At 47.8% G+C, this 72,089-nt stretch overlaps 1 protein-coding gene across 5 annotated transcripts; it reads right to left on the bottom strand.

The window, feature by feature from the left end:
- Positions 1-36,058: 36,058 nt before the first annotated feature.
- On the bottom strand, positions 36,059-66,771 carry LOC133358866 (rho GTPase-activating protein 5-like). Of its 5 annotated transcripts, none has more exons than XM_061577321.1 (7): positions 66,690-66,771; positions 48,789-52,640; positions 47,551-47,677; positions 44,359-44,436; positions 43,295-43,426; positions 41,771-41,876; positions 36,059-39,257 (listed from the first exon to the last, which is right to left on the bottom strand). In XM_061577321.1, the coding sequence occupies exons 2-7, from the start codon at positions 52,470-52,472 to the stop codon at positions 38,996-38,998; spliced, it is 4,389 nt and encodes a 1,462-aa protein (XP_061433305.1). In that variant the 5' UTR covers positions 52,473-52,640; positions 66,690-66,771; the 3' UTR covers positions 36,059-38,995. The 5 variants fall into 5 exon arrangements, with proteins under 5 accessions (XP_061433305.1, XP_061433307.1, XP_061433306.1 ...); XM_061577323.1 differs by lacking the exon at positions 66,690-66,771 and adding an exon at positions 66,548-66,685; XM_061577322.1 differs by lacking the exon at positions 66,690-66,771 and adding an exon at positions 66,103-66,481.
- Between the last annotated feature and the right edge of the window lie 5,318 nt (positions 66,772-72,089).

The raw sequence follows: 72,089 nt of genomic DNA, 5'->3' as shown, positions 1-72,089 counted from the left end.
GATACGGTATTGTTATTGAATAAGAATACCTTACAGCTGCTATTTGTGTTGTGATTGTGTGGGTAAGGCGACGTTTAAAGAAAAATATAAATGGTGTTAAGCACCTCCTCGCTTAAACCTACATTAGCCTTCAAGCAGTGCAGAACATTCCGTATTGCTGGAATGGATAACCACTTATTGTGAAGTGACACTGGAATTCTAACAAAGTGGATTACTGACCGATGACCCTTGAACTGTCAATCTTTTCTTCCATATACGGTTGCATATCCAGAAAAAACACCCACTGAAGACTCTTTCAAGAGGTTCCTGCACCAAGATATATATCGTTTTACATAAATATGTGAAAAACAAATAGGGGTGTCATCATCATCATCACCACGATCCATGGACAGATAGCCCGTAGGTGTCCACCGCACATGTCGTCCTTTGTTTACACTTTCCTCTGTCCTGTGCCCATATTCTCAAATAGTGACCACAGGGTACAAAAGGGTCGTACACATTTGTAATATGAGATGCAATATCACATGCTGTAGCAGCAGTAGTTTGTTGTCTAGCCCCCATCCTGCCGGATCCAGTTCCGTGGATTGAAAAGGGAAGTGATAGCTCGTCACTCAGATTGGCACTAAACAGCAGACCTCTCCTCCAAGACGGAGCTCTTTGTGTGCACCTGGGTACACTGTCTGTTGTTATCCTTTCGATCCCAGTTTGCCCCTCAATAGCTGTCTCGGTCCAGTAAATTCTACCTTTGAATATGTAGCTGGTGTGCAATTGCGTGCGACGAATTGCACGTGCAATTGACTCCCGAGCCAATGTGTCCCACCTGAGGAGTCGGAGGTTCGGTTTTGGTACCCAGACAGACGTTATGTTCCCCGAGGGTGATTCAATCCACCTGTGATCCTCTGCTGCGAGGCCAATTTAACTGCACAGTAGTGAGTGAGCGAGCAGAGAGGATCGAAGTCGGTGGTGCCAGGACGTGTTGTGTCTGCTTCCTTGCCCACGTCTGCATTTGATCCTGACAAATTTTCAGGCATATTTGTAACAGTGCACTGTTTGTACTTGCTTGACTTTTCTCCATCTACTCTTGTATCATTCGTTGTATTTTTGTTGTTGTAGTTATGTAACCTGGACATCTGTGAGAAAGAGCGTTATAGCTCATCGGATTCCTCCAGGATACATCAATAATCTGATTCTGATATTTGACTGCATCAGTCGAAATGAATGCAGTCATTCAGGCTCTCGTAAACCAGGGCATGAAAACCCTTGTACCCGTGACATTCTTTACAAACAATTAGCAAAAGTGTAATAATTACATTAAGATTACAATTCAGAATATGCTAAGATTTTAAAAGGGAGTCAGACATGGAGATATTTTTTTACCAATGTTATTTAGAGTGATACAATATTTATGTTCACAACATTTGATTGGAGAAACAATATGCATGAATATTATTGGAGAGAAAACATCAGCCATCTCAGATTTACAGATGACATCGTCAATATAATGATCAAGGGGAATAATAATAAAGAAATAAGAACAGGTTTTCCCCTTTCTGGCAATAAAACAGGAGGTGGTAAGATGTTAAAATACTAAATAGATACATTTGCAAGGCATAAAGTCTGCATTACACATGCATACTTGTGGTAAAACATACAAATAAACATACTCTGATGATGATATATGCATTGTCCTTGAAACTGATTGACCTACACCAATCAGTTTTATTGCCAGAAAGAGTAAAACATATTCTTATTTTTTCATACTGGCAAAAAGGTCCCATAGATAAATAATGAAGGCGTCTACAACATGGGACTGCAATATAAATATGCGAACAAAACGACTACAGATATCTTGTGTGAACACACCAGGAACAACATTATCATCATAGACGTTCCATGTTTTTGTTCCAGTGATGCACATCTCCTTTGTTTCGTTCAAGCATACTGAGACGTTGCATTGCGATGCAACGTGAATTCAAATCGCGTGCATTAATTGTATTCTTTTGAATAGTGTTAAAATAAGATAGTTGATTGATGCTAGATGTTCTGCCTCATGGCAGGTGTTTTGCTCCACGGCAGGAGTGGGGGTGTGTGTAAACAGGAATTTCCTGTTTTGAGCTTGGTCACGTGACCAGGAAGTTACGATTTGACAGCCTCTCAGCCACGCGGCAGAGTTTCAGCCATTACACAGTACAAAATGGAGGCACAGATAACATCTCAGTGAAGGCAGCTGCATCTGTTCATTGTGGGACTTTAAGAAGCATTGTCTGTAAATTCGTTTATGTTCTTATAATATTGGGAATGCTGTTATAATGTTAGAATGACCGTTATAATGCTGTAAATGCCTTTATAATGCTGTTAAATTGTTATTATAAATATGAGGCCTAGTTAACAGCGAAGCCTGCAACTTGCCTTATTGTGAATGTTACTTGTAATTGAATAAGTCGAGTCAGACTCGTAACCATGTAACCTTATTGCGATCTTGAGAGCAAGGATGACGAAATATCTCATCCACAGTTCAGTGTTATGTGTAGTGCTGTCCACTTAGGCTGCAGCATGGTGATTACACGATGTGCCCTTATATTATTAGGTCTTTCGGTAAAGTCACGTAGAAGGCAAATAATAAAATAATAAAAATATAAAACAATAAAAATTTTATTGTAATAATAAAAAATACAAGACAATGAAACATTTTATTGTTTTATATTTGTATTATTTCCCTTCTATGTTAATTTACCAAAAGAACCAAGAATATGAATCCCTGTAATCACGAAAGCTTTAAATCAAGATGTGCCCTTACTTACCACAGTAGCTTATTCTCTTGTATAGCTATTCAGTACTAATGTAGATGCAGGGGCGGTTTCTTCATTAGGGCGATTGGGCGACGCACCACCAATGTCATTCAACCACAGAGTCACGCTAGCCGTCACTGCAGCCTCTGGATATAGTCCAATCAGCGTCATGTCACGTTCTGTGGAGTACCGCCTCTTTTGGGGCGATTTCACTCCGGCTGAGAATCGCCCCGAGTGGCCCCATAGACTTACATTCAAAGATGTTTTTTTTCGAACGGGGGCGCTGCAATGCATTCTCTATGGCTCCGGGAGGGCAAGCCCTAACGTGCTTACGTCATCATACGTGCTTACGTCATCATACGTGCTAACGTCATCATACGTAAGCACGTTTCATCCAACAATATAATTTATCGCTACCTAGTGGAATCTTTAATAAAATAAACTTGAGTGGTTTGTTTTAATAGTGAGTATATAAACAAACAATATGTATTGTAAGAGTCACTTTATTTTTCATTAATATTAAAGAAGTGAAGTTGCCTTTACATTCTTAAGCTGTTAATTTATTCATTGCATGGGTGGACATTATCCTTATCAATCATCTAGACATTTGCCCCCCCTGAGAGATTTTGCAGGAGCCGCCACTGTGTAGATGCCTGGTCCATCCAGGATGTATTGTTGAGTTTCATGTTATCTAAGACAATGTTATGATGCTGTAGTGTTCATTCATTGTATTGATATTTCCAAGTATTAACAGATGCTGTATTTGTACTGTGTTTTTCCATCAGTTTTACCTCGTTCAATTATTTAAATACGTTTGGAGTTGGATGTTCACCCTGGCTCTGAAGGTTGATTGCATGCAAGGTTATCTACTCTGATAGTGGTGCAACGCAGTACACAGCGAGGCCGAGATACTAGGGGAACTCTATTCTATAACACTATGTAACACAATTTTTTTTCCTGGGTAGTGTGATTTCGTAATTACTTATGCCTTAAAAGTATAGAAAATGGCTATTAATCCCCCAAAACCTCGCTTTTGTTACCAGTGTAATGCGGTTGTAAACGGCCCTTCTGAGGTGCCGTCAGGGGGGGAGAACTTAGGTCACGTGGGGGGAGAGGGGTTGAGTATAGAAGGAGGGGAACCGGAAGAGCAGGGGGGGTGACTGGGAGCCAGGAACAGAGGAAGGCCACGTAGGGCGAAGCGGGGTGTGGCGAGATCGCCACGAACACGGGGGAAGCGAGGATCGGCACCGTTGGCCAGCGGTGACCGACCCGAAGCAGCAAGGAGGCTGCAGTCAGCAGCGGGGCTGCACAGAGAGGGTGGGCAGCGGGTCTGCATACAGTGACAGCCAGAGGGTCTGCACATAGGGGTAGCAGCGGGAGTCTGCACATAGGGGTAGCAGCGAGTCTGCAGGGAGGAGGTTACAGTAGATGAAGCAGAGAGTCAGAGGGGTGAGGAAGCTATAATAGCAGTGAATAGCCGGGGGCTACAAATACAGGAGTTATAACAGAGTGCCGTGTGGGTAAAGACGTGAACCTGAATAAAGACACGAAGACAGAAAGAAGTGTTCGAGTCCTTTTATTACACTGGAGTCAGAAGTGAAACGGCATGGCGAAACAACTGAGGAAGAAGAATATCCCATCTCCGGCGTCGGCTTCATCATCGGACGACGACGATCTTCCTCCTGAGGTCGGCTTCACTTCGGCGGAGGGAGAGATCCGTGAGGGCCCGGGTGTGGAGGAGGTTGCCGCTGCGCCCGACCCATCTGCGTTGAAGGACGAAGATTTAAGATGGACCCGGATGGCGGAGCAACTGGCGACCCTAAAAACCGTCATCACGGAGTTGTGTGACCTTGTCACGCCAAGGGCGGCGTTGGAAGGTGATGGTGGTGATCGGCAGGAGCCCGGGTCGTCTTCGATGGCGCCGCCATCGACCACGCGGCGTGAAGACGCCATCTTGGGCGTGGCGCACCACGGAAGGCGGGAAGCCGCCATCTTGGGGCCGCCACGAAGATCGTCCGCCATCTTGGCGACACCGCGTTGCGACGCCTTGCTGAACTTGCCGCCGGAAGAGTCGGTGACGGACGGAAGCAGGCCAAGGAGCCGCAGTCGTCACCTTACAACTGTTAAGGAGTTCTCCATCGGGGGCGATTGGAGTGCGTTCGCTTGTCGATTTTTGGCGGCGGTACGAACGGCAAGGTGGACGGACGCCGAGGCGCTGGAGGTGCTTCCGACTCTCCTTGACGATGAGTCTGTTCGTTTTTTTCGCTCTATAAAAGCTGCGAAGAAGAAAACATTGCGTGGAGTGTTCGACGAAATGGCGGACGCGTACGAGCCACCGGATGACGCCCATCGCCGCTTCGTGCAGCGGCAACGCGCACCGGAGGAGTCGCCTGTAGCGTACAGGGGCGCCGTGCTGGAACTCGCGATGGCCGCTTACCCGGAGACGGAGCCTGACCTGCTGGAACCTCTCATCTTGGGGAAGATGTTGGAGTTATCCCGGGATCTGGGCATTCCTATGCCGGCTTGCGGTCACGAGAAACTCACGTCCCGGACCGCGGCTAAGTGGTTGGACGCCCAGTTCAATCTCCGCCGCTGGAAACAAGTCACGGCGTGGACGGGCGGTCCTGTCGTCGATGGGGGGGCCGTAGGGTGGGACCCTACAAAGGCCGTGTACGTGCCGGATGCGACCGGCCCAAAGGAGCTGTCGGCCGCCTCCACTCCGTGGCCGGCTCGAAGCGAGCCGGGGCCGCGGGCTCCGCCGCCGGCGCGGCCACGTCGGGACGGGGTGCCTGCTGCGCGCCGACCCGACGTCGACTGTTTCCGCTGCGGCCGTCGGGGCCACTATGCCAGGGACTGCTGGGCCCGGGTTCCGGGGCCGCCCCAGCAGGAGGCCTCGATCGCGGACGTCCCAAAGAAAGACCCTCCGGCACAGGCAAGTCGGTGCGCACCAGACACCCGGCAAGGCCTGACACCTCACTCATCGCCGTTGTTGTGCGACGCGGATGTTCTAAAATATGGGAGGCCAGTATCTGCGCCTTGTCGCTCGATAACGCAGTGGCGTAAGTTGGCTCGGCGGGTTGTCGCGGCCGCTACAGGTTCGTCCACTGTACCGGGGTCGATCCAAGGGGTGGACGTGCGTATTTTGGTGGATTCCGGGGCGTCCGCGACCATTATTTCGGATGTCATATTCCATCTTTTGAACATCCCACCGGGGGCCGTGAGGCCGGCTTACGCTTCCTGCATCGCTGCGAACGGGGGTAGTATGGGCATCGTGGGACAGGTGGACGCTAATATTTCTATCGGGGGGGTCTCGGCCTCGGGCGTTGTGTTAATTTCGAGGTCCCTGGCGGTTCCTTGCTTGTTGGGCACGGATTTTTTGGCTAAGATGCCCATTTTAATTAGAATCAATGAAAATTGCATTGAACTGCCAGGGGGCCGCAAATTGGCGTTTTTACAGTCCACCTGGGGGCGACCGGCTCCGGTTGCCCAGGTGCAGGCGTTATCGGAAGTTTCAGTTGATATTCCACCTGGCTCGCAGATGCTCATTCCCCTACGATACCGGAAGCCGGTTCCGGGTCGGCAGAGTGCTTGTGGAATTTTGCTGTCGCCGTCCGCCGCTGTTACGGGCGGATTGGCACTGGTGGGGGCGCAAACCATTGTCCGTCCGGATCAGCGCCCGTTTTTGCAGGTGTTAAATGCGACTTCTGAAAGCGTGTGTGTGCCGGCTGGTACCGTTGTGGCACACGCCACTACGGCGTTTACGGCTCAGAGTGACATTCCGGACGGGGGGCTGGTGGGTGGTGTTTCACACGACGGAGGGGTGGACGATCGTTGGATCGCCGAATTATGTGCGGAAAATTCGGCCCTTTCCGCTGAGCAGCGTTGTGCGATTCATAAATTATTAGCGAGCTATTCCGATGTGTTTAGCTCGGACGATTTGGACTTGGGACGCACCTCGCTGCTCTCTCATCACATCGAAACGGGGGACGCGGCCCCTATCCGCTTGAACTCGCGTCGGATGAGTCCGGCTGAGCGTGAGCACGTTCGAGGGGCAGTGGAAGACATGTTGAAAGCGGATATTATATCTCCGTCTAATAGCCCGTGGGGTGCGCCTGTCGTGTTGGTTAAAAAGAAAGATGGTAAATTACGATTTTGTGTGGATTTTCGGAAGTTAAATAAAGTGTCGGTGGCAGATGCGTATCCCCTGCCGCGTATGGACGATTCTCTCGACGCCTTGTCAGGGGCTAAGTTTTTTTCAACGCTAGATCTCTCTTCGGGCTTCTGGCAGCTTCCCCTTGACGAGCCCTCGCGGGAAAAGACAGCGTTCCGTACGCCGCAGGGGTTGTTCCAATTTAACTGTCTGCCGATGGGGTTGAATGCAGCCCCTGCCACCTTTCAGAGATTGATGGAGTTGGTATTGACGGGGTTGCAGTGGGAGACATGTCTCATTTATTTAGATGATATTATTGTCTTCAGCCGCACATTTGATGAGCATTTATTGCGGTTGGAGGCCGTTTTTGCCAGAATGCGTTCTGCTAATTTGAAATTCAAGCCTAAGAAATGTCATCTACTGCAACGTTCCGTTCGATACTTGGGACATATTGTTAGTGCGGACGGGGTGGCCACGGATCCAGAGAAAACTGCGTGTGTCCGGGATTGGGCAACCCCCGCCACGGTGGGTGATGTGCGTCGGTTTTTGGGGTTCGCCTCATATTACCGGAGGTTTGTTCCGAATTTCGCTACTATCGCCAGGCCTTTGCATCTCCTTACTGGGAAGGGGCACAAATTTGTGTGGGGACCGCCGGAGGAGGCGGCGTTTCGGAGCCTGCGCGACCTACTGGCTACTGCGCCGACGTTGGATTATCCGGATTTTGAACATCCCTTCATTCTGGATACTGATGCGAGTGACACCGGGATTGGGGCGGTGTTGTCCCAGTCAAAAGGTGGTGTTGAGCGTGTGGTGGCGTACGGGAGTCGGGTTTTGTCTCCCGCGGAAACTCGTTACTGCGTCACTCGCAGGGAACTTTTGGCTATTGTGTATTTTCTCCGCCAATTTCGACCGTATCTGTACGGTCGGTCGTTTATTGTCCGAACGGACCATGCGGCCTTGCAGTACGCTCTTAAGATGGACCAGCCATCCGGACAATTGGCGAGATGGCTGGACACGTTGCAAGAATTCTCCTTCCAAATTCACCATCGGAAGGGTGTGCGTCACGCTAACGCGGACGCACTGTCCAGGTTGCCGCAACAATCCCCTTGTGCGTGTGCGTCGGGGACGCATAGGTGTGGACCGGCTCAGCCCCCCCCTCAACCTGTCTCGCGGGCAGTGGATGTTCTCGAACCTCCGCTTACACCGGGACCGGTTGAAGGGGGACCGGCTGACGGGATTTTGCGTCTTCCAAGGTCTGTGTGGATTCGGGAGCAAATGTTGGACGATTCTTTGGTGTCGTTACGGAAACGAACGGAGAAGGCGGGTAAGGAAGTCGGTGCGGGTGGTAATTCGGAAACTGCTCTCCGAGATGGGTTACTGATGTGGAGGGAAGGGATACAGGAACACTGGCGTCTCGTTGTGCCTGCGTCATTGCGCTATGAGCTGATTAGATCCTTGCACTGTGACACACTTTTACACCTGGGGGTGCAGAAAACCCTATTGACGCTGCAACGAGACTATTATTGGCACGGCATGACGACGGATGTCGTCGGTCACGTTCGCGCGTGTCCCGATTGTGCCCGCCGTAAGCCGCCTAAACATCCATATGTTCCGCCGATACAATCGATTAAAGTATCTCGGGTTAATGAGTTGGTGGCGTTAGATATTTTGGGACCCTTTCCGCCATCAGCTAAAGGGAATAAGTATTTACTGGTGGGGGTGGAGTACCTCTCTCGCTGGCCGATGGCCTGGCCCTTGCCTGACCAGTCAGCGGCGTCTATCACGGACGCCTTTCTATTTGGGTATGTAATGGACAAAGGGGCTCCGGAGAGGCTCCTTACGGATCAGGGACGTAACTTTTCGTCTAAATTGTTGGGGGAGGTGTGTGCGGCTCTTGGAACTAAAAAGATACGGACGTCCCCCTACCACCCGCAAACGGATGGTATGGTGGAACGGTTGAATCGGACTCTGTCCGCCATGCTGTGCCATACAGTCGGGGAAAACCAATCTGATTGGGATTTGCATATCCCTGGGGTGCTTTCGGCGTATCGCATGACGCCGCACGCGGCTACTGGATACTCGCCGTTTTTCCTTATGTACGGCCGTGAGAACGTGCCGCCGATTCATGACCAGTTGGGAACCGGTGCGAGGGGGCCTGTTAAGCCTCTTCCTGAGTATATTAAGGACAACGTTCGGCGTGTCGCTGAGGCGAGGGAAAATGCCCGCATGGCTACTGCCAAGGCTCAGGCCAGGAATGAGCGGTGTGCCCGACGTTCAAAGGGGGAGTGTCCCTGGAAAAAGGGGGACCTGGCCTGGCTTCATTGCCCACAGGTGCGGCCAGGTACATCTCCTAAATTACATCGACCTTGGCAGGGTCCGGTCCGCCTCATTGAGGTTCCCAACCCACAGTCGGCGCGTGTTCAGGTTGGTGCACGGCGTTGGTTCGTGCACACGTCCCGGTTGAAGCCATACATTGCCCCACGGCCGGATGCGTCATCTCCCCAAGTTGCCTTGCCGGGGTCTGTTGCTGCCGACTCGCCCTTGCCTGTGTCTGCTGACCTTGCGAGAGCGCCTGTCGTACCCTTCACAGACAAGCCGGCCGTGACAGCGCAGGGAGGAGGACCTTCCGCTTGTGGGACGCCGACCGGAGCCGCAGAACCCACGGGACCTGCAGCTCTTCCTATCCCTCCGCGGACGCGAGTACGGGATGTTTCTGGACGCGAGCGGGACAGTGGCGGGCCTCCAATGGCGACGGAAGAACTTGCGCCCGTCGCCCCTAAAACCCTTCCACGTTCCCGCTCGGCGGGTGGGCCGCCGACCGTCCGGGACGGCCCGGCTACCCGTACTCGCTCGAAATCCCTCACGTTTCGTTAGATTGTGTTGTGTTGTGTTATTGTTATAATGTTCTTCAATGCTTCGTGTCTTTTTGCGTGTTGGCCCTTTACACCCGCATTGCTTTTCAGGTTGCAATTCAGCCGAGGTCGGCTGGATTTTCTTTAGGGGGGAGGGTGATGTAATGCGGTTGTAAACGGCCCTTCTGAGGTGCCGTCAGGGGGGGAGGAGTTAGGTCACGTGGGGGGAGAGGGGTTGAGTATAGAAGGAGGGGAACCGGAAGAGCAGGGGGGGTGACTGGGAGCCAGGAACAGAGGAAGGCCACGTAGGGCGAAGCGGGGTGTGGCGAGATCGCCACGAACACGGGGGAAGCGAGGATCGGCACCGTTGGCCAGCGGTGACCGACCCGAAGCAGCAAGGAGGCTGCAGTCAGCAGCGGGGCTGCACAGAGAGGGTGGGCAGCGGGTCTGCATACAGTGACAGCCAGAGGGTCTGCACATAGGGGTAGCAGCGGGAGTCTGCACATAGGGGTAGCAGCGAGTCTGCAGGGAGGAGGTTACAGTAGATGAAGCAGAGAGTCAGCGGGGTGAGGAAGCTATAATAGCAGTGAATAGCCGGGGGCTACAAATACAGGAGTTATAACAGAGTGCCGTGTGGGTAAAGACGTGAACCTGAATAAAGACACGAAGACAGAAAGAAGTGTTCGAGTCCTTTTATTACACCAGGACAGTGATATTTTGAAATTTACCTATTTTCAATGAGAAAACGGGCGAATATGTTTCTTTTCGTTCACATTAAGTCAGAAAAAACAACATTTGAATCAAAATAAACATGTATTTATAATTAAGTAATACAAAAATTACTACAAAAGATTTAGAAGTGGGGGGAATTCATTGCAATCCAGGATCTTCTTTATCTGTGGTCTGATGAAAACTGGCTTTGACCTTTGCCTCAGACAGCTTAGGGAAGAAGTTTTGAAAGTACTTGAAGGCTGCCGACTCCTTATCTACAGCTCTGGCAATTTTTTTCATAAGGCCCAATATGATGTGCAGTGGTGGCATCAGCACCTTCCGGGGGTACACCAGTGGCTCCCGCTTGACGTTGTTATTCCCCACAGATAACTCGGTCCATTGTGTCCAGTCCCGCCTGTGGGAGTGCGCCTTGGTGTCCCTGCTGTCCCAAAGGCAAAGATAGCATGGAAACTTGGTAAAACCGCCTTGGAAACCCATCAGGAATGCCACCATTTTGAAGTCTCCAATGACCTCCTAGCCGTACTTATACTTCAAGGCATCCAGCAAGGTGTTGATGCTGTTGTGATCCTCTGAGGTGCACCGAGTGAGCCAAGGGAAGAGACTGGTACTTGTTACCATTATGGAGCAGCATGGCTTTGAGGCTCCTGGATGAGTTGTCTATGAAGAGGCACCACTCATTCTGGTTATAGGCGATTGCGATTGTCTCGTACAGACTGGTCACATTATGGCAGAAGCAGAGCCCATCTTGACGGGTAAAGAAGCTGCAAAAAGGTTGGTGACGCTTCCTCTGATTTACGACTTGCACACTTTTATCCAACAAGTTCCACTGCTTAAGCCTAGACGTCAAAAACTCGGCATTGGAATTGGTGAGACCAAGATCTCTGATCAAGTCAATGAAGCATGTTTGGTTGGGGTAGTATGGGTATCTCTGCTCAGCTCCACCTCTGAAATTGTCATCTGGATCTACTTCTTCCTCGCTCCCTGACTTGCTGCTCTCTTCTAAAGACGGCTGCTCTCTCTCCGGAGGAGTGGGTACTGGGAGCTCATGGCAGTGTGGCACCGGGGCGATGGATGAAGTAAGGTCCGGATACGTGATAGCAGGTGTATTCTTGCCAGTACGACGTTTGGAACGGTCCTTGAGTGGTCAGTGGGTTCTTCCCAAATTCTTGGAATAGCGAACTTCATGGCTCTCTTTTCCCCTCTGTACCATCCTACAAAAATACATTTATTTCACCCATGACTAATGTGTAAGACAGGGGTCCCCAATCCCCGGGCCGTGGACCGGTACCGGTCAAACGTCGCTGGAGAGCTTCTTTGAAAAGGGGGAAATACTCAATGATGACCCCCCCAGTCCGTGAAAAAATTGTCTTCCACGAAACCGGTCCCTGGTGCCAAAAAGGTTGGTGTAAGAGATTCTCGCAACATTTTTAATATATAATATTTTTTTTCAAAAACATTGAAAAGTGTAAAACATTTTAAAATTTAAAACTTTTACAATTTTAAACATTTTAACAAATTTTATAACAAAATTCCGAGCAACAATTGTCCATCTTACCTTCCAGAGTTTTTTTTTTGCATTGCTAGCAGGTGAAATGAGGTTGCCAGAGTTTTCTTGATCCCCGAAAGGCATGCTGAAATATGCCTTGTATGCATCACATATCTTAGCAGGTGCTTCCACAGAGTACTTTTTCGCTCTTGTCTTGATAAATTGGCCACAGACATAGCAAAATGCGTCTGCCGGATGCTTGCAGCCTCTTGATGCCATCTTAGAAAAATGCAGAGATGTATCCACTGAGGCAGCTGGAACTAAACTGAACTGGTGGGCTTAAGGCCCCTGTATTTACACTACTATTTATATTATTGGAAATTTCTAGAATGTTCTAAAAGTTACTCCAAGTTTACTCAGCACCGAATCTATCTGGAATGTTCTGGAAAATAGGTAAATTTCTAAATATCACTGTCCTGGTCACAAATGTTTGTGGGGAATAATAGCCATTTTCTGTACATTTGAGGCATAAGCAATAATGAAATAACACTTACTACCCAGGAACAAAAAATAAATTTTTTTGTTACACAGTGTAATCAAAGTTTGGTAATGAGACCAGGAGTACTAAGCATATCATGTATGTAGGAATGTATATTCAACTTCTTTTGCACCATACATATTCAACCAATCATAGGTGCGGGGGAAGGACAAGAAACAAAAAATTGAGTTGTATTTACATTACGTACACTGGTAGAGGTCCGCAATACAATGCAGGAACGTAGACTCGGACCAGCCCATACGACTTGAGCCATGAGCGATCAGCGCGCTCTGCCTTCAAACCACTCGCTGTTTCCTCATCTGTCCCCTTTCATCTCAACCCGTTGCTCCCTTTGAGTTTGCAAACCCTTCTCTACACATTTCGATGCTCAGTGGATAGTCTGAAGTCCCTACGGTTGTCCACCTCCTCAAAACCAGGCTTGCACCTTCCCTTCATTACCTGCCTGAAGGTGCAGCCGGGTTCAAATTAAAACCAGCCACTCACGGGGTCCTGCCCAGAGCCAGTCAATTGCGCGAGCCCCAACAGGATGCGGCTACTAGCTTTGTGCAGTCTCGAGGGTCAAGGCATTCGTGTGGCGACCTTAGACCAGGGGTCGGCAACCTGCGGCTCCGGAGCCACGTGCGGCTCTTTGGCTGCCCCCCTTGCAGGCAACCATTTTTTGAAAAATAAAATAATAATTTACTTTACTCGGTTTTTTACACTCTAAAGCAGTGGTGGGAAACCTGCGACTCCCGGAGCCGCATGCACCACCAATTCGAACGGTTGGCTACGTACGGTGCGAAAAAGGTTCAACATTCGTACATACAACTGTTTCGTGACGTAATTTATTTAGAACCACCGTCTTGTATTCAGATTGAATTCATTTTATTTTCCCAGCTAGTTAGGATACCTCACAAAATGGGCAATTGGTTAAAATATTGATGTTCATTATTCATAAATTAACTTCTCAGAACCATGTAGGGTCACAGTAGCCAAACAAAGAAAAACCCAGATAGTCTCATACCAATCACGCTGATCAGAGTTAGATAAACAAGCAGTAGAAACTCAACGTGAATTTTAGGGCAGGAAGGGCCTGCGTCGTTAATACGTTTAACAACGTATATAGCCAGGCAATCGTAAAATACGCCCTCGATGTATAATGTAATACTGTAGTGGCATACGAGATAAACTATACCAATTGTGATATGCGCCGCCGTCTCCTGGCACAGATTATTAGAAGTGCAAGAAAAAATCTTAATTATTCGTGGTCTATATTGCAAGCACTTTAGAAGGGGGGGGGACTTAATTTGACCATTTTCCATGGCCCTCCCGTGAGGGTGAAAAAGGTATCTCGATGATGAAACTCTTTGACAGGTTCAATTGACCCCCTGAGGTTGCTCGATCAATTGGTGCTAATTGGGCACAGAAGATGGTCTCACGTCTCTGTGGTGAATGCTATATACCGCGTTTCTGATTTTTAAAAAATTACAGAGCGACATCGGACAGGCGGCCGGCTTTGTTATTATATAAGCAGTGCGTAGATTGCAACGATACGCCTTAGGTTCATGAGCAGTGTCCGAGTGGACACGCTGCGTCGACACAGAGCTGTGTGCACTTCTCATTCTGTAATAACGAGTCACATTGTGGATGAAGTACAGAATCAGAATATGTATTTATACTGGAGGAATCCGATGAGCTATAAAGCTCTTTTTCACAGATGTCCAACACATTTACAGCGGTTTATACATTTTAAAACTGGGACAATAACACACATGCATGATTAACGGTGAGGGTCTCAAATTATGGGTTCGCAGTGTTACACAGGCATTTATAATTTCTACTCGTCATTCCAAAGACAAGACTGTGGTGTTGTTGTTGCTCTATGGGAGACGGAGCCTTCTGCAGCCAGGGCTCCGCGATTGTAGAATCTCCTTCCTCGGTCCATTTGGGATTTCCGAGTCTGTGTCCCCTTTTTAAATCACTCTCTTAAAACTCACCTATTTGTACTGTACAGGCTTTCCTTGTAACTTAAGTACAAAAAAACCTGCTACTGTCTGATTGTATTACTCTGCAATTATTATTCGTTTTTATCATAGTTATTCATATTTTTGGAGTTTCGAAAGTAGTCATTGATATTGTTATTATCAGCTTTCTATTTCGCTTACATTTTATCTGTATTTGTGAGTGTAGTTTTATTTTTATTTACAGCGGTTTGAGATACTTCAATATGAAAGTCGCTTCACAAAATAAAGGTTATTATTAATATTACCTAAGGTGACTCACCCAGTTATGAAATGTATTCATTCACACAATCCACACATTATTATTGACGTGAAGTGTATTTAGGATTTAGTAGTAGGTTTTTACCTTTTGTAATAAAAGGACTTGAACACTTCTCTCTGTCTTCGTGTCTTTATTCAGGTTCACGTCTTTACCCACACGGCACTCTGTTATAACTCCTGTATTTGTAGCCCCCGGCTATTCACTGCTATTATAGCTTCCTCTCCCCTCTGACTCTCTGCTTCATCTACTGTAACCTCCTCCCTGCAGACTCGCTGCTACCCCTATGCAGACTCCCGCTGCTACCCCTATGTGCAGACCCTCTGGCTGTCACTGTATGCAGACCCGCTGCCCACCCTCTCTGTGCAGCCCCGCTGCTGACTGCAGCCTCCTCGCTGCTTCGGGTCGGTCACCGCTGGCCAACGGTGCCGATCCTCGCTCCCCCCGTGTTCGTGGCGATCTCGCCACACCCCGCTTCGCCCTTCGTGGCCTTCCTCTGTTCCTGGTTCCCCGTCACTCCCCTTGCTCTTCCGGTTCCCCTCCTTCTATACTCAACCCCTCTGCCCCCCACGTGACCTAACTCCTCCCCCCCTGACGGCGCCTCAGAAGGGCCGTTTACAACCGCATTACATCACCCTCCCCCCTAAAGAAAATCCAGCCGACCTCGGCTGAATTGCAACCTGAAAAGCAATGCGGGTGTAAAGGGCCAACACGCAAAAAGACACGAAGCATTGAAGAACATTATAACAATAACACAACACAACACAATCTAACGAAACGTGAGGGATTTCGAGCGAGTACGGGTAGCCGGGCCGTCCCGGACGGTCGGCGGCCCACCCGCCGAGCGGGAACGTGGAAGGGTTTTAGGGGCGACGGGCGCAAGTTCTTCCGTCGCCATTGGAGGCCCGCCACTGTCCCGCTCGCGTCCAGAAACATCCCGTACTCGCGTCCGCGGAGGGATAGGAAGAGCTGCAGGTCCCGTGGGTTCTGCGGCTCCGGTCGGCGTCCCACAAGCGGAAGGTCCTCCTCCCTGCGCTGTCACGGCCGGATTGTCTGTGAAGGGTACGACCGGCGCTCTCGCAAGGTCAGCAGACACAGGCAAGGGCGAGTCGGCAGCAACAGACCCCGGCAAGGCAACTTCGGGAGATGACGCATCCGGCCGTGGGGCAATGTATGGCTTCAACCGGGACGTGTGCACGAACCAACGCCGTGCACCAACCTGAACACGCGCCGACTGTGGGTTGGGAACCTCAATGAGGCGGACCGGACCCTGCCAAGGTCGATGTAATTTAGGAGATGTACCTGGCCGCACCTGTGGGCAATGAAGCCAGGCCAGGTCCCCCTTTTTCCAGGGACACTCCCCCTTTGAACGTCGGGCACACCGCTCATTCCTGACCTGAGCCTTGGCAGTAGCCATGCGGGCATTTTCCCTCGCCTCAGCGACACGCCGAACGTTGTCCTTAATATACTCAGGAAGAGGCTTAACAGGCCCCCTCGCACCGGTTCCCAACTGGTCATGAATCGGCGGCACGTTCTCACGGCCGTACATAAGGAAAAACGGCGAGTATCCAGTAGCCGCGTGCGGCGTCATGCGATACGCCGAAAGCACCCCAGGGATATGCAAATCCCAATCAGATTGGTTTTCCCCGACTGTATGGCACAGCATGGCGGACAGAGTCTGATTCAACCGTTCCACCATACCATCCGTTTGCGGGTGGTAGGGGGACGTCCGTATCTTTTTAGTTCCAAGAGCCGCACACACCTCCCCCAACAATTTAGACGAAAAGTTACGTCCCTGATCCGTAAGGAGCCTCTCCGGAGCCCCTTTGTCCATTACATACCCAAATAGAAAGGCGTCAGTGATAGACGCCGCTGACTGGTCAGGCAAGGGCCAGGCCATCGGCCAGCGAGAGAGGTACTCCACCCCCACCAGTAAATACTTATTCCCTTTAGCTGATGGCGGAAAGGGTCCCAAAATATCTAACGCCACCAGCTCATTAACCCGAGATACTTTAATCGATTGTATCGGCGGAACATATGGATGTTTAGGCGGCTTACGGCGGGCACAATCGGGACACGCGCGAACGTGACCGACGACATCCGTCGTCATGCCGTGCCAATAATAGTCTCGTTGCAGCGTCAATAGGGTTTTCTGCACCCCCAGGTGTAAAAGTGTGTCACAGTGCAAAGATCTAATCAGCTCATAGCGCAATGACGCGGGCACAACGAGACGCCAGTGTTCCTGTATCCCTTCCCTCCACATCAGTAACCCATCTCGGAGAGCAGTTTCCGAATTACCACCCGCACCGACTTCCTTACCCGCCCTCTCCGTTCGTTTCCGTAACGACACCAAAGAATCGTCCAACATTTGCTCCCGAATCCACACAGACCTTGGAAGACGCAAAATCCCGTCAGCCGGTCCCCCTTCAACCGGTCCCGGTGTAAGCGGAGGTTCGAGAACATCCACTGCCCGCGCGACAGGCTGAGGGGGGGGCTGAGCCGGTCCACACCTATGCGTCCCCGACGCACACGCACAAGGGGATTGTTGCGGCAACCTGGACAGTGCGTCCGCGTTAGCGTGACGCACACCCTTCCGATGGTGAATTTGGAAGGAGAATTCTTGCAACGTGTCCAGCCATCTCGCCAATTGTCCGGATGGCTGGTCCATCTTAAGAGCGTACTGCAAGGCCGCATGGTCCGTTCGGACAATAAACGACCGACCGTACAGATACGGTCGAAATTGGCGGAGAAAATACACAATAGCCAAAAGTTCCCTGCGAGTGACGCAGTAACGAGTTTCCGCGGGAGACAAAACCCGACTCCCGTACGCCACCACACGCTCAACACCACCTTTTGACTGGGACAACACCGCCCCAATCCCGGTGTCACTCGCATCAGTATCCAGAATGAAGGGATGTTCAAAGTCCGGATAATCCAACGTCGGCGCAGTAGCCAGTAGATCGCGCAGGCTCCGAAACGCCGCCTCCTCCGGCGGTCCCCACACAAATTTGTGCCCCTTCCCAGTAAGGAGATGCAAAGGCCTGGCGATAGTAGCGAAATTCGGAACAAACCTCCGGTAATATGAGGCGAACCCCAAAAACCGACGCACATCACCCACCGTGGCGGGGGTTGCCCAATCCCGGACACACGCAGTTTTCTCTGGATCCGTGGCCACCCCGTCCGCACTAACAATATGTCCCAAGTATCGAACGGAACGTTGCAGTAGATGACATTTCTTAGGCTTGAATTTCAAATTAGCAGAACGCATTCTGGCAAAAACGGCCTCCAACCGCAATAAATGCTCATCAAATGTGCGGCTGAAGACAATAATATCATCTAAATAAATGAGACATGTCTCCCACTGCAACCCCGTCAATACCAACTCCATCAATCTCTGAAAGGTGGCAGGGGCTGCATTCAACCCCATCGGCAGACAGTTAAATTGGAACAACCCCTGCGGCGTACGGAACGCTGTCTTTTCCCGCGAGGGCTCGTCAAGGGGAAGCTGCCAGAAGCCCGAAGAGAGATCTAGCGTTGAAAAAAACTTAGCCCCTGACAAGGCGTCGAGAGAATCGTCCATACGCGGCAGGGGATACGCATCTGCCACCGACACTTTATTCAACTTCCGAAAATCCACACAAAATCGTAATTTACCATCTTTCTTTTTAACCAACACGACAGGCGCGCCCCACGGGCTATTAGACGGAGATATAATATCCGCTTTCAACATGTCTTCCATTGCCCCTCGCACGTGCTCACGCTCAGCCGGACTCATCCGACGCGAGTTCAAGCGGATAGGGGCCGCGTCCCCCGTTTCGATGTGATGAGAGAGCAGCGAGGTGCGTCCCAAGTCCAAATCATCCGAGCTAAACACATCGGAATAGCTCGCTAATAATTTATGAATCGCACAACGCTGCTCAGCGGAAAGGGCCGAATTTTCCGCACATAGTTCGGCGATCCAACGATCGTCCACCCCTCCGTCGTGTGAAACACCACCCACCAGCCCCCCGTCCGGAATGTCACTCTGAGCCGTAAACGCCGTAGTGGCGTGTGCCACAACGGTACCAGCCGGCACACACACGCTTTCAGAACTCGCATTTAACACCTGCAAAAACGGGCGTTGATCCGGACGGACAATGGTTTGCGCCCCCACCAGTGCCAATCCGCCCGTAACAGCGGCGGACGGCGACAGCAAAATTCCACAAGCACCCTGCCGACCCGGAACCGGCTTCCGGTATCGTAGGGGAATGAGCATCTGCGAGCCAGGTGGAATATCAACTGAAACTTCCGATAACGCCTGCACCTGGGCAACCGGAGCCGGTCGCCCCCAGGTGGACTGTAAAAACGCCAATTTGCGGCCCCCTGGTAGTTCAATGCAATTTTCATTGATTCTAATTAGAATGGGCATCTTAGCCAAAAAATCCGTGCCCAACAAGCAAGGGACCGCCAGGGACCTCGAAATTAACACAACGCCCGAGGCCGAGACCCCCCCGATAGAAATATTAGCGTCCACCTGTCCCACGATGCCCATACTACCCCCGTTCGCAGCGATGCAGGAAGCGTAAGCCGGCCTCACGGCCCCCGGTGGGATGTTCAAAAGATGGAATATGACATCCGAAATAATGGTCGCGGACGCCCCGGAATCCACCAAAATACGCACGTCCACCCCTTGGATCGACCCCGGTACAGTGGACGAACCTGTAGCGGCCGCGACAACCCGCCGAGCCAACTTACGCCACTGCGTTATCGAGCGACAAGGCGCAGATACTGGCCTCCCATATTTTAGAACATCCGCGTCGCACAACAACAGCGATGAGTGAGGTGTCAGGCCTTGCCGGGTGTCTGGTGCGCACCGACTTGCCTGTGCCGGAGGGTCTTTCTTTGGGACGTCCGCGATCGAGGCCTCCTGCTGGGGCGGCCCCGGAACCCGGGCCCAGCAGTCCCTGGCATAGTGGCCCCGACGGCCGCAGCGGAAACAGTCGACGTCGGGTCGGCGCGCAGCAGGCACCCCGTCCCGACGTGGCCGCGCCGGCGGCGGAGCCCGCAGCCCCGGCCCGCTTCGAGCCGGCCACGGAGTGGAGGCGGCCGACAGCTCCTTTGGGCCGGTCGCATCCGGCACGTACACGGCCTTTGTAGGGTCCCACCCTACGGCCCCCCCATCGACGACAGGACCGCCCGTCCACGCCGTGACTTGTTTCCAGCGGCGGAGATTGAACTGGGCGTCCAAACACTTGGCCGCGGTCCGGGACGTGAGTTTCTCGTGACCGCACGCCGGCATAGGAATGCCCAGATCCCGGGATAACTCCAACATCTTTCCCAAGATGAGAGGTTCCAGCAGGTCAGGCTCCGTCTCCGGGTAAGCGGCCATCGCGAGTTCCAGCACGGCGCCCCTGTACGCTACAGGCGACTCCTCCGGTGCGCGTTGCCGCTGCACGAAGCGGCGATGGGGGTCATCCGGTGGCTCGTACGCGTCCGCCATTTCGTCGAACACTCCACGCAATGTTTTCTTCTTCGCAGCTTTTATAGAGCGAAAAAAACGAACAGACTCATCGTCAAGGAGAGTCGGAAGCACCTCCAGCGCCTCGGCGTCCGTCCACCTTGCCGTTCGTACCGCCGCCAAAAATCGACAAGCGAACGCACTCCAATCGCCCCCGATGGAGAACTCCTTAACAGTTGTAAGGTGACGACTGCGGCTCCTTGGCCTGCTTCCGTCCGTCACCGACTCTTCCGGCGGCAAGTTCAGCAAGGCGTCGCAACGCGGTGTCGCCAAGATGGCGGACGATCCTCGTGGCGGCCCCAAAATGGCGGCTTCCCGCCTTCCGTGGTGCGCCACGCCCAAGATGGCGTCTTCACGCCGCGTGGCCGATGGCGGCGCCATCGAAGACGACCCGGGCTCCTGCCGATCACCACCATCACCTTCCAACGCCGCCCTTGGCGTGACAAGGTCACACAACTCCGTGATGACGGTTTTTAGGGTCGCCAGTTGCTCCGCCATCCGGGTCCATCTTAAATCTTCGTCCTTCAACGCAGATGGGTCGGACGCAGCGGCAACCTCCTCCACACCCGGGCCCTCACGGATCTCTCCCTCCGCCGAAGTGAAGCCGACCTCAGGAGGAAGATCGTCGTCGTCCGATGATGAAGCCGACGCCGGAGATGGGATATTCTTCTTCCTCAGTTGTTTCGCCATGCCGTTTCACTTCTGACTCCAGTGTAATAAAAGGACTTGAACACTTCTCTCTGTCTTCGTGTCTTTATTCAGGTTCACGTCTTTACCCACACGGCACTCTGTTATAACTCCTGTATTTGTAGCCCCCGGCTATTCACTGCTATTATAGCTTCCTCTCCCCTCTGACTCTCTGCTTCATCTACTGTAACCTCCTCCCTGCAGACTCGCTGCTACCCCTATGCAGACTCCCGCTGCTACCCCTATGTGCAGACCCTCTGGCTGTCACTGTATGCAGACCCGCTGCCCACCCTCTCTGTGCAGCCCCGCTGCTGACTGCAGCCTCCTCGCTGCTTCGGGTCGGTCACCGCTGGCCAACGGTGCCGATCCTCGCTCCCCCCGTGTTCGTGGCGATCTCGCCACACCCCGCTTCGCCCTTCGTGGCCTTCCTCTGTTCCTGGTTCCCCGTCACTCCCCTTGCTCTTCCGGTTCCCCTCCTTCTATACTCAACCCCTCTGCCCCCCACGTGACCTAACTCCTCCCCCCCTGACGGCGCCTCAGAAGGGCCGTTTACAACCGCATTACACTTTTTAAACTGGTACAAAACTGACACCTTTATTCAAGGCATCATGTTTGCAATAACCACAACACAAGTAGTCAAAAAAGCAAACAAAAAGAAGCAACTCTGATAATGATAATAATATGCACTGTCCTTGAAGTTGATTGGTCCACACCCGAGACGGCTTTCTTTAGAGCCTAGTCCCCATTGTACCAGTTTAAAAGGGTAAAAACTTACTACTATATTTTGCCACTGGTAAAAGAGATCTCATAGAGTAAATGCTTACCCCGAGCTCTCAATACTCTGATATTGCACTGTGTTTGAGTTGTACGCCTTCTGGTGTCATCTGGTCCAACACCAATGGGGACTAGGCTCTAAAGAAAGCCGTCTCGGCTGTGGACCAATCAACTTCAAGGACAGTGCATATTATTATTATTATCATTATCAGAGTTGCTTCTTTTTGTTTGCTTTTTTGACTACTTGTGTTGTGGTTATTGCAAACATGATGCCTTGAATAAAGGTGTCAGTTTTGTACCAGTTTAAAAGGGTAAAAACCTATTACTATATTTTGCCACTGGTAAAAGAGATCTCATAGAGTAAAGTAATTAGGATTCTTCATTCCGAAAGTGAATTACACTTCATCAGCCAGGATCTATCCACTGCAAGGGGTTACCATCTCTCACAATATTACTATGCAACCCATCAGCGGTGGATGTCCCCTTAGGTGTGTTCTCTCCTTTTGATCTACGCAACCCCTCTAAACCCTCCTCCCTTCCCCACATAACGGCGCTTGGCCACTTTGGCTCAATGGCCCGTACCCGAAACAAACTGACTCTCTGACTTTGACTGCCACTCCATTGTTAGTCTTGACCATTGGCCATCTTTCATCGTAGTGACACTTACTTCCACGTGGGTCCACTTACCTTTCTTACACGGGAGAGGGTGGCCCCTTACATTAACCGAGTGACAAGAGAAGTGAGAGAGAGAGATAACCACAGACAACAGCAATGTAACCTCCAATTTATCACTCAAACTAAACAAAAAATAAACACAAACTGCTTTTTGTGTGTAGCTTGTTATCCTTCTCCCGCACCTCCCATTTAGCACGGTTGGCTACGTACGGTGCGAAAGAAGTTCAACATACTTATGTACGTACTCAATTACTCCCGAAACCCCCGACATCGTGATAGCTGCCGGCGTCGGCTATATCAGCACCGATGAAGCAAGGGGGCTGTTTGTGGATCGGGCTGCAGAGGAACGCGTGGGAGGAGGGGGGTGACCCTGATAACCGTGGCTCCAGACAAAAAACTGGGCTACAGCGATGTTTATCAAAATCGCTCTTATTCCAATAGGTCAGGGAAGGTCACTGAATCTTCATCAACAGTCCAACAGGCTTGCTCATTGCTCATTCACGTTTGGGTATTTTATACACTTTGTACTTTTCAGGGAGCACTATTTAATTCCTTGCACCTGGGCTCATGCCAACCGACGCTACGCCACGCTGCTTACAGCCATAGTCTTTGCTGAGTTGGCTAAGCAATCATAAGGAAGGCCAATGTATGTTGAGACCAGGAAGGGACTGTATATAAATGAGTAATACTTAAACGTGTACTCTGTCAAATGTATGAAAACTAAACTAACATTTTTTTCTAGCAGGTAAGCCCCACTCAGCTATAGAGCTCTTTTTCATATTCATACTGGAGAAATCCGATGAGCTATGAAGCTCTTTTTCACAGATGTAATGCAGTTAGGGGCGGCCCACAACGTTACAATAACAAACAATACAAAACATGACAGGAGTATAAAATATAGGAAAGGTAAGCAAATAACTAAAACATGCAAGCCCAAAGCAAAGGGCTGTAATAATTTACAGCCCTATGTTAATCCACTGCTGGATGAAAGCCTTTCCACAATGTCACAGGCATGGCAGATGTTTGAAACTAAACTATTTCTATATTACCAGCTAAGGCCCACTGAGCTATTTGGCTCTTTTTCAGAAGCGACCTCGCCACAAATGATTGCCAAACGAAGTGGTTTATCATGTGGAAATGTATAGCAGCCAAATACTCTAAACGCACCTTGATTTTAAATGTAGAGGGAAAAACCGGAAGACCCGGAGAATAAAAAACGCGACCACGGGAAGAACACGAAAACTTCAAATATACATTCTAGAATTGAAGCTTTCGTGACTGTAAGGATTCATACTCTTAGGTTTTTTCGGTAAAGTCACGTAGGTAAAAAAAATAATAATAAAAATAAAATAATAATAAATGAAAATAAATCAATTAAATCACAGTGATTTGTTTTTTTATTTTCAAAGATACAGGTGTCAGGGTCGGGATTGAACTCACGACCTCCTATATACCAGGGGAGATAGTTAACATCTTCTATCCACCGTGTAGTGGCACACAAGATGCCATCTAAATCACGAAGTGTACCACTGTCTCTTGGTAGATCTATGGGGAGTGCAGATAAAGCCGTGTAGACCCCTCGGGTAAGATCTTACAGACTTAACAGGGCCTTAATTTAACCATTTTCCACGATTCTCCCGTGAGAGTGCACGGCTACTCGATGGCTCTGTTCGACGGCTCAATTGACCCCCTCAGGTGCTCAATCAATTGGCGCTAATTGGGCACAGAGATGGTCCCAAGTGTCAGCGGTAAAAAAAAATACTACCGATTACAAAAAAGGCTAATTTACCCACGTTTCAGATTTTCTAAAAATAATAGGCAGGGCCTATATAATAAGCACTTACGAGTACATCTACACCACTTAGTTCATTAACAGCGTGGGTGGACACGCTTCTCCATACAGAGAGCGAGAGAGCTGTGTGTAACACATTTCACATTATCATGACACCACGTAAGTGTCTCATTGCAGATGAAGCCATGGGTCTCGGCGCATTTCACAACTCGGTCCCATTATCTACTAACTTATTTTGACGTTCAAGGTCTCGCGAAGGGTTCGCAGTTATTTTTTCACAGTCGTTAATAATTTGACGGTTTACATAAGATGACTCGGACAACTAGTTATAAAATAGTAGAAGATGTCGAGCTCTACGTTGCCCTCAACTCCTAGGTGCTGCGGAGGGCTTGGGGGCTTTCGGGCTTCATTTGTAACCTAAGAAGGCTGAGCTAAGGTGATGAAAATATTTATAGGTTTTACCCTTTCTAGCAATATAACAGGAGGTGTTAAGATGTTCCAACACCAAAATAGATACCCTTTCCAACGAATAAAAGTCTGCATTAACTACACATACTTGAGGAAAAACATGCAAACAAATATGCTCTCAATATATATTTATTGTCTTTGAAACTGATTGGCATACACCAGAGACAGCCTTCTTTATGCCCTTGTCTCGCCAGTGTTAGACCAGAGAACGCCAAAAGGCGAACAGTAAAAATACAATGCAAGTATCAGAACAAGTATAGCTCGGGTCTAGGAGTTAGCAGTATAGCTCAAAAAGGTACCATAGATATAAGCTAAGGTACGTATGTGCAATGGTATCATTCGCTCTTGCACCATTCAAAGTATCTTGAGCTCTCTGGGTGTTTTTATGGTTGCGCTAATTTGTCATTGTTTCTCGATATCTTTTCAACTGGGCTTGATGCTTTCAACTATTTAATTTCTTCTACATTGTTCCATGGATTGGTGCACTTCCTCCAACCGACCGTGACTCTGTTCGTCGTTTGGTTACGACGTCGAGTCGCTTTGGCTCGACGATCTATTTGGAACCAATTGACTCTGCAGTTCTGTTTCGTCCCTTCTAAGGTGTTCCAATGGAACAATGGTTTTGTTGCAATTGGACTGATTGACATTCAGCAGATTCTTTGCTGACTTGATCTGCTTTTGTCTGCCGATCTTTTTTCAAGGCGAGTTTTGCCTTCGCTCTTCAGTTTCACTCCTTCGATGATGTTCCAGGCATCGAAGTATTTGTTCCCACCGAATTCGACGTTATGATTGGCTCTCAATGCTTCTCTGTTGCCACTTTGCCTAAGCTATCTCCAGCCTTGCTTCACATTCTTCTTCAGTTTCATTATCCCGCGCTAAGGCCTTTATGTGTGCTTCTGAGCTTGTAAGCTTGTGTTTGTTTGGCCATTTGAAGCTGTAAGGATTTGGGGAAAAAATCAGTGGCTAACAAGATCTTAAATTCATAATAAAGGTTTTTGGGTTCAATCGCGTAAGTATAAATGTGTCATTAATCTGCCACCACCCGACACAGCCAACCAGTAAGTTATGTCGCATAAACAAAACGTGCCGATTAGTTACTACTACTTCAGCGCACCGGTGTGTTGGAGAGTAAATCGCTGGTAATTACATCCAGCATCATCGGGCGATTTTGCCAGAATTAATTATGCTGGATGTAATTACCAGTGAAACGTCGTACTCAAATTGAAAATGTTGTGGAAGATATAAATAGCAAAGGCATGTGCCAGGTACTGGCTATCGCAGTGGGTCCAAGCCGCAAATGGACACCAATCGACGCCATCTTAGATCCGCAGCCCAATGGTGATCCGTTACTGCTGCTGTACCTAGGCACAAACATCGTACGATATAACCAGCGCAGTATCACCGCTTCCCTGGCCCCAACACCTGGAACCAGTCACGGGCAAATGTTCTGGATCGATCCTTGACTCTGAGCCAGTCTTGAAAAATACTTAATACGGTGTGTTATTCCAAAGGGTTTACTATGTGTGATCAGCGCGGCACATTCATGATCAGCTGGACTAATAGGAGTAGGTGAAAACAAATGTTCGGATTTACCTATACTGTTTAAGTAGGAACAAGTCAATTGCTTACACAACATACCTTCATCCGTACACAGTATTGATTTATCAATTCAATCAGTCTTCAACCCGATTGATTAAAATAAAATAATAAAACACTTAAATTAACAAAATATACAGCAGTCCAAAATTCTAATTGAGTAATATCAAGTGTGTGCGTGGGGATGAGTGTTGTCAACCTTGCCACACACGTTACTTTGTACCTCATGTATCTTAATTTCAGCAGCAAGGGGCTTCAGCGTGTTTCTTCTGAACATTTCTTCCATGCCTCCTTCGTTTTCAAGATCTCTCCATGGCTGGTTAATGTGAGGAGGGGGCTTGTATGTATAGAGTACAATTAGATGCAAATATAATAACCTCCGTGCACCACTAATTGGCAATGACGTCATCACGGCGCTTGTGCCATGCTAGGTGCACTTTCAGGCCACGTGAAGTGTTGAAGGCCCACTGGCAGGCCACGGAACAGACCCAGGTGCCATGGGTTGACTGACTGATATGACTGGCAGATGCACCAACTCTGTTCCCCACTGTGCCAACTTTATGCGTTTTAGCCACTCTGCTTGTTGTTGTGAGTGTTGTGCCTCTGCTCCCCGTTGGTGCGAGAGAGCGACCTGCTCCGACTTCCCAGTAGCATCCTTCACGAACATCCTCCACAAGAACCGATCTTGAAATTGATGAAACTAATCATCGGCAAGTCCAATCAGCTCCGCCTCAGTCAATATTTTCTCGAGTCCGTGCCTTGGTCGGTTAGGCCCATCTATCCTGCGAAACAGAAGCTGCTTGGGCATCCTGTGGCTGGGTATGCACAGGCTAGCTTGCCGGAAGAGCTCAATGAAGGGTATGTGTGCAGATCTTTCCAAATATCTGTGAGCTCCTCACACAATCCAGCCTAGTTAAACCCAGGATGGATGGGAGGCAGGTTAGCCAGAACGTTTCTAACCGGTGCAATGGAACACCATTTGGAGGGGGGGGGGGTAAACTTCTCACAAGCATAGAGAAGGGAGGGGCATGGCTGGCCGAGAAGACAGGAAGTCATAATAAGGTATGTGACTCCGATGCCGTCTACAAGAGCTATTTTTGTTGGAATTCGTTGAAAAATTGTTGAGCAAGACACGGTGGTCCTCAATAAATAACGCGACGAAGTAGTTTCTTAAAGAGCAACCGCATACGACTCCGAAGCCGCAGGTTGCCGACCTCTGGGTTAGAGCACGGGTTTACAGCATGGGGTCGAACATTGGTTTGAGGTTGTTGTGTATTTTAGCGTGGGGTTTCATCATGGGGGGTCGAGCATTACATTTAAACCGGTTCATTTAGATCAATTCCTATTCCCATAAATCTTATTTGGGTAAGCACACGTCCAGGGTCATCTTATTTGGGCTTGATACCTACTCCACGCAGGGACCCAACTTCATATTTCAACTGGGGGGCTATGCAAGATGCGACTGTGGGCCCCCCCTCCTTTCTCCTGACTCACTTTGACTGGAATAGCGACAGATGGTTTTAACCCGTTTAAAATAATATGAAGGCTATAACTATATATATTATTTTAGTTGCACAGTGTATTGGGTTTAGAGGAAGATAGTCTCACAGTGACAATATTAATGCAAATATATAAAGGTAAAATACTCACAATTAAGTTATCATGGATCTTGCTTTATACGCATATCAGCAAAACAAATCCTGGTGTTCAGTAACAAACACCAGCAGTAGCGCTACTATATTTTACGCGAGGTATTTTTCGAAGTATTATATCTTTTTTATTTGTAACAATGTTTTTTTGGCATTCATGATTAATTGTTGGAATATTATTTAGAAAATGTTTTCTTAACATTTTTAAAAACTTGTTTATCTGTTGATTCGGGGCCCTCTTGTGGCCGACTTGGCCCCAATGCGTCGCATAACGCTGCCACATACCCCCCCCCCCCCCCCCCCCATCGAATTACCCGACTCCCAACGTCTGACGGATTCGTGCTCTTGAGAGCATTACAGAGCACCCAAAGGGTTCGACGCTAAATCGACGGAACCCGGACCATTGTATTGCACCACAGGAGAGCGTTTGGTATTATTTTTTAAGTACTAAGAACTTAAAATCACAACATTGTGATTATAGAACCGAGCCCATGGATTTTAAGTATAAATACCGGAAAATATACCGTGGATTTTTAGAGTTGAAGTAACATTATGTAATTTTTACATTTTAATAGCCGAAATGCTCTAAATGCAACTTTGGCGTGTGCTCATAAGGCGACACTTTCCGATTCTTAATATGACTACGGTAAATACATATCTTTTACCTTTGTTTTTGAATTTGAATTCATCTATTAAATATAATGCTATTTTAACAGTCGATTCATAACTCTAAATAATGATGACGAAGGTTTAATCGGCATGTTTAATGCGGTGCCAACTAATTTTGTGGGTATCTTTAAGAGACGCAGTGTTAATTGGTGGCGCCACGGAATCAGGGAGGGGGGGAGGTGTCGTGGCAGGCTGCCGGGGAGGCCGCTTTTTATCCCGCACAGCAATCCAGGAAAACGGGCTGCTAACGTGGGCCCTAATTACTCCCGCCAGCGATAAATAAAGAAACCAAAAGCAAACGAAGAGACGCTTGCGTTATTTTCACAAAATAAAGGCTCAATGGCCATTACAACTTCATAATGTGTTACTTAAAAATGTACTACGTTTAGCTATATTTGTATTCATCTTCAGTGTCGTCTTCCATACATGTGTAATAAAGGTCGTGGAAGCGACTTCTGGAATCCGGTCTTTATTTGTCTTTCGTTCACAACACTCCCATCTTACTCCTTCACGCTGCTGACAGACAGCGTGAGAGGGAGAGAGAGAGACACGCGCGGCCACGTGGCAGCCTGGACCCCGCTCCAGCGTGGCCTCACCCTCCGTTTGTTCCAGATCTGACCACGTGTTGTTCGTCTCCACCCCTTTTAATACCTGGGTCACGTGGTACCTTTCCACCAATCCTGGTTAGCCTCTATGGAATCTTCTAGACCAGGGGTCCTCAAACTACGGCCCGCGGGCCACATGCGGCCCGCCGAGGACATTTATCCGGCCCGCCGGGTGTTTTTGCCGCCACTGCCTGTCTGTTACTTTTTTTCTACATGAGAAGGACGGTCATTGGTGGAAGAGGGAGAGGGGGCGGAGTTCCCCCAATCAGACTGCATTGATGGGCAGTGCAGTCTGTATGTCTCTGTGTGGGCAAAGTTATTGCTGGTATATTGTTTTTGTAGCGCTGTATATATATTGGTATTTTACTAATAGCAATTTTGACTCCCTAGGAAACAATGATGTCAAGAAAGAGAAAAATTGACTCGGAGTGTAGGATATTCAAATAACAGTGGACTTATGATTACTTCTTCATGCAGTACAAGGAAAGAGCTGTGTGTCTGATATGCCAGAATATAGTGTCTGTGTTCAAAGAATACAATTTACGTCGACACTATGAAACTCAACATAAAGATAAATATGATTGTTTGGTCGGAGAAGTGAGAAAAGATAAAATATTAAAACTGAAAAATACATTAACAACTCAGCAAAATACTTTTGTGAAGCAGAAGCAGATAAATATTTCATCACTGCGAGCAAGTTTTCAAGTTGCCAAGCTAATAGCGTGCACTGGCAGACCATTCGTGGAGGGAGAATTTATTAAAGAATGCCTTCTTTCTGTTGCCAAAGAGATGTGTCCAGAGAAGGCCGATTTATTTAGTACAGTGAGTCTTTCAGGACCTACAATTACACGGAGGATTGAAGAAATGGGAGACAATTTGCATCAGCATTTGCAAAACTCCACAAAAAAACTTTCCTATTTTTCCTTGACACTCGACGAAAGCAATAATGTTCGTGATTCTGCACAACTTCTAATTTTTATTCATGGGACGAATGACTATTTCGAAGTCACAGAAGAGCTTGCTGCACTGCAAAGCATCAAAGGAACATCTACAGGAGAGGATATCTTTCGATTTAAAGCTTTCGTGACTGCAGGGATTCATCTTCTTGGTTCTTTCGGTAAAGTCACATAGAAGGGAAATAATAAAATAATAAAACATAATAAAATAATTCTCACGACGTTTCGGCCACAACGCAAGCAGCCGTCCTCAGGTGAAAACCAGGTCTGTCGGGGAGACAGCGTCTGAATGAAACAGCATACGAGCTTGGAGCATATATAAGCTGGGTTGTAAACGGTGGAAAGAGCGCCTTGACATAATAATTTGCATATCAAGAGGAATTTAGTATATTTATGGGAAATGCAGGAATGTGATTAGTACTACATATGCCCGTGCTGCATATGTAGTACTAATAACATTCCTGCATTTTCCATAAATATGCTACATTCCTCTTGATATGCAAATTCTTTTGTCAAGGCGCTCTTTCCCCCGTTTCCAACCCAGCTTATATATGCTCCAAGCTCGTGTGCTGTTTCATTCAGACGTTGTCTCCCCGACAGACCTGGTTTTCACCTGAGGACGGCTGCTTGCGTTGTGGCCGAAACGTCGTGAGAATTATTTTATTATGTTTTATTTTGATTATTTTATTACTTCCCTTCTACGTGACTTTACCGAAAGAACCAAGAAGAGAGGATATCTATGAAAAGGTTTGCCAAACTGTGAATGGTTTGGAGCTGAACTGGGCTAAACTAGCCAGTGTGACAACTGATGGTGCTCCTAGCATGGTGGGGTCTAAGAAATGAGTAATTGCTCGCATTAACCAAGAGATGGACAAACATAACCATTCTCATCCAATAGCCATACATTGCCTCATCCACCAACACGCGCTGTGTAGTAAATCACTGAAGTGGGACTCTGTTATGAAAATTGTGGTATCTTGTGTTAACTTCATTAGAGCTCATGCACTAAACCACAGACAATTTCAGGAATTTCTGTCTGAGCTAAATGTTGACTATGAAGATGTTTTGTATCACACAGAAGTCCGTTGGCTGAGTCGAGAGAGAGTTTTGAAACGTTTCTATGACTTACTTCCACAGATTACAGCTTTTCTGCTTTAAAAAAACAAAGAAGTACCAGAGCTCAATGATGCAGAATAAAAATGGCACATTGCCTTTCTGACAGATGTAACAGAGCTACTCAACAGTTTCAATGTGCAACTTCAAGGAAAGGGGAAGCTCATCTGTGATATGCAATCACATGTCAAAGCATTTGAAGTAAAATTAGGCCTCCTCATCAAACAAGTGAAGGAGGAAAACTTCTGCCATCTCCCCACAACTCAAAATCTGTTAGCGGAAAAACCATTGGTTGCATTCCCAAACAAACATGTGTGGATTCACTGGAAAAATTGCAAAAGGAGTTCCAATTTGGATTTAAAGAGCTTCATCTCCATGAACAGGACATACAGCTTTTCCGTAATCCATTTTCTATTGACATTGAAAATGTGGATACAATTTACCAGATGGAACTGGCTGAACTGCAGAATTGTGACTCTCTGAAAGACGCATTCATGTCAAGCAGCCTTCATAATTTCTATGCATCTCTCCCCTCTGAGACATATCCTCATCTCAGGAACCATGCACTCAAAATGGCAACCATCTTTGGCAGCACTTATGTCTGTGAACAGACTTTTTCCAGAATTAAACATTTGAAATCTCCAACCAGATCTAGACTAACGGATGCACACTTGCATCACTTGTTACGACTAGCAGTGACAAATATGGAACCGGACATTGACTATCTCATTAGCCAAAAGCAGGCCCATAGTTCCCATTGAAATACTGGCAAGTTTGTTGATTTAACTTTACTTGTTCTTCTTTTTAAATATTGTATTTGTACCCGTTTTGTTTCTTCACTTCAAAATAAGATATATGCAGTGTGCATAGGAATTTGTTCATAGTTTTTTTTAACTATAGTCCGGCCCTCCAACGGTCTGAGGGACAGTGAACTGGCCCCCTGTTTAAAAAGTTTGAGGACCCCTGTTCTAGACTCTATGGTACGCTCCCAGGACCACGCCCCTGACTCGTCTCCCCATTGGCTGTGGCTAAAGCCAGCAGAACCAATCCTTTACTTACAGATGTCACCTTCCCATTACGTCAGGGCCACGCCCCTAGACTTCTCCCCATTGGCTATGGGCCATGACCGGCAGAGCCAATCATCGTACGAGGTGTAATCCAACAGCAACCCGGATATGTCCTCACATTACACATGCATGTGTTCGAGTCCGTTATAGATTTCAAATGTTTGAATACGTGCCATGTATTTCATATTTATGTACACAATTACAAACGAGATGTTCCATCTTAAGAGCTTCTCTGCCTGAAATGTTTAACAATTAAGAAACTATCGCTGGAAGCTTTTAGGGCCGTCCATAAATGACGTCACGCGATTTTGGACGATTTTTGACTCCCCCCCCCCCTCGTCACACGGCGTCACAAAAAGTCAAACCCCCCCTCAAATATTACGTCACAAAGCTCTACCCCCCCCCAAAAAAAAACATGCTTCAAATAGCGTTAAACTATTATCATTGTAGTGCGTATTTAATGTGGCACTGCACTCTGATGTTGTAGGAGAAAACATTTACTAAAAAGTCTATTTAATTAAGTAAAACGTATTTTTGGTTCTTTCGGTAAGTCACGTAGAAGGGAAATAATAAAACTACAACAATAAAAAATATTAATTCTCACGACGTTTCGATTGCAAATTGCTTGTGTTGCAATCGAAACGTCGTGAGATTTGTAATTTTTTATTATTTTATTATTTCCCTTCTACGTGACTTTACCGAAAGAACCAAGAATATGAATCCCTGTAGTCACGAAAGCTTTAAATCGAAATTTAAGTAAAACGTGTTGTCTATATTTATTTAAAATTGCGCATTTTTATATGACGTCACATTTCTCACCCCCCCCCCCCTCGTCACACATCGTCACAAATGTCTGACCCACCCCCCCCCAGATGCGTGACGTCATTTATGGACGGCCCCTTTTCTGTAAAACAAACGCCAATGGATGGAGGAGGGAGCGGTGGCACAGTGGTTAGCGCACTACGCCGTCAACCCGGCGACGACACGAATCCGATTCCCGATCACGATCGGCGGCAGTGGTTCGGGAAATCTGAACCGATCCCCCGGTCCTAACCCCTTCAATTCGCTACGGTTGCTGGGAGATGTTAACTACCTCGTCCAGTGTACAGGACTTTGTGGGTTTGATCCTGACCCTGACGCCTGCTGCTGTATATTTGGAATTTGTGTGTCTCTCCTCGTGCTTGCGTGGATTTTTCTCTGGCTCCTCTGGGTTTTCCCTCCACATTTAGAATCAACATCGCGTGTTTCGAGTACTATAATTTTCGGAGGCACGGGGCCGTCTTATTCTAGATCCTGCCTGCAAAATAAATCTGTACTCTAATGTATGTAGGGTGTGTAGGCACATATATATATATAAAAGGGAAATTTTGTGAATGTGTGTTTGTTCAAAATGTTGAGCGTATTTCCCGACATGCAACAAACTTGAAATTTGCCAAGTGGGTACTTTCCAGACTGTACACCATGCAAAACGTATAAAAATAGACTTTTGTATTTTTTTGGGGGGGGCGCAATAATCTCTGTCATGTGACCCCTATGCTCATGTCACGCATCCCCCCCAACCCTCCGCGAGTAAAGGGGGGGGGGGTCCACCGGGCTTTTATAATAGATGTGGTCGCTGTACATTTCTCCGTGATGTCACTTCGTTGGGCTGTCATTTGTGGCCAGATCGCTTCTGAAATTGAGCTCCGTAGCTCAGTAAACCTTACCTGGTATAAGAAAACGTTGAGTAGTTTAGTTTCAAACATTCACCTTGACGGTAACACTATGGAGAGGCCTTCATCCAGCAGTGGATTAACAGAGGGCTGTAAATTATTGCAGCCCTTTGGAATTGCATGTTTAGTGATCTAATTACCTTTTATATACTTTGCACTCGTGTCGTGTTTTGCGTATTTTTGTTGTAACGTTCTCACCCCCCTCCGACTGGACTCTAGTATAAATATTCTTATTCACTGGATGTTTAGCATTGCAACCGTTGTGGGACGGAAGCCCCTCCTGTACGAATTTAGAGTTTTTGATAGAGATGGAGAGACAGGGCAATCTACAGGTAGAGAGACAGGGTCATCGATAGAGATACAGTGCCATTTAAAGGTAGAGAGCATGCTGCCTTGGCAGATTCCTTAGTTGAACATCGGAACAACTGTTTTATTTCCAGAAATGGTAAAACCTATTCTTATTTTTCATCATTGCCTTGCCAGGTGTTCGAGGGGGCTCTCCAGCAGTCTCTTGCATTCAGTTGCTATACTTTCCCTCTTCTCTATAGGCGTGTCTCGCTTAAGGAGTCAGATACGTTCCGCGAAAAATTGCTCTGGTAAGCGAAAAACGTGTTAAACAATCATCGTCTTCCCCATTGACTCCCACGTTAAAAGCTGAGCTACGTTTTGGCCAGAAATGTTCCACTCTTGGACAACCTTTTTACATGAAAATATATATTTTTAAAGAGTAATAAATGTAACGCCACACATGAAGGACCACAGTGCAAGATCCCCCTGTATAGCCTTAACGGATTGTTGGGGAAATTGCTGTTAACGAGCACTTATGGTACTGCACATGAAGGGGTTGAATGGACAGCACCATGTCCCAGCCACCTTTGTTTCCCTTGTGGCGATTTTTACACACCGTACCAGGTACTAATTTGAGGCAGAGCAGACCTAGGGGACGCCCAGGACGAGTTCAGATGTTACTGGTGTTGGCCGTGAGCGGGAATCGAACTCGGGTAGTCGGGTTCGTAGTGCCACGAAACAGGCGTAACACACAGCACAGCTGGTAAACAAACAGCGGCGGGACACCGTGCACCCCCTGCCGCCACGGTACGCATTAAATCGATCGCTCCATTTTGCTGGTTTCGCAAACAAATGGGTCCGAATTCAAATTGCCCGTGACAGCGAATTCTCGCACGAACGCTCATTAGAGACACGCCTGTATATACACATGAAGGGCTTTCTTTAATAGCTATTGTATGCATGGTGGTGACCCACCCAAGGCACTATCCAGGCTCAATTCTGCTGAGCTTCTAACATCTGATGGGATCGGGCACGAGGGAAGTTATTTTTTTCGATCAGCTATGAATTAATAATAAAAACTTAAAGAATAGAAATGCTACCTGCATCACGGCAATGTTCAGTTGTGAGCGGGCAGGGAGGAGTGGTGCGGCTCAACGTGGGCAGATAGCCGAGCGGAAACACAAGGGGGCACACGCATTGGAGATGGGATTGGGCAGTGAGCAGGTCAAATTGCAAACCGGACAAAATGGCAAATGAAAAAAAACACGTTAAAACCTAACTTTATTTTTGTACAGTTTGATTATACAGCAGGCATGTCCCCCCCCCTCCCCAGAAATTATACACCAAACCGATTAAACAGGCAAATGTTAATAAAATGAGATGAAGGCATTCGTGAGATGCGTTTACAGAACATCAAAACAGTAAACTTTACTCGTTTAACAAAAACTATACAATTTAAATCTGTAAAGCTTCTAAATACAAAATACGTTTTTTTCTTCTCAATACGCATAGATAGCATTCCCATTCGTGGGACTAAACACATTACTAAAGCACTTACCATTTTCACTTAAATCATATCAAGTGTATTTACCCAATTTCAAAATAGCAACACAAATGGCAATGTTTTTTTTTAATGATCATCACCACAAATGGATAGTTTATCAAAAACTAGTTTTTTTTAACAATATAGCAAACCGTAATTGGCATAGGAATAACATGATCTATAAACATGGACAACCGTGGACTTGCATGTTAATCTTTTAATAATACAAAGAAACAACAGTTCACAACATTTATATTCAAGTAACTTGTCTACTTAACTCAAGAGGTTTGCATTTCAGTAAAGCGTAAAAATGCAGAAAATGTATATAATTATCACTACATGCAACGCCCCAACAAAAAAACTCATGAATAATATGTGCACCTGTAAAAATGATATGCTCTCGCTGAACAACCTGAAACAGTTGGCTAAATCACATTGAAGGTTTTACATAGTAGTCAAACACTGATACAACCACTGTAAGTGTATCAGCTAAAGGGTTATGTTATTGATAATCATTATTACTTCCACTCTTTGATCAAAAATTAGGTTTGTAAAGCTTTAACACAGGACAACCCCCACGTGGCACGGACGTTCCTAACGCCTCACATCATCACGCATCGTCATGTCCTCACGCTTCACATTGTCACGCGTCACATCACGCCCTCACGCATCACATTGTCATGTGGAGGCGACGCACGGTGTAATCGGGTCCGCCGCTCAAACTGTGATCGCATGAGTCACACACTTCCGTGCTTTATTGCCCTTGATGTGCACATGGACTCTAGTGGTATAATGACTATGAACTGCAGTGGTATAGCCTGTACACAGTATATCAATCAGAACCGCGGTACTCACAATTACTGGAGAACCGCACAACTCAATGCACCTATTGTTATCTTGAGAATAAGTAACTCCATAGTCTGTTTAAGCCATTGTACAGGACAATTCCAAGTTAATTTAAGATTGTGTTGAATTATACTGAGTATCATTAGATATATAATTGTCAACTCCTTTACAGTACATCCGTTTTCCTCAACTTGTGAAATTGACTGCGTGCAGGACTCAGGAGATTCACGATTTCAAGTGTAGAGCATGGTCCCTCTGTCGCACTTCCACCGCTCTACAATTTACAACTATTGTATGTTTATTTGGTCACGGCAGAGAAGTTATTCTCCAGTTTTGATGACCCAGCAGTGGCCAGACGGCGGCTACTGTAGAGTTTACGGGAAAAGTGGCCGAACCAATTGCTCAGCTGTATGCAGAATGGAAAGTGCTAAAGAGCGATGATCGCTTCACTGGAGAAAATCATCACCATGCGCCCACTGCCATTGGGGTGGTTCTGCAAACGGAGATTTGCTTTTAAACAAAAACAATTCAAACAAATATTTTACCAGGTAAGGTCCACTGAGCTATATTGCTCTCTTTCAGAAGCGACCTGGCTATTACAAATGAAAAGTGGCTTATCACGTGGACATTGAAAGCAGCCAAATACTCCAAATGCATGTTGATTCTAAATGTGGAGGGAAAAACCGGAAGATCCGGAGAAAAATCCACGCGACTATGGGGAGAACTAAATATATACAGGCATCAGGGTTGGGATTGAACCCACGACTTCCTGCATATCTTCTGAGGCAGTTAACATCTCGCCACCTTCGCGCCCCAATCTTTACCCAGATTACCGAGGGCAAATTAACACCTTTTTAAGATTCAAATTCATAAGAAAATCAGTCATGCGTGTGGTGGTTTTTCAGTTTGTTACCTGCTTTCATCACAGCCAAGTGTAATAATACGAAATCGTGACCTATTTACAGATCAGTAGGACGTTGCTTCCCTCGCGCGCAAACCCGAAGCATTTGGCATAAAACGTAGAAACACGTTGATAAAAAGAAAGAGAAAAATAAATAGAAAGTATAGATCTCCAAAAAATCTGGGCAACATTATGATACACAATAGTTTTTGAAATCAAAAGTTTGAGAAAACTTAGCATTAATATAGATATAAATTCAAATCAATGTTTACAAACAAAATTAACAGTTTGGGAGAGAACATATATGAAGAACAATGAGCAGTCTGCACATCTACAATGAAAAAAGCACAAATCACCAGCATTGAAACCAGTATTTCAGATGTTATGCTACTCCCCAGGACCTTATCCGCCACAGTGAAACATAACCACTACATCAGCTTCTTGACAAACATTCCACTTTTTAACATTAAAAATATGAAATCCACATTCGACTAGAGGGCCTCTAGTTAAAATTCGAGCAAAAATAACTGTTTAGTACCACGGACAGGCAAAGTGAAGCTTATAAATGTACCCTGTTGGCTGTCATAAACTCCCCGAGAGAAGTGCAACGCTCGTCTTACATTCTACACTGCTTCTCACGTGGGGGCAGCGGATACAGGCAGCTTTCACACATTTTCCCCACGTTTCAAGCACGCACACTCGCAACCCCCACTCTGTACCCGCAAAACATAAAAACAAAGATCACCCCCCCACCACGTATAGCCTGTAACAGACTGTTGGGGCAAGTGCTGTTAGCGAGCACCGATGAAGGCCGGTATGGCGCACTAGGGGGTGGGTGGCCAGCACCGCGCCTGGCTGCATTTGTCTCCCCAGTGGCGATGTTTTCAGACACCGCACTGGGTACTAATTTGAGGTTGAGTCGTCCTAGGGGAGGCCCAGGCCCGGCTCAGATAATCGTCACCGATGTTGGCCATGAGCGGGAATCGAACTCGGGCCGCCAGGTTCGTTGTGCAGGTATGGTGCACAAGGGGGTGGGTGGCCAGCACCGCGCCTGGCCGCCTTTGTCTCCCCATTGGTGATGTTTTCAGACACCGCACTGGGTACTAATTTGAGGTTGAGTCGTCCTAGGGGAGGCCCAGGCCCGGCTCAGATAATCGTCACCGATGTTGGCCGTGAGCGGGAATTGAACTCGGGCCGCCAGGTTCGTTGTGCAGTGCGCTAAATAACTGCTTGACCACCGCTTACCCGCAAAACACACACACGTGCGCACATTTGCAAACGGATTGAACCCGGTGATTATGTCCGAATGCAATTCAACACTTTGGGCTCTCTATCCCTCGATGTCCACCAGCCTTCCCTCGGCCGGCAGGGCCTCGGCGGCAGCCACGGAGTCGTCTGGTCCCAGCGGGAGATCATCGCGGCCGTGGAAGATGCGAGGGCAGTGGACGATGAAAGGCCGGATGGGAGTGCGGCTCACCATCTTCCCCATGATGGTGGTATTGTCGCTGAAGTTGGGCTTGATCAGCGTGGGCCAGAAGCAGATGGACAGATTCTCCTCGGACATCTTGTTGGTGGCGCTGTGCTGGCACACCCTGCACGCGAGACGCACGTTTAGAATTCACGCGCATAGCTTGTCACTGGCCGTTTCCTGCACTACCGTATTTTCCCGCATATAGCCCGCATACGCATATAACCTGCAGACGCATATACCCCGCAAAAACAGCATTTTGTGTAAAAAATTTTCAGATAGTCCGCACCTCCATATACCCCGCATGCATTCATATCTTTAACGTCGTTACCGCAGCTTAATTCCATCATATTAATACAAAGTTTACATTTATAATCCATTCCACCATCAATTGTTAACATTAAAATCATAACGTGCACAAAGAAAACAAACTAACCGGAAACGAGTGAACTTAAAACAGTAAATAAGTAACGAAAGTAAATATCCAATAAATAAGTAACACCTGGTAGATAAGTACCATAAGTAAGCGTACTGTTAGGCTTACCAGCATTCGACCTCATCATATTACAGCTACTGGACTGGTAGTTACCCCTGTACAGTTTTAGCGCTGGTAGATTGCGCGCTGCGCAGACAATAGCGGCACTACGGTAACGCCATTGCCTCCTGGCAACAAAGCCATTGGAAGTGTGAAACAAAGCTCATGGTCGCGACTGTATACGGCAGTGCTCAGCCAATAGCAGCGGCCTAAGGGACTCGGCAATTATGATTCCGCCTCTGGTAGACGCTTGTTAAGGCCCTTCCCATTGTGCAATCCATAGCCTCAGCTAAAACTTTCGCACCCCCCTACAGCCACTGGAAGTATTACGGTAAACCAAGTGCACCCACTTCAAACATTGTCGTTTCATTGTACAAACAATTCGAATTATTTAAAACGTGATAACATGTGCAATTTTAGTGTGAGTGGTTTATTCAGCAGTGCTTTAGTCAAAGGTAAGTGTTGCATAGTGGATAGTCCTACCATGAAAACATTAAACGAGTTATGACATATCACATGTGTAAAATATTTTTGGGATAGCCTGCACCTCCACATACCCCACAGGGTCTTGTTTTGTTTGTAAAAAGTGGTTAACCCCGAGGGTTATATGCGGGAAAATACGGTACTCATTACATATGTAAGTTAAACTTATTTATCACTGTACTAAGCCAACCGTGCTAATCGGAGTGGGGAACATCAGTTAAACCGCTTCCAGTGTCACCAGGGGGTGGCATGTGCCGCTTCCGAACCATCGATGGAGCGAACTACTATGTGACAGCCTGCTGTGTGAATTCGGGGAGCTAGTGGACCATGGCACACCATCGTTACCACCTGTGAAGTCCGTCAGGGCGTGTCAGGCGGACTGGTGGTTGCCCTGAACGTGGGTTTAACCAGGCTGGATCCTTGAAAGATGTGGAAACTGTCCCATTGGTGAACTCCTCTCGCAGGCAAGGCTGCGTTGGCTGAGTCATGCAGTCCGCATGCCCAACCACTGCGTGCCCAAGCAGCTTCTGTTTAGCCGGATAAGAGGGGGCTAAACGGGTACGGCACGAGCTAGAAAAGAGATGGGCTGATGTGGTACAGGAGGATGTGGAGCTGAGTGGACTTTCCGAATACTGGAACTAGTGGTGTCAAAACTGGCCCCTGTGGAAGCTCGTGAAGGCAGCTATTGAACGGATGGAAGCAGTTGCCCTCCAACAAAAGCAGAGGGCAAAAGAGCGAAACTCATAACAAGGAGCAAGTTGGCACAGTAGGCAGCACAGGTATCGTATCTGCCAGCCATCTCAGCTCATCAACCCATGGGACCTGGGGTCTTTCACGTAACCTCGCCAGTGAGCCTTCAACACTTCACGTGGTCTCAAAGTACACTTAGCCTGGCACACTCGCTGTGGTGACGTCACCGCCACTTCATGGCGAATGGTGGTCGTTGTTGTCATGTGAGTGGGTGAGTGCGTTGCTGCGACCTGCAGTGGAGGTGGTTGGACACAATACTGATGAGATAAAACAGTGTGTGTCTGGTAAACCAAGTTCAAAATGTTAGAGGAATCAAGGGAAGTTAATGCCAACGGTAAAGATGATAGTAGTGATAGCAGAGTGATAGGGAGGTGACTGGAGTGAATCAGCGAGTGCTGGGTCATCAAATCACCCTGACAGATTTACGTTGAATTCTATCAGGTGCAGTGAGGAAGAAATTGGGTGCTCTATCCCGGGTGGCATTAAGGCGATGGCCATCTGGTCAGGTACAAAATATTCATGACTGTTATTTCTGACACGCTGGTGGGACTATGTCACTCCGCTGGCCTGGGAACGCCTGGGAATTCCCCAGGAAGAGCTAGAGTCCATCGCCAGGGAAAGGGGGGTCTGGACACCCTACTCAACAAACTCCCGTCGTGACCCTCACCAGGACAAGTGGACTGAGAAACGAACGAAGTTTTTATCCGAGTAGACTTCTGATGAGAGTGAAATGAGAGACACAGGCATTGATGATGAGAGTGAAATTGCCCACAACAAAAAACTTCCATCTATAAAGCGAACGCACAGCAGTGCACTTCTAACCGGTGGCATCACGAAAGACACATGAGTTAAACCACAAGAGCACACACCTGTAGAAATGCGTAATAATGAATTTGAAGACTTCGTAATTTACAAGCGGGAGCTTTTTCACAAAGTCCTGAAGAGATGCGAGCATTTCCTTTTCAACGGTGATGCCTGCAAAAAAACACACACAGCTCATCTCACAAGTGCATGAAAGTCACCTTCGCTCACAATTTCCCGCTCCTCACTAAAAACTTACTTTTGTTCCCTAGTTCACCCCATGACCCCCCTAATCTCCCCCTCATAACCACCACCGTGATCGTTTCCTCTTCATATGAACTTTATGGCAGGACTCCGGGGTCCCATAAGCCCCCGGCTCTCAGATAAACTACATTGCGACATCATTTTATGTCTGTTGAAGGTGAACGATACAGAAATGTATTCCTCTCGACGAGCTCTACATGATGCGCTAATAAAAATTAAAAGTGTTGTTTCTTCTGCGTATTCGTCCTCGCTGCGCTTGGACGATATGACAACAGAATGATCCGCGCCAGGTGGGTCGCGGCGTTTATGTGCGTGGTGGGACGGAATTGCCAACAATGAGGTTCATATTCTCATCATATGGCTATCGCTCATTAACCCCATTCATTCAATCCATTCATCATTTACTGTCATCGATTTAACTTTCACCAAATTCACGCATCATCACAGATTCGCTCCCATTCCTTCCTCTCGTCTATTTTATTCACCTCATCCCCACTATTACATTCACACACGCGTTGTTGTACCGTTCTTAATTCTCCGATAAGCGCCTTAGTTAAGGTGCTATGTAAATTACATTAAGATAAGATGTTCATCTCAAACAAAGTGAGATCCTGGGCACAACAGTTATACATCCACAAGGGGTTTTTTGGTCGCAAAAGCCTCAGCACTAAACTGGTGATTATAAAGCATGAGAAATACACGGACAGGTTTTTGCAACCAATAGGCCCTATCGCTAACCATCAAGCAAAATGGTCACCATGATTGTGCACTTTCAAATGTGCTTCTGCGGCTGTTCAGAATGCACTTCCTTCAGATATTAGGAAGCCACTGGAGCTATACACTTTGAAATAATCTAGATTGAAAACTCATTCCTTATGTCTATGGGACCTTTTTGCCAGTATTAAAAATAATGAAAAATAGTAAGAATAGGTGTTACCCTTTCTGGATATAAAACAGGTGTTAAGATGTTAAAACACCAAATAGATACATTTTGCAAGGCATTAAATCTGCATTAACACACAATGTATATATTACCAGAGCATGTTTGTTTGCATGTTTTGCCACAGATATGTGGTTAACGCAGACTTGATGCCTTGCAAAATGTATCTATTTGGCATTTGAACATCTGAACACAATTCCTGTTTTATTGCCAGAAAGGGTAAAACCTATTCTTATTTTCAAGATTTTAATCTACGTGTCTTCACGTCTGCGGATTGCACGGTGTCGTATGATGCAGTTGTATAAAAAACGCTATGTCTAAAAGTCAATATGACTACTACTTGCAGTACTAACAAGGTATATTCACACAGATTGCCGAAAGCTCTTACCGACTGCATCAGCCAAGCTCTTCTGCATGTTGTAAGGCAGAAGCGGATCCGGCAGTTCCGTGAAGAAGGACTTGAGTGCTCCAGTGATTGTGTGCACCGTCACGTTGAGGCTGGAGATGTCAAAGTTGTGATCTGGAGCACAGTGGGGGTAGGGGAAAGGCAGCGTGTGAACAATGCTTACGACGCGCAAAGTAACCTGCTTTTTATGTTTTTATTGTATTTCAACAATACAGAGCCCAAACGGTGACATACGAGGAAGGGCACATTAACTAAGTATTACTGATTAAAGTCCCGGAAAGGCAGCAATTGGTTCCTGTCCACCCCTGGAGGAGGGGCAAAAAACTCCCAGCATCCTTACTGCCCCCCCCCTGAACCCCCTCAGTTATTTGTAAATCACACACTCGGCTCTGCAGGAATGAGGGACCATCCATCCTCAAATTCCCATTCCCTGCCTTTAAGCTCCTGGCTTAAATGTTCTGCATCCGCAAGGGCAAGAAGAATACCATGCCTTTGTAAACCCAACAGGAGTGGTTGACTCGTATCTATTACAATTTACAAAGTGCTGTGTTTGCTTAAATATTTTTGCCATTGTGCCCTGTGCTCATAAACTGTAAAAAAGACGCAGACTTTCCTGCTTCAACAGTGATGCTATGGAATCACAGCCACTGAGAGCTCCTCAGCAGAAGAGGCGATGCCCTTCAATTCCACACGTTACAATGCATGCCCATGTCAACAATAAACAAACCCTGTATAAATATTCAATCACTAACATTAAGCGCCTAGAGATTTTATGAAGGGTGCTACATAAGCTGTAATTATTATTCTTATTAAGGGCAGAACTCTTTCCCCATTCACTGCGTCTAGGGGCGTGCCCCTATGGAAATTAACTGAAGTGCACTCTTGACGATCGGTCTGATAGCATCTACTCTTCTCTACACTTGAGGATCCGGTTTTAAACAAGCGTGGTTGCCCAGATTCAAACCCGGGACATGTCCTCAACCGGCAACAGAACATTTAGACCGACACTTGCTGTGCATGCGGGTTAATTTAAATTGTAACACCACCTTTCTCGAACTGTTGTAATATGTTTTTCTGGTCGACCTTATTCCCAGAAACTCGATACAGCCCTTCATTATGCAGGCCTAAAAAACACACAAAAAACAGATTTCAACATTAGAAAGTGCCACGATGGTGAGATGTTAACTACCTCATCTGGTATACAGGAGGATCGTGGGTTCAATCCCGACCCTGATGCCTGCTGAAAATTTGGAGTTTGCGTATTTGGCTGCTATACATTTCCACATGATAACCCACTTTGTCGAGCAATCATTTGTGACCATGTCGCTTCTGAAAAAGAGCTAAATAGTTCAGTGGGCCTTACCTGGTAAAATAAAAGTTTAGTTTAGTTTTATAGAATAATAATAAAAACCACATGGAATAAACAGCACAGTTGTTAGTTGTCAGCAATAAACATACAAACCTCAAAGCAGTCAGGGCGATTGATGATCCAGCACCCACTGATTAGCTCACTCACCAGTAGTAAGTCCCCTCCTTATCACTCTTATGCCGCTACTACCATGGTTACTATTCCCATGAACTTCACTCATCGATTCCTTCACCCATGTTGAGTCGGTCTAGAAGACACTTGACTGTTGTCTTCCATTACACACTGTGTTCAACCACCACACTTCAGGTCACAAACAACACGCTGTGGTGTACAGAATTGTACACCGCAGTGAAGTCAAAGTTGGAAGATTGCACACAAAGCGGCGCAAATGCGGTTTGCACGAAACAAGATGCTGTTTAACCGATTGGAGGGTCTGTTGGTTGGCACTCAAGACTCAGGCGAAAATATTTGTGGGAGGATGAGGTGTGGTGGTCACAGACTCCAGCATTCAGTTTTCTACTTGTATCTAAAGAGCCTCGGCACCATACTCGACCAGAATATGTTGTTTGATCACCACGTACAAAATATAGTCACAGTTTCTGCATTTTTCATATCGACCACTATTGAGTAGTGAAATAGCCAACATGGTGGCATGCAGCATAGTATCAGCAATGATCGATAATTGAAACTCATTACCCTATGGGACATTGGTCAAAAACATTTCCAAGCAGCAGCATGTACAAAATAATTTCGCAAATGTTGTGACAGGTACTGAAAGATCTGACCATGTCCGTCCAATCTTTGTTGAGCTGCATTGGCTTACGGTTGCCCGAACGAATACATTCTAAGGTTGCACTCATGACTGTACACACAACATGTTTGCCACAAATGAACCACGATACCTTGCCGATCTCGTCAACGAGCATAAACCATCACGCGAACTCGGGTCATCCTTGCATCGGCTTTTGGGAGCCATCGAACAAAGAGGGTCATTGTATTGCATGCTTTCAGATGCGCTTCTGTGGCAATTTGGAAAGCTCTTCATTCCGAAATTAAGAAGCCACTGGAGCTATGCACTTTTAAATCTAGATTGAAAACTAATTTCTTTAGAACTGCTTTGTGTTTCGTTTGTTGTCCTTTTCCCTGCACGTCTAATTAGCACGGTTGGTTATGTACGGTTCAAAAGAAGTTTAACACACATACTGCATCTAATAACCCACTCACGAATTAAGGAAATAGTTAACTCTTATTTATTACTGTTTGTTGTTGGCCACTTGACGTTTTGTGCCGGAACTAAAAAACTGTTTTACGAGGATGTCCAGAATTAACACCCAATTTGAGACCCAAACATCGTCGCATACCTCCTGGCTTTGCCATTCCTCCTCAAAGACACTGGTGGAACCTCATCAATGAACTTGGCATACCCCAATGACTGTATTCACACACCCTGTAAATCGCCACACAAATGCTGCACTGGCTCGGAGGTAATAGCCAAGTACACTTACATGGTCACTTGCACAGTGGGAATAGAATGGAACGATTGCTGCCGACTTTGGCCCTGCGTGAAGCGTTGTCAATAGCCAGAATAACAATTCCAACTTGTAACACTGCGCCACCACCACGGCCGCCACATAGTACAATGGTTTTGCCAACCATGGGGGTTTTCAGGAGCCTAACCCCCTATTCTCCATAAGCGTTTGGGGCTTGCCTACCACGGGGGTTTTCAGGAACTTAACCCCCCGCGGCTGGCAAGGGATTGCTGTACTCGCACATTCTCATATAATGAGTTGCGGCCGTTACGTCCGCAAATTTGCGTGCGTTATAAATTGCATTATTATTCAACAGGGACAAGGATGAACCGCTGACGATTGGAAAGGTGGCAGCAGCAGCCAGGCAATGAGGCTGCATAAAAATACCCCACCACCACTCCCCGAGCTCTGCGGTCCTCTATATATATTAATGTGTTCTCAGATAATTAACAAGTGATTATATAGGGGGGAGGAAACAAGAGTAATGGGAGAAAAACCTATGCATGCGAGGAGGCAACACTCTTGTCTCCTACAGCTGGAACAGGTGTCCACATTTTTGCTATACAGTCTTCTCCTGGTCGAGCCAAAGTATGTGGAAACCTCCTCGATACGCACGAGAAGGGAGTTTCACAACGGGTGTGTGATCCACCAACCCCCGCTGCCTCCACAGCCACCACCAGCCAATGCCCCATTGGAATTACTAGGTAACAAACCTGGAGCAGCATCTCGTCATACATATCTCACTGCCCCACCACCCCGTTCTGCTTGCACAACCGTACTGTGCCAGCAAGATATGGGTGTTTTTTTCCCACTGTCATGTAACAGAGCCGAACTACAAGTGAGCCGCAGTAGCGAGATATTAACTAACTCACCTGGTATGCAGGAGGCCGTGGGTTTGATCCCAACCCTGACACCTGCTGTATATTTGGAGTTTGCATGTCTCTCTCATCGTGGTTTGCGTGGATTTATCTCCGGGTCCCCCGGTTTTTTCCCTGCATATTTAGAATCAATGTGCATTTAAAGAATATGGCTGTATATTTCCACACAGTGATATGCCACTTTGTTGCGGTATTATTTGTGATAGCCAGGTCGCTTCTGAAAAAAGGCGGCTCGGTGGGCCTTCTTACATCATAAAATAAAAAAGTTAGTTCGTTAGTTATTAGTTAGTTATGCCAGCCTCACACGACATCCAAATCTGACTCGGCATGACATGGCATCACTGTGTTATCTGCAAGCGTCTCGGAGCGTAAGGGGGAAACATCCGCAAAAAGGAGCATGAAACAATTACGGAGCCACGAACGTTATGCGGGCATTCCTTCCCACATGAACAACATTCTCACCATTCCGCTCAATGTACTCCACACATTTCTTCAAGAACACGGGGATGGGCTGGTCTGGTAGATCCACGAGGTCTTTGAGTGGCACCCCGAAGTAAGCGTTTTTGTTCTTGCCCTTCTTCTTTTTGGGCTAGAAAAATTCAAGGAGAAAACAAAAAAATATATATTTTTTTATCAACTTGGCCAGGTCACGGAGAGCAGGTGGAGCAATGGTAGTCGGTACAAGGTCGTGTATGATAGGGAGTCCTGGTAGTGTAGGCATGGTAGTGTGTGATAGTGAGGGAGTACTGGGGGTGAAGGCATGGTAGTGCGTGATAGTGAGAAGTACTGGGGGTGTAGACACAGTAGCGTGTGATAGTGAGGAGTACTGGGGGTGTAGGCACGGTAGTGCGTGATAGTGAGTAGTACTGGGGGTGTAGGCATGGTGTAGTGTGATAGTGAGGAGTACTGGGGTGTAGGCATGGTGTAGTGTGATAGTGAGTACTGGGGGTGTAGGCAGGTTAGTGCATGATACTGAGTACTGGGGGTGGCAGCATGGTGTAGTGTGATAGTGAGGAGTACTGGGGGTGTAGGCATGGTGTAGTGTGATAGTAACGAGGGTGTAGGCATGGTAGTGCGTGATAGTGAGGGAGTACTGGGGGTGTAGGCACGGTAGTGTGTGAGAGAGGAGTACTGAGGGTGTAGGCATGGTAGCGTGTGAAAGTGAGGGAGTACTGGGGTGTAGACATGGTGTAGTGTAATAGTGAGGAGTACTGAGGGTGTAGGCAGGTTAGTGTGTGATAGTGAGGAGTACTGGGGGTGTAGGCATGGTAGTGCGTGATAGTGAGTACTGGGGGTGTAGGCACGGTAGTGTGTGATAGAGAGGAGTACTGAGGGTGTAGGCATGGTATAGTGTAATAGTGAGGAGTACTGAGGGTGTAGGCAGGTTAGTGTGTGATAGTGAGGAGTACTGGGGGTGTAGGAATGGTAGTGCGTGATACTGAGTACTGGGGGTGTAGACATGGTGTAGTGTGATAGTGAGGAGTACTGGGGGTGTAGGCATGGTGTAGTGTGAGAGTGAGGAGTACTGGGAGTGTAGGCATGGTAGTGCGTGACAGTGAGGGTGTGTTCAAGGTGTAAGAACGGTAGTGTGTGATAGTGAGGAGTACTGGGGGTGTAGGCACGGTGTAGTAGTGTGATAGTGAGGAGTACAGGGGGTTAAGGTAAATAAACAATGAAAGCCAATGCCTTCTGCGACTCACCTTGAGCTTCGAGTCCTTCAGTTTGGCGGCCTTCTTCTTTCCACCCTCGGCTGCCCGTACCCGCGGAGCATCGTCAAGGTCGGCCGCGGGGTTGTCGATGCCGCAGCTGCTCCCTTCGGCGCCCGGAGAGAGCAGCGGCGCCGAGTCTGCATGGTGCCCGCCCCGTACCGCCCTGCGCCCTCCGTCACGCGGCGCTACTGCCCCACCACTGCGTCCCTGCTCGCCGTTCCCCAGCACCTCCGACGGGTACACCTGCCTCCGCAGCAGGGTCTCCGACCTGTACCTGTAGGACGACCGCCTCCGCACCACCGGTTGGCCCTTCCTCCTTTCCTGCTCCGTCGCACTTTCCTCCGTGTCAGAGCCGTTCAGAGTTGCCCTCGAGCGCGTGAACAGCTTTGTCATCGACCAGGTCTTGGTGTCGGCGGCTGCTGCTGCGGGGACGTCTGCGATTTCGGTGTCCTCGGCATGAGCTAGAGGAGCTCGAGACAGCTGCGCCTTTGTGGGGCCTTTACTCATAGTTTCATTTATTTTTTCTATTAGCTTAGGATCGAGTTTGCTCACCCCCAAACGCTCTGCGGGTTTTGCAGGCTTCGGCGGAAGCACCTTACGATTGCGCTCGCTGTCGTGCGGCAGTGAAGCAGAACTAACTGGGAGACTGTTCCCTTCCAAATCCATCGGTCTGCTCCTGGACATGTTCGGAAGCAGCTGCGTCTCATCGCTGGCAGGGCTGTAGGGCGGCTGGCAATCGTCGTCGTCGGAATCAGACAAGGACGATGATGAAAATGTGCCGCTCTGGTTCAGAGCCTCACTGCTGACGTTCATTGTGGGATCAAAGCGGAATTCCTCCTCGACGAGAGGTCGTTTCTCCAGGGCCTCCGCGAAGAAAGGTGTGAACACCTCGGTTTGACGGTGGAAATGCGACTGGGCAGGAACGGTGCAGAACCTCCCTCCGATTTCACTGGCAATGTGCTCCCCCTCGCTGACCAATTCCTTCGCTACGACATTCTCGAAAAACTCATTTTGGCTCTCGGTTATTGCTACGAGCTGCACAGGAATGACATCGGGCACGTCAGAGAGGAAGGCGCGCATCGTTGCCATGGACGCTTTTCTCTTCGCCGAGTAAACGAGGATGTGGCCATGGGTCAGATCGTCCCTCCTCAGTGTCGCCATGTGATACGACATGATTGTGATCTTAATCTTCTTACGGTGGGCCCCAAGGAACATCTCCAAGCTCACGGAATCCACCTGGCCAGGCTGCCCGAAGGTACAGAAGCGAGACTCAAAGAAAGGCGTCAGTACCAGGTCCACGGTGAAGGGGTCCCCACACATGACGCACATCGTGACGTAGAGATCTGCTTCGGTGAGGTCGCTGCGCCCGATCACTTTCGGTGGCACCACTTCCTGATGACACGAAATGGCGATATGGACCAGCGCCTGCTTGACCTGAGCCTCTTGGAAGGCCTTTAGCACCGAGTCACCTGAGCTGTCAACGAAGGCGATCTGGTATTTATTGGCCGCTTGCTGTGCTTGCTGCCTGAGCAGCGGGTATGTTCTATTGGCCACATCTTTGTGATTGGCCAACAACAATACGATGGGAATATTTCCGGAGAGACCGTCTTTTCTGTTGCCAGTTGAGACGTTTGTCATTCTTTCTAAAGACTCCGTTAAACATTTTAAAGAATCCAAGGAATTGAAAGCACACAGGTATCCACCGGGTCTACCATTAAAGCAGGGATTTTGCATCGCAGTTGTGAAGGCCGCGACATCTCCGTCAACGACTTTCAGGTCCAGTGCGTAGTTCTTGTCGTTGATGTTGAGCTTGTTGCCCGTCGACTGTCTGGATATTTCTCTAGACAGCTCGTGCCCGAGCCCATCCTTCCCGAACACGAACACGCCGAGCTTGTCCTCGCCGCGGGAATCCGAGAGATTATCCGTGCTCCTCTGGCCAACCTTCGAGACGACGTTGGACAGAAGCTGCTCCACCTGCAGATCCACGCAGCCCAGTCGACTGAAGCAGGACTCCTTGGTCGGGTGATGCACGAAGAATATGTGCTTGAGGATGAGGGCGTCGCGCTCTGCTGGCACAAAGCGCAATGCCTTGTACCTGAGGTCGTCCTCCAGGTCCTGCATGATCTCTCCAATCTTGTCGTGGTTGAACGCCTCATTCCTATCCACATCCGCAAATGTCTCCGAGTGTTCCAGGAGCATTTCCTGGTAGTCATTCTTCGCCTTTTCAATCTTATGCTTCTGGATGTCTTGGTAGATGTCAATTCTCTCCTTCTCAGATATCGTTTGATAGCATTCCTTGGTGTAGATGGCGGACAATGAATAAACCTCTTCCCAAGGTTTTCCAGGAAAGATGCAGCTGGAACTTTCAAGGAGTTGCTTAAACTTCTCTTTCATTTCTGCCTTCTTCCTCAGGGTCTGCAGCATTTGTATGTGCGAGTGAAAGGAATTAGACCCACACTCCTTCAGAAAATCCAGGGGGACACGTTTGTCATTGGGCAAATCAATGTGTCTGCTCTCGCTCCACGGCAAGTCGGAGAGCTCAATGAACCACACCCCAAACTCACGTTTGCTTTGCACCAGCGGCAGAAACTCAGCCAATGACAGGGATTCGATTTCGTTTAAGTCAGGGACAAGTGACTCGAAAGCCTTTGGCAGTGTCTGAAGGTATTCTTCCCTTTTTTGCTCAATATGTTCAATCTTCAATCTTCTGAGATGTTCCTTGAAGGACACCTCTGCTTTTTTCAGCCCCAAAGTATCAACCATTTGCTTGTACTCGGGGAAATCTTCCATCTTCCTACGAGTGAAATTCCAAAGTGCGTGGTAATCTCTCACCTGATGCTTCAGCAGAGCCTCGTATTTCTGCGTGGTCGCCTGAGTGAACTCTTTGGCTTGCTTAGCCGCTTCGCAGTAGGGAATCAACTTTTGCTTCCCCTTCAGTTTGTCGATCATCTGTGCCAAAAGCACAAACGCGAACGAGACGTTGATGTTCTCCTGCGCAGACGTTTCCAGCAGGGGGAGATTCACCTTTTTGCTTGAGGCGAAGGCCTGCACGTCCTTCAGGAACTGCTCGTCGGCTCGGTCGCATTTGGTAGCAAGCAACAGAATGGGCTTCTTCGATTTGTTCAGCTGCACAAACAACTTATCGGTGAACCTCAGCTGGTCCGCCATGCTCCGCTGAGCAACCCGGCTCACATCCACACACAACAGAAACCCGTCGATGATCAGTTTGCCGTCTGGCATCGGCTGCTGTTCAAAGTCATGCTCGATTCCCAACTGATCGGTGCAGATGTACATGAGCTTCTCCGCTGACGCAAGCCTGGTCGCTGCGGCTCGCTTGATGTAGTGCTGAGGAACGGAGATCCGGTGCGCCTGGTAGGTGGCATCGTCAATAAACTCCGTCTGCTCCACGACGTTAAAGACGTAGTCCTGGCCCTCCTCCGTCGTCTTCGTGGCCTTGCCCCAGTAGAGAAAGTGGTCATTGTTCACAACCCTTCCGCTGAAGTCGATCTGGCTCAGGATTGTGATGTGGTCAGTGTGGTAGTCGTCCGCTTTGGGCCTAATGAATCTGTTACAGAGGCATGATTTGCCAATTCCAGAAGCCCCCTTGTCCTTTTCCGTTCCAGAAAGTCCAACAACACTTATGTTAAAGGTCCGGCTCTCCTTGCTTTTGGACATTTCTGTATTGTGAAACGTTGAGTGCTCAGTTCATTGTTGGGGAGGTCAATGGGCACTTTGGTTTTATTTCTTACAAAATCACATTATTGTTTCTAAAATCCAATGTTTGTCTTTTCTTCCAAAATTACACGGTGCACAAGGCCACAACAGTTTCCTCAAGCTGGAACTCTGTAAAGACAGAGAGGATACAGAAACACATGGCACCACGTGTTATTTATTGACAGCACAACTATGAGTGCAAAAAACACAAAGCAAACGTGTGAGCTGCATTTTTGTAGACAATGCAAACATTAGGCAGCAGCAATTCCACAGCTCAGCAATTGTAAAAGATGGCCATGAGTTAGGGTTCAATCTTTTGTCTAATTAACATTTTATTTTGGTCTCATTTGCATCGTATTAAACTTTTAGTCTCATATGTACAATTTTGTATGTTTCATTGGCTTAACGACACGTTAGCATAGATTATATAAAGTCAGCATGTCTTACGTAACTGAATGAATTAAACCTACAAAGTATTATTACATGCTCTCGTTTAAGTTTTGGAATAAAAAAAAGTAATCGCCTCTACTTATTTGGTAAATGGATTAACAATCGGATATCCCAACTCTACGCCTCCACCCACACCAAACTCCAGAGCCCACAACGCACAAGTCACTGCCTCATGGTGGCAGCGTGCGGTTTGCAGCAGGAATCTAGCAATGGCATTGATCAAAATCAAATCTAAATAATTTATCACGTATAAAGAGCTTTGTGTTTTTCAATGAAGGTTGCTGTATATATAAAAACATTATTCATTTAATGAATTTAACACGTGTAAGAATTCACTACTTCAGATTTGAGAGGTGGCAAGGCCGCTCAGAGGTCAGCGTTGAGCTGGCACTGATGACAGCCTGGGTTCGAATCCAGCTTTCAGCACACTGCCTGATTACACCGGTTATCACACGCAGTGCAGTACAGTAGTCCCTCAATTAATGTCTTTAATCCGTTGTACGAAAATTACTGTTAACCAAAATAAGTGTTAATATAATTCACTTATAAGTTGCAAGGGAGCAGTTTCCACTGCCAAAACAGAAAACGTAATTTAAGCAAAGCCAGTCGAAGTCTACACATAAATGGGTGTCCCTGACTGGCTGAGGGCATGACTCAGCCCCACTTACGAGCGCCCGGATTGGCCGAAATTGGCACAGGTGTGCGTAACGTAAACGTACCATGTCAAAATGTTAACACTCATCAAAACCGTGGGGTCCTGATGGGATGCAAAATGTTAATAGAAAAAAACTTTTACTGATGTCACTGTTAACCGAGGGACTACTGTAGTACGTTCATCATCTCAAGCCTGGTCATCAAACACTCACAGACATCCATCCTAACATGGAGACCCATAGACCCACAAACTGAATTGTGATTAAACTGGGTACTCAAGCACCATGAGTTGATGGTCAGTCTGGTCACCAAATATTACACAAAAAACCCCATCACTTAATTTGGCAAAATTTCAGCTGTGAATAAGCCCTGGTGGTGAGATGTTATCTGCCCCGCCCGGTATACATACATCTCAGGAGTAACTGACAAATTAGCCCGGGTTTTGCAAAAGCAAAACATTAAAGTAAGATTTGGTACAGTGCACAAAAGAACACCAAGGAAACATTAAATTATCTCAAACACAACTGTTGGCAGTGGCAGAGCATGCTTGTCAACAAGGACACTCAATTGATTTTGATAACGTTGCAGTGTTGTGTAAAACAAATTATTACTGGCCAAGACTAATTAGAGAATCCATTGAAATTGAGAGAAACAGAAATAACTTCAATCGCTCTGACAGCTACAGGCTTAGTGCGGCCTGGAAGCGTATTATCAAATAAAAACAATTACAAATCCTTATAAGGGAAACAAATACCAATGAAAAACAATTGAATGATTACCAATCTATATAATTACAATACCCCCCCTTCCTTGCCTCGAATCACTGCACCAGATTGAATTGAATTAAATGATGACGTCACACTGAGGCTGCTCTATTTAAGAACGGAAGCAACAGGAGAGCTTCACCATTCTTGCCCGATGAAGCTGATTGTAATTATCAGCGAAACGTGGTACTCAAATTTAAAATGCTGTTGATCCTCTCTTCAGCACATCGGTGGGCTAAAGAAGTGAATTATTTTGTCCTTTGAAAACGTGACACATTTTTTACTGTTTGGCCGTGTCGGGTGGTGGAGGGTTACGACACATTTATAAATAACGCGACATGACCCAAAAAACCTATATTATGAATAATATTGGTCGCGAAAGCCTACGTGTTAAATTAAGTAGTGGGTTCGATCCTGACCCTGACGCCTGTATACTTCGAGTCTTCATGTTCTCTCTCCCCGTAGTAATGTGAATTTTCCTCTAAGTCGTCTGGTTTTTCCCCTCCGCATTTAGAAACATGCTTCTATAAATTTCCACTTCGTTGAGTTATCATTTGTGATAGCCAAGTGGCTTCTGAAAAAATTGCTACATAAATCAGTGGGTCTTACTTGGTGAAATAAAAAAATAGTTTATAGTTTAATATAATGAAAACTACGTGGAATAAACAGGAGAGTTGTTAGGTGTCAGTACTAAACATACACGTCTCAGCAACTAATACAGAAATAATTTAACAAAGCAGTCGGGGTGATTGATGATCCAGCACTCGCCGATTCCCTCGCTCACCAGCATTAAGGGGCCATCCATTTCGTACGTACGCATGGAGGGGGGATTAACCCAAATGCGTACACTTGCGTATAGGGGGGGGGGGGGGTCTACTGACAATGTACGTACGCATAGGAAACGGGGGGGGGGGGTGAAGCCTCGATAATAATTTGTCTACATTGGCCTTCAAATGAGCCAGTTCAGTTTTTCCTTAGCTGTTAGACAAGTACGACCGGGAGAAGTAGGTCTGGGGGAGAGGTGTCACTTGTATGCCACCGTACCCCTGACTGATAGCTATCACACAGCTCAGCAGTAAGTCCGACAGTCTGACAGTCTGGTGGCCTGCCCCATAGATTACACATCCTTCAATCTGACCTCGCTGCAGACTGCCACTGGCTCAAGATTTTAGCTGCCGCGGTGCGTTTTTCGTGCTGCTGCTGCCCGGACTTCAGTACTAACACTTGTTTGTACATCGGTCTACTGTTACAGCAGATGTTCAGTCGACGCACTTTATTTAGAGACTAGTTCACCGAGTTTTAATTGTGTTTTAAGATCATAATAGGCGTGTTTTTGAATAACTAGTCAGGATGGATAACACGGTCAAGTATAACTTTGTACAAAGCTGTGTGTAAAGCTAGGCCGCAAGCTAGTACACAAGAACACGTTAATATTAGGAATCTTTATAGTTTCTGCGTGGATTAAATATCGACCGTTCTATAGTTTTCGAGGGGAGGGGTGCGTCAAGCGTATGTACGCAGGTGGGGGGGGGGGGTGTAAAAAGTACGCGTGCGTACAGGGAGGGGGAGGGGTCAAGTTGACAGATGTTTGCGTACGTACTAAATGGATGGCCCCTAAGTCCCCTCCCTATCATTCTTATGCCACTACTACCATGGTTATTGTTCCCGTGAACTTCACTGGTCGATTCCTTCACCCATGTTCAGACTCAGTCTATAAAACACTGACTGTTAAAAAATAGTCTGTTTTATTTTATTTAAAATGACCCTTAAACCGTGACTAATCACAGAATGGCCAGGAAGTAGGCTTTGTGACGAAGGTATGGCCACGGTAATGTCACATCGCGCCCTTCACATCGATAAACCAGTTTGGTTGTTATTGACGCATGAGCACGTATGCCCCTTCACAAAAGGAGGGCACCTACATACCAAGACACCCACACGTTTACCTATATAAGTCACTCGGGACTTCACACATTATTTCCTTCTCTCTTTCTCGCCCAGGCTCGAAGCAAATGTTGTGACAAACTCTGCTTTTTTTTACACTTCACACTGTCGATGAGCACAGTACCAAATACCCAAAAACGTCAAGCAGGCAGGAACAAAGGGCAGTATAAAAGTTGTAATAGGGGCCAGATTGTTATCAGAAAAGCTTGGGGAAAGGGATGAATGGGAGGGATTTCCAAAGACGAGCAGTGTGTGAGGAAAGAAGCAGCAAGTGAGGTGACCTGCAGTGGTCAGTCAGTGAGCGCGTGGGTGGGCGAGTGTGTGAATACGTGGGAAGGCGAGTGGGTGTGTTGTAACCTGCAGTGTTGTGGGGAGCAGTCATGTAGTGGTTTGCACGCTGCACTACCAACCCGGCGACACGGGTTCGATTCCCACTCACGGCCAACATGAGTGACGATAATTTGAACCGATGATGGGCCTCCCCTAGGTCGACTCAGCCTTAAATGAGTACCTAGTGTGGTGGGTAAACTTCGCTACTAGAGAGACAAAGGTGGTCGGGTGTGGTGCTGGCCACCCACCACCTCGTGCGCAATGCCGGCTTTCATAGGTCATCGCTAACAGGCTATATGGGAGATCTTTATCTTTGTGTTGCACTGTTGCTGGTGGGTGAACGTGTGAGTGATTGGGTATAGTGTGTTGTAGTCATCTGCAGTGATGGTGGTGGTTAAACAGTGCGGATGCGATATGGCAGTTAGTCTGGTAGACTGCGTCCATAACATAGGTAAGTGTGTTGTTGTGACCTGCAGTGTGGTGAGAAAGTGGGCGAGTGTGAGTGGGTGTGCGAGTTTTTAAGTGGGTAGGCGAGTCGATTAGTGCCTGAACGAGTATGTAGTGTGTGGTAGTCACCTATAGTGTAAGTGGTTGTGGTGGTTGAACACAGTGTGGTGGATAAGACGAGACAGTCTGTCTGGTAGACTGAGTCCTCAACATGAGTGGAGGGATCAATGATTGAAGCTCATGGGGACAATAACCATGGCATTCACGACCATATGAAGCACCATGTTAATATGAAGCACCCTGTTAAATATTTGAGACTCTGCAGTCCAATGTTTTCGAAACTTTCCACTGAGACCACAGACCATACTGCTAAAAGACGTCACGTGTTTTTACAACGGGCACTGCACAACGCGTAGGCATCAGTGAAGCAGCGTACACAAACAGGGATCTTGTAGCTCACAATCCACACCACACAAACCCTTTTACTATTTTATTACAATTCCACTTGTTTACCTGGAGAGTCTCAGTCATGAGACTCTTTTAGGTGGGTCCTGCCGCATTATCGCAGTAGGGACCAGACAATTTGTTAATTCGCTTCCCAAATCAAACTTATTTGCAGTATAATTTTTCAAATGTGGCAAATCCAGACCGTGTAAGTGGCATACAATGGCCTACCCTCTTCTTCGATTGTCTAACTAGGAAGCGGACAGTGCGTAGAATTTTTAAAGCTAATATACAATTCACTTCATTTATCGGGGCCGCCTACCAGATTATAACCACAAACCTCTGCAAAAAGCAGGGAACGCGCTGCCACTGAGCAAGTTCTACATAGTCCTGCAAGGCCCACAACACAACATGCCTGTTGATCACCCATCCACTTGGAGAAGGGGGACTTAGTGCGGGTGTCAGCGAGAGGGGTGATGATGTTAGTGCTGGTGTTCGTGAGAGGGGTGACGATGTTAGTGCTGGTGTTAGTGAGAGGGGTGACTATGGTAGTGCTGGTGTTAGGGAGATGGGTGACGATGTTGGTGCTGGTGTTAGTGAGAGGGGTGACGATGTTAGCGCTGGTGTTAGCGAGAGGGGTGACGATGTTGGTGCTGGTGTTAGTGAGAGGAGTGACTATGTTAGTGCTCGTGTTAGTGAGAGGGGTGACGATGTTAGTGCTGGCGTTAGGGAGAGGGGTGACGATGTTAGTGCTGGTGCTAGGGAGAGGGGTGACTTCATAATCAACGTTTTTGGGTTTAGATTGCATTATTTATAAATGTGTCGTAACCCTCCACCACCCGACACGGCCAATCAGTAAAAAAGTGTGACGTTGACAAAAGACAAATAGTTCACTGCTTTAGCCCACCGGTGTGTTGAAGCGTGAAACCACAACATTTACAATTTGAGTACGAGGTTTCGCTGGTAATTGCATCCAGCATCATCGGGCAATTCGCCAGAATGGTGAGGCTCTGCTCTGTCTCCCGTTCTTATCTAGAGCAGCAGCAGGGTAACGTCATCATTAACTAATTAACTCATCAGGTGCAACGATTTTTATCTCAGGAGTAACTGACAAATTAATCCGTGTTTTGCAAAAGCAAAAGATTACAGTAAGATTTGGTACAGTACACAAAATTCAACAACTAGTAACTTGCACTAAAGACGAAAGTGTCATCCACATACCTCTTTTGATGTGTTATCTCTATTTACCAAAGTCCCAGTACCTGACACCCTAACAATAATTGAGGACTTGGTCCAACATGGATTGAATTCGGATGTACTGCGCTGGTTAGGCATTGCCTCACCAACACCTATTTTACCTGGAATGGCACCTTCTACAAACAGAATGAGGGTACCCCTATGGGCTCCACCTTGTCACCAGTGATAGCCAACATGTTCATGGAAAATATTGAATCAGACGCCATCCAGACATCCACCCTGCGTCCTTCCCTGTGGAAGAGGTATGTGGATGACACTTTCATCATTTGGCCACATGGCCTCCCAGCATTGAACCACTTCTTGGACTACATCAATTCCAGACACCCATCCATCAGATTCACCATGGAAGTGGAGAAAGATGGTAAACTACCATTCTTAGATGTCTACAGGAAAGCCACCCACACAGATTCCTACTTGAAACCTGATTCCCACCACCACCCATCTTAAAATAATTATCTCATCAAAATGCTATACCACAGAGCTCATGGCATTTCTGACCAACACCACCTAGCCAGTGAATTAAGACATGTACATCGGGCCCTCAGGATGAATGGATACTCTGACCGCACCATCCGCCAAGCTGTTTCTCCCACCATACAGAAACAGCCACATGAAACTCCGATCAAAAATACAGTAATCCCTCGCCACTTCGCGGTTCAAGTTTCGCAGCCTCAGTGCATCGTGGATTTTTCCAAAATATTCATCGAAAAATAAAAATTCAAAAATACCGCCATATCGGCAGTCGTATTGCGGAAAGCAGCGTTGTTTCATCGTGATGCGCGAGAGAAACGGTTTCCCAGGATGCCAGACAAAGAGAGAAACTCTCTGAGGCTTTGTACATACCCACGGGCACTCAGACAAGGCACGTGATTGGTTCCCGGCGCGAGATCGACGAATGAGAGCACGAGTGGATGTATCCCGTGAGCTGATTGGCTGCGCATCATCGTTGTCATCGTCGTCGTCGTCATTACTGGAGTCAAGTCTCAAGATACTACTGTCATCGGTGAGTGTAGAACACCATAATACGTATCGTATGAGAGAGAGTGAATGTATAATATTAAGGTTTTATAATTAAATAGATTTAAGTAAAATATATATATAAAGTAGAAATATACATATTTTAAACATTCTGGTAATCACACACACACATATACGGAAATTCCTAGGGGGCCAATCCTACTTCGCAGATTTTCACCTATCGCGAGGGGTTCCGGTCCCCATTAACCGCGATAAACGAGGGATCACTGTATAACGTTGCCATATATAGTAGGCGTGACCAAAAAGATCTCCAAAATTCTAAAAAAACATAAGATCCAAGTCCGATTCAGTACAGTACATAAAATCTGTGATCTAATTCCATCTGTGAAAGATGTCATTCCTGACTTACAATACCCTGGAGTCTACAAACTGAGTTGCAGTTGTGGTGATTGCTACATTGGAGAAACGAAACATCATATCTCTGATCGTGTCCGCGAGCACAAGTCAGATCTGAAACACTGCAAAACTGATTCTTCTGCCGTTGCCTATCATTGCTACAACACTGTGGGCTCTCATGAAATTGTTTTTTCTGAGACCAAGGTGCTCTGCAAGCCTCCTGGCTACCATCAAAGGTTTGTACACGAGGCCATCCAAATATACAAACACAGACATAATTTCCACCGTGATGGGTACAAACTTAGTAATCATTGGAAAGATGTTATTAACCATGCAAAAAATATTTAACTACACATATTTGGAGCATTCCTGGCAGCGATTTCAGCCGCACCACCTCTACATAACAAAAGGCTCAAATAACCATTCTACACAACACTCATTTCCTGGCAGCGATTTCAGCCGCATCACCTCTACATAACAAAAGACTCAGTCCCATTTACACACACCTTTACATCATCCGCACCTAGTTTACACAACAAAGGCTAATTTCTAACAGCGTGCTTCAGCCGCACCGAACCTCACAAAAATATTCAGGGCCTACCTTGGCTCCTCCCACGCTCAACCAGTATATATACAAGGACTGTTTTCTTGGAATTTATCTCACTTGATACAGCTATCGTGTTGTGACGGTTCCACCTGAAGACGGAAGCTTGTGTTGCCTTCGAAACGTCGTGAATTTTATTTTATTTTACTTTTATTAATTTAAAATTTTTACCTACGTGACTTTACCGAAAAAACCTAAGAATAGTGGATTGACAAGACACTGTGAATTAGTTCCAAGTAACATTGCAGATAGAGCGTAAGGATTTGGTGACTGCTTAACACAACTCAGTGGCACTGAACATTGTTCTGTAAATCTCTATATAAGCCTCGCTCGAAGGTAATGCTGCACCGTTGCCTATGCAGAAAAGGGTAAGTTCACAGCGAGTAAGGAAGCAGTGCTCAAGGAAGTAGTGTCGTGTGGTATAGTTGTGTGTAGTTAGTATTTTGGTTGTCTTTGTTGCAGTGACTGTGTTGAAAAAGTGTAGCTGTGTTGTTTGAGAGGTCATGTTGTAGCTGTGTTGTGGCTGTTTTATCGGAATGTGTAATTATGTTTGTGTTGTCGGCATGTGTAATTCTGTTTGTGTTGTAGGGGTGTGTGGTTCTGTTTGTGTTGTAGGGGTGTGTGATTCTGTTTGTGTGGTAGGGGTGTGTAATTCTGTTTGTGTTGTAGGGGTGTGTAATTCTGTTTGTGTTGTAGGGGTGTGTGATTCTGTTTGTGTTGTAGGGATGTGTCATTCTGTTTGTGTTGTAGGGGTGTGTGATTCTGTTTGTGTTGTAGGGTGTGTAATTCTGTTTGTGTTGTAGGGGTGTGTGATTCTGTTTGTGTTGTAGGGGTGTGTGATTCTGTTTGTGTTGTAGGGGTGTGTAATTCTGTTTGTGTTGTAGGGGTGTGTGATTCTGTTTGTGTTGTAGGGGTGTGTGATTCTGTTTGTGTTGTAGGGGTGTGTAATTCTGTTTGTGTTGTAGGGATGTGTGTAATTCTGTTTGTGTGGTAGGGGTGTGTAATTCTGTTTGTGTTGTAGGGATGTGTAATTCTGTTTGTGTTGTAGGGGTGTGTGATTCTGTTTGTGTTGTAGGGGTGTGTGATTCTGTTTGTGTTGTAGGGGTGTGTAATTCTGTTTGCGTTGTAGGGGTGTGTAATTCTGTTTGTGTGGTAGGGGTGTGTAATTCTGTTTGTGTTGTAGGGGTGTGTAATTCTGTTTGTGTTGTAGGGGTGTGTAATTCTGTTTGTGTTGTAGGGATGTGTGATTCTGTTTGTGTTGTAGGGGTGTGTAATTCTGTTTGTGTGGTAGGGTTGTCTAATTCTGTTTGTGTGGTAGGGGTGTGTAATTCTGTTTGTGTTGTAGGGGTGTGTAATTCTGTTTGTGTTGTAGGGGTGTGTAATTCTGTTTGTGTTGTAGGGGTGTGTAATTCTGTTTGTGTTGTAGGGGTGTGTAATTCTGTTTGTGTTGTACGGGTGTGTAATTCTGTTTGTGTTGTAGGGGTGTGTGATTCTGTTTGTGTTGTAGGGGTGTGTAATTCTGTTTGTGTTGTAGGGGTGTGTAATTCTGTTTGTGTTGTAGGGATGTGTAATTCTGTGGCTATGTTATAGGAGTATGTAATGTTGTAGCTGTGTTGTGGTTGTGTTGTAGGCGTAATGCTGTAGCTGTGTTGTGGTTGTGTTGCATTAGTGTAATGTTGTAGCTGTGTTGTGGCTGTGTTGATTGTAGGAATGTGTAACGCTTGAGGTATATTATGGGAATGTGTGTACTGTAGCTATAATGTTTGTGTTGTGGTTGTATTGAAGGCGTTATGATGTATTGTAGGGATATGTATTGCTGTAGCTATGTTGTTTGTGTTGTGGTGTAGACGTTATGATGGAGCTGTATTGTAGGGATATGTATTGCTGTAGCTATGTTGTGGCGATGTTGTAGGAATGTGTAATGCTCTTGCTGTGTTGTGGCCGTGTTGTCGGCGTAATCCTGTAGCTGTGTTGTAGGAATGTCGTGTGGCAGAACAAAGCGAAACATTTAGCACCAAATATAAAAGGCACAGATCGGCAGGGAACACGTCTCCTCCCTGGCACTGTCCATCCACACGCAGCTCTGCCGAGTGTTGGTGCTGTCGTGTTGTTATTATACGGTATTGTGTCACATTGCAGTGTAGTTGTCACACTGTCGCAATGTAGTAGTAGTAACACTGTGTAGTAGTAACAGTGTGTAGTAGTAACAGTGTGTAGTAGTAACAGTGTGTAGTAACAGTGTGTAGTAGTAGTAGTGTGTAGTAGTAACAGTGTCGCGTACACGTCTGCTGCGGGAATGTTGTAGTGGAACGGACGTTGTTGTTTTTACACAGAGCAGTATCTACCCACCACTGCCATACACCACAATACCGCCCTTACTATGTGTGCTGCATTGTGATACAGTGGTAACTGCAATGCTCATATTGTGTGTAGTGTGGTGGTTCTGATCGCTGTGGTGGTAGTTGTAAGGTTGTGACTTGCTGTGGTTATTGTAATGGTAGCCGTTGTTGTGGTTGCATGGTGGTCGTCTTGGTTGTCATGTAGTTGTGGCTACTGTATCGTCTTGGTTGTTGTAGTCGTTTTGATTGTGGGGTGGTTGTGGTGGTCGTGGTTTCCGCATCCCGACCTGTAGGCCCAGGCTTACGCCGCCGCCTCGCTCGCAGCTCCAGGATAATCACTCCACTCTCTCTCCCCCTCCAAACTCGCAAATGATTCCACTCTCACTCTGCTCGCTCATTACTCCCCTCACTCATTACTCCCCTCACTCTGCTCGCCAATTACTCCTCTCACTCTGCTCGCTCATCAATCTCTCACCCTCGCCGCACGCGCGCTCACTTCTCCCCGATCGCGCGGCCGCTGCTCTCGTCCGCACGCGCAGACTCGGATCACCCCCCTCGCCCCCCCCCCTCGCTCACCCCCTCGCTCACCTCGCACCTCCCCCCTCTCTCGTCTCCCCCCCCCACCTCGCACCTCCCCCCTCGCTCACCTCGCACCTCCCCCCTCTCTCGTCTCCCCCCCCCCACCTCGCCCCCCCCTCGCTCACCTCGCACCTCCCCCCTCTCTCGTCTCCCCCCCCCTCGCCCCCCCCCTCTCTCACCTCGCACCCTCCCCTCTCTCTCGTCTCCCCCCCCCCTCGCCCCCCCTCGCTCACCTCGCACCCTCCCCCCTCTCTCGTCTCCCCCCCCACCTCGCCCCCCCCCTCTCTCACCTCGCACCTCCCCCCTCTCTCGTCTCCCCCCCCCTCGCCCCCCCCCTCTCTCACCTCGCACCTCCCCCCTCTCTCGTCTCCCCCCCCCACCTCGCCCCTCCCCCCTATCTCGTCTCCCCCCCTCTCTCGTCTCCTCCCCACCTCGCACCCTGCCCCCTCTCTCGTCTCCCCCCCACCTCGCCCCCCCCCTCGCTCACCTCGCACCCTTCCCCCCACCTCGCCCCCCCCTCTCTCGTGTCCCCCCTTCTCGTCTCCCCCCCAACCTCGCATCCCCCCCCCCCTACCTCGCACCCCCCCCACCTCGCACCCCCCCCACCTCGCACGCCCTCCTCCCCCGCTCACCTCCCCAAATCTCCCCCCCTTCTCACCTCCCCCTCTCGTACCCCCCTCCTACCTCGCCCCCATTTTCTCCTCTCTTCTATCCCCCCATTCTCTTACCTTCTTCCCCCCCCTCTCTTCTCCCCTCTCTCTCATCTTCCCCCTTCCCTTCTCTCCCCCTCCATCTCCCCCCCCCCTTTTTTTAAAGGTTTTGTTTTACGATCAGTGGAAACAAGATGCTCGGTGTAGTCGGCACTTTGCTTCGTCCCCCCCTCGACCTCTCCCCCCGCTATCCCCCTCTCCCCCTTTCTCCTCTCTTCTCCCCCCCCCTCCTCTCATCTTCTGTCCCCCCCTCTCTTCCCTCCTCTCCCCCCTCTCCCCTCCTCTCTTCCCCCTCCTCCTCTCGCCTCCCCCCTCTCTTCTTTTTTCTTTTCTTTTTCATTTCTTTTTTGTTTAATTTCTATTATTTCTTTGTTTCCTTATTTTCTTTTTATCATTTTCCTTTTTCCCCTTGTTTTTCCCTCCCTCTCCTCCTCTCTCTCCCTCTCCTCCCCTCTCTCCGTGTGGCGCACATGTCTCACGCTCACGGCGACCTCCCGGCAGCCAACGTGCGACGACGCAGCTCATGGTGCACCCCCTAAACCGCATTCACTGCACAAACCCATGTGCAACAGTAATTCCGATAGCCTGATGCGCAAACGGGCAGTGGTTCTTAATCTTTACCTGCAGCCTTGCACCCCTTTGATTCGCAATCGTATTTTTTAATGTAAATAAATACATAGGTTTGATGATACGTGCCCGTGATTAATTAGTTGTTGATGATTTACCTTCTAAAACAAAATCTGGCCATATCTCGCAACCCCAAGAGGTGCGTGCACTCCAAGGTTAAGAACCACTGCTCTAGGGGTTACTATAGTCACAACTCTACAGAATACTTACCAGGTATTACTCTGCCGATTACTCTCGTTACTACGTTACATATTACTCTGGTAGTTACATATTGGTCTAGTCACTCCTCTACAGAGTGCCCGAGTAATTACTCTAATCACTACGTTACATAATACTCGATAGATTACTCTACAGATTGCTCGAGTGATGACCAGTGGATTACTCTCGTGGTTACTCTGCAAATTACTCGAGTGATTACCCTACAGATTACTCCAGGGATTACTCATCGACGTTACTGCCAGCGATTAACCCCAGCGATTTCCGTCTTCGCTCCCACGTGTTTAAACTCTGTGTGCCTCCCGTATGTATTGCTGTACTGTATCGCACTATATTCCTGTGTAGTAGTGTGCACTGTTCATAACTATGCCGTAATTATAATATATATTATAAAATGTCCCCCCCAATATATTGCTATAAAATAGATTTCTGTCTATATGATTGTGGTTATGGTTGTACGTTATTAATCCCTAATCTCTGCCATTACATACAATGAAACAAGAAAAGGTAAAAAAGAAAAAACTGAGCAATGGAATACAATACACTATTAGACATTATTGTAAAATATAAATAAAAAGTCCATCCTATGTGTTAGTGAATTTTTTTATATTTAGGCAGTAAATTCGTTTTCAAATATTGATTTTTTTTCTGGGTGGGGGGGGACCTCCAGACCCCCTGGAAGATTTGGCCTCCCCCAATGTTGACTTCCATGGCAACGGCCCTGGATCATCAAATATTTTTGGGTTAGATCGCGTTATTCTAAATGTCGCAACCCTCCACCACCCGACACGGCCAATCAGTAAAAAATGTGTCATGTTAACAAAACGCCAATTAGTGACTTATTCAGCCTACCGGTGTTTGAAGAGTGAATCCACAACGTTCAGAATTTGAGTACGAAGTGTCGCTGGTAATTACATGCGCATCTCCCGCCTTGTGTGATGCAGATAGGATTGTTTCCTGAAAAAACGTTCTATTAAATTGCAGTTCATATAGGTAGGCTAAGAATTTACCTTGTTTTAACTTACAGTATTGGCATTAATAAAGACATACAGTATATAGCTTATACAGTACGGTACTGTAAAATTGCTCGGTTTTGCTAAATTATCACCATTCTTTAAGACTCCTGGGTAGGCTAGGTCATCTTCGACTTACGATATTTTTGACTTACGATGGGGTCGTCTTAACGCATCCCCATCGTAAGTAGAGGACCTGTACTCGATCATTTCAAGGCAGCGTAATTGACGAATGTGTTGAGTTTTGTGTGTACTCCAATGTATTGTGTAGCACTGCAGTTTACCGAATATCCTGTATTGTACTAGGCACAGTAGGTCTCTGTGCTGTGTGTCGTATTGTGTGCACGTATAGCACTGTGTATATAGTATTCCATGTTGTGTACTATAGTGAGCTGCGGTGTACTGCTGCTGTCTGTGCTCCATCACCAGCGCTGCAGGCCCCGTCTCCTCCTCACGGCTTCCTGTCGTGACGACACAGGCCCCACGTGGTGGGGGTGGTGGGGGGGCGTGCCGCTGGAGGCGGGGGGGATGCGACGGACGACAGCGACGAGAAAGGGCGCGGGGACCCCGCTGGGGGGGGGGACGACGGACGACGATGACGAGAGCGCCGACGAGGCGGGGGGACGTGACGATCGACAGCGCCATGGAGGGAATCCCGGAATTTGCATGACGTGTGATGCCATTGGTCGAAATATGGAGCATGAGGTGGGGTACCTGGGGGGGAGGGTGCGACGGACGACAGATTTCGCTGGGCCCGTTGAATGAATGCAATCGGTAACTCATTGAAAAAAAGAGAGATTACAACTCTGTAGCAATCCACTGGTGGATGAATATAAAGACCTCCCCGCGCCGTTGTCGGTCACGAGTTCGTTGTTTGACCATACTTCACCACATTGGTTAAGTGCACAGGTTAATCAAACGGGGCAGGGATAGGCAGGACCGGTTCAATACGTCACTCGCCACATGATGTTAGCCATGGCCGGAAACTGGATGCATAGCTCAGATCGCAAACCACTCACTGCAACTATCACCCCTTCCAGAAAAGTACAATAAATACATCGAGAATAAACCGGTAACTCTGCACTGAGCTCTGTCTATTGGGTTGGAGAAACGGGGCAGTTCAACCTGCATTTGTTCGAGAGAGCCTGACTGCTGATGAGACACTGAATATCGAAACCAGTCCCGGGAGTGCTTGTGCCGAAAGGCCGTGGGAGCTGATGGGATATATAAAGAAATTCTTTATTTTAATTTGAAGGGACTAGTGTGTGAAGTTGGTGGTCCCAATGTCATCCACCAACCCCATCACCACCCTCACCAAAGACAAATATCCCCCCCCCCCCCGTAAAGCCTTTAACAGATTAAATTTTTACTTTCGTGACTGCAGGAATTCACATTATTGGTTCATTCTGTAAAGTCACGTAAGTAGAAAAAATAAATCTAATTTTTAAAAAATTAAAATAAATAAAATTAAAATAATAAAAAATAGCAAAAAAACCACGACGTTTCGATCGCAACAAAAGCGGTCTTCATCAGGCGGAGAGAAAAGAGGGGCAAGCTTCCAAATGTAGCTGCTTATAAGGGTTCCAAAGTGAGTGGGCGATAGAAAGAAAGAGCTGCGGAGGAAAGAAAGACAGAGTTGTGGAGGAAAGAGCTGCGGAGGAAAGAACGAAAGAGCTGCGAAGGAAAGAGCTGCGGCGGAAAGAAAGAAAGTTGCGGAGGAAAGAGCTGCGGAGGAAAGAGTTGCGGAGGAAAGAGCTGCGGAGGAAAGAGCTGCGGCGGAAAGAAAGAAAGCTGCGGAGGAAAGAGCTGCGGAGGAAAGAGTTGCGCAAACAACACGAGCTGCGGAAGCAGCGCGCTAATGCAGGGCGGTGGTGAGCTTGTGCAGCGCAAATAGCATGGGGGGGGAGGAAGGCGGCAGAGACAGAGGGAGAGAGAGGGGGTGGGGCAGAGATAAGGGGGGGGGGTAGAGATGGGCGGGAGCATTGCACTTCCCTACACCCATCCACACTGCTGACGGGAGAGGTTGACATGTAAACACAAATCAAGTCATGACCCAAAGTGGTTGATGACATCTTTCCAATGATTGCTGAGTTTATAACCGTCATCTCAGTTGAAATTGTGTCTGTGTCTGTATGTATGTGTAGTGTTGTGGATTCTGGAGATGTCGGACGCAGGTCTTGGAGGCAACACAATTTATTCAACACAATATCTGGCAGTACAACCCGGCACACTCAGGGCAACGGCCTTTCTATTACCCTTGCCTAGGGAGGTACTGCCTCCGGGCTAACTCAGCCGATACGGGACTGCTACTCTAGGTCCTCCAGCTACGGGTGCCTAGGGGAGGCTAATCTAACCCGACCTAGCCAGGGTGCGGGTTCCAACCACTGGCCCGCTCAGACCCGGCCATTTCAAGGACATCGAGCCGGGGATTCCCAGGGTCTCACCACTGAGCCGCACAGAGTCCCGGCCCTGACAAGGGCAGCGGGGCCAGTCTTATTGCTTCTGTCTTCGACTGGCCCCGAGCCTGTAGAGAGGTCCGGCTTATATACACCTTCCCACTCGAGGGGCGGGGTCCCGAGGGATCCCAGGACACCCCACAGCCCCCTCCTTCTCCGGGGCTAGGGATATTGTGACTGCCCCTACTGGACTATGGCAGCCTTTACAGGTAAGTGTACACAGTTCATTTATGTCGCTACACATAGCCCATACACGCCCCTACATATGGATGGCTTCGTGAACGAATCTTTGTTGATACAGCTTAGTTTGTAGACGCCGGGATCTTGTCCTTCACAGATGGGATTAGGTCACGAATTTTGGGTTAAATCGGACCTGGATGTTGAGCTTGTTCAAGATTTTGGGAATCGTTTTGGTTATTCCTATGTAAAGTAAGGTGATGGTTTTGATTGGATCTTCAGATGGCCCCTTCCTCACGGTTGGGGTGATGGCTTTGCGGTGTAGTCAGAATATCCATTCGCCTTGAGAGTCTGGTGCACGTGTTTGAGTTCACTGGTCAGGTGTTCATGGTCGGAGATACATTGAGCTCTATGGTGTAGCGTTTTAATGAGGGAATTCTTCTGGTATGGATGGTGGTGGGAATCAGGTTTTAGGTAGGTGTCAGTACGAGTTACTTTCCTTTAGACAGAGTGGCTCATTGAGCCATCTGGTCTCTTTTTGATGAAGACATCCAAGAAGGGTAGCATGCCATCCTTTTCTACCTCCATGGTAAATTTGATTGCTGGGTGCATGGAAATGATGTGGTTGAGGAATTGTTCCAGAGCCGCTCGGCCATGTGGCCAGATGACAAACGTGTCATCCACGTACCTCTTCCACAAGGACAGGCGTAGAGTGGATGCCTGCATGGCATCCATCTCAAAATTTTCCATGAAAATGTTTGTCACAACCGGAGATAAGGGAGAACCCATTGGGGTGCCTTCAGTTTGCTTGAAGAATGTTCTATTCAAAGTGAAGTATGTATTGGTGAGGCCGTGTCTCACCAGGGCTGGTACATCAGCATTAGGTTCTTGTTGGACCAAATCCTAAATTATTGCAACAGTATCGGGCACAGGAACTTTGGTGAACAGAGAAAGTACATCAAAACGAGCAAATCACCTGCGGACAGTGAGATGTTTTTAATTGATGATACCAGGTAAGCTGAGTTAAAAATAGAAGAAGTGGTTTTACCAATGAATGGCTGCAAGGTCTCAGACAGATACTGGGCCAGTTTGTAGGTGGGTGAGCCAATGGTGGAGACGATGGAACGAAGGGGTGTACCTTCTTTGTTGATTTTTGGTAGCTATTTCCACCGCAGCTCTTTCTTTCTGCCGCCCACTCACTTTGGAACCCTTTAACAGACTGTTGGGGCAAATGCTGTTAGCGAGCACCTATGAAGGCCGTTGACGACATACGAGAAGGTGGGTGGCCAGCACCATGGTACTCATTAGGTACCCATTTGAGTCCGAGCTAACTTCGGAAGGCCCAGGACCGGTTAAAATTTTTGCCATTGTTATTGGTCGTGAGCAGGGATTGAACTCGGGACGCCGGGTTCGTAGCACAACTCACGAACCGATAAACGACCGCTCAGCCCATAAACTCACCATCCTCGCCAGACAGACCACCCTCACCATACACAACCACCCTCACCACACACCCCACCCTCAACACACACACCACCCTCACCACACACACCACCCTCACCACCCTCACCACACACACCACCCTCACCACACACAACCACCCTCACCACACACAACCACCCTCACCACACACACCACCATCACCACACACCCCACCCTCAACACACACAACAACAACAACCGCCATTCACCACTAAGTGGCGGTGACGTCACCACTACGCTTGTGCCAGGCCATGTGCACATTGAGGCCACGTGAAGTGTTGAACGCCCGCTGGCAGGAGGTCACGGGGCAGACCCAGGTGCCACGGGTCGACTGACCGAGATGACTGGCTGATGCACCACCTGTGCCCCCTACTGTGCCAACTTGCTGTGCTTTAGCCACTCGGCACTCCACTCGTTGTTGTGAGCGTCGCCCCTCCGCCCTCCGTTGCTGCTGGAGGGCGACTGCCTCCTACTGCCCAGTAGCGTCCTTCACGAGCCTCCTCCACAGAGGCCGATCTTGACACACCACCCTCACCACGCACACCACACACACCACACTCACCACACACATCATCCTCACCACTCACACCACCCTCAGCACACACACCACTCTCACCACACACACAACCCTCACCACACACACAACCCTCACCAAACACACAACCCTCACCAAATACACCACCCTCACCACACACACCACCATCACCACGCACCCCACCCTCAACACACACACACCACCCTCACCACACACACCACCCTCACCACACACACCACCATCACCACGCACCCCACCCTCAACACACACACACCACCCTCACCACACACACCACCCTCACCACACACACAACCCTCACCACACACACCACCGTCACCACACACACAACCCTCACCACACACACCATCCTCACCACACACACCACCTTCAACCCCTCACCCCACCCTCATCACACACACAACACTCACCACACACACACACCACCCTGACCAGACACACAACCCTCACCAAACACACCACCCTCACCACACACACCACCATCACCACGCACCCCACGCTCAACACACACACACACACCACCCTCACCACACACACAACCCTCACCACACACAACCATCCTCACCACACACAGCCACCCCACCACACACACCACCCTCACCACACACACCACCCACACAACCCTCACCACACACACCACCCTCACCACACACAGCCACCCTCACCACACACACCACCCTCACCACACACACCACCCTCACCACACACACCACCCACACAACCCTCACCACCCTCACCACACACACCACCCTCACCACACACACCACCCACACAACCCTCACCACACACACCACACACACCACCCTCACCACCCTCACCACACACAGCCACCCTCACCACACACACCACCCTCACCACACACACCACCCTCACCACACACACCACCCTCACCACACACACCACCCACACAACCCTCACCACCCTCACCACACACACCACCCTCACCACACACACCACCCACACAACCCTCACCACACACACCACACACACCACCCTCACCACACACACCACCCTCACCACACACAGCCACCCTCACCACACACACCACCCTCACCACACACACCACCCTCACCACACACACTACCCTCACCACACACACCACCCACACACACAACCCTCACCACCCTCACCACACACACCACCCTCACCACACACACC

Source organism: Lethenteron reissneri, chromosome 63, assembly GCF_015708825.2.
Source record: "Lethenteron reissneri isolate LAM-NWPU_2019-01 chromosome 63, ASM1570882v1, whole genome shotgun sequence".
In the NCBI taxonomy this organism is placed as follows: Eukaryota; Metazoa; Chordata; class Hyperoartia; order Petromyzontiformes; family Petromyzontidae; genus Lethenteron; species Lethenteron reissneri.
Note: the sequence above shows the minus strand (reverse complement) of the source record. Positions and strands in the feature narration are given on the sequence as shown.

Excerpts from the sequence above, each read along its gene's own strand:
- LOC133358866 (XM_061577321.1), bottom strand. The coding sequence starts at position 52,472 with ATGTCCAAAAGCAAGGAGAGCCGGACCTTTAACATAAGTGTTGTTGGA. Across the intron at positions 47,678-48,788 it reads TGAAGGACTCGAAGCTCAAG|CCCAAAAAGAAGAAGGGCAA; the intron begins GTGAGTCGCAGA and ends GAATTTTTCTAG. Across the intron at positions 41,877-43,294 it reads GAGCTTGGCTGATGCAGTCG|GCATCACCGTTGAAAAGGAA; the intron begins GTAAGAGCTTTC and ends GTTTTTTTGCAG.